This window comes from Nicotiana sylvestris, chromosome 8 (assembly GCF_000393655.2).
Source record: "Nicotiana sylvestris chromosome 8, ASM39365v2, whole genome shotgun sequence".
Taxonomy (NCBI): domain Eukaryota; kingdom Viridiplantae; phylum Streptophyta; class Magnoliopsida; order Solanales; family Solanaceae; genus Nicotiana; species Nicotiana sylvestris.
The window spans coordinates 40,114,921-40,187,009 of NC_091064.1; the positions used below are offsets into that span (position 1 = coordinate 40,114,921).

A 72,089-nucleotide genomic window follows, 5' to 3' on the forward strand; every position below is an offset into this window, starting at 1 on the left:
ATATATATATAATAATAATGTGTTTTTATTATAATTTAAATTCATATTTTATAATAACTTAATTGTACAAATTATATATATATAATAATTTGTTTTTATTATAATTTAAATTCATATTTTTTAATAACTTAATTGTACAAATTACTAATTATGTGTGTTGATACAATTATTAACTTAATTGTACAAAGTTTGTATTTTCAACTACCAGTATAAGATACTTAAACAAAAGGAATTCTAAGCTAAAATACTACACATTACTACGCTACAAGGCTCTAAATTTACTACGCTATAAGGGTCTACGTTTTACTACGCTAAAAAGGTCTGGATTTTACTACGCTAAAAAAAAATCTAAACTAACCATAAACAACAAATAAACTTAATTGCAAATAAAATAAAAAACGGCATGAAAAAACATATATATAAATCAGGATATTAACAGACAAATTTATTTTACTAATTTATATTTTTTTAGAAAACACTAATATTAAATCCGGATAAATTTAACATGCTAGTTTCGAAAAAAAATACAAACCGAAATAGAACACATACAAATCAAATAATATACATTATTATAAATGTTTCAACTTAAAATAAATCGAAATACCTCGATTTAGAATTATCGGAAAGCAAAAAGATAGAAATTTTGACTCCGAAAGTGTGAATCAACAATAACACGAAGCTCTCCTCGAATGTGGGACATACATTCTTCGAGTTTTATGTGTCGGGGGACCCAAATTTTTTTTTTTTAAGAAACGCGCAGAATCGGTGGGGGACCAAGAAGAGGGGAAGGGTTTTAATAATGGTGGATGGATGAATTGGAGAAGAAGACGGAGGGGTATAAAATATCTATGTATAGTGTCACTATACCTGGCGCTATACATTAATGATGTATATATAGTGCCAAGTATTGTGGCGCTATACCTGGCCATGTCAGCTTTTACAGTATAGCGCCACAATACCTGGCGCTATACCTTAACGGTGTCGTTACTATTAGTATATAACGCCAGATATTATGACGCTATATATAAAAAAGTCATTTTTTTTACTATTTATTTATGTAATTTGAGTCCAAAAGAACAACATTTTGGGTCCAGACTCTTTTCTCACTTCCCCTACATTGGAGCTGCGTCGACGTAGGTACCACAAACGAATAAACTACACAACTTTTTTGGGCCCACTTACTTCATGATTTGACAAAAGCCAGTGGAAAGCGATGAATTACCGGGACCCACTAGGGACCAATTTGACATGGAAGCTCTATTTCCAAGGTCATTGTTCCCTTGTCCGAGTTTCCTGCCCCTGCCCGTCGGTCAGCAACATTTTCCTCACCTCCTCTTTTTTTGCTTAAGAAAAAAATTTGACACTATCCTTGCCATTCACCAGCGATGCATCCAATATTTACTCCTAAGGCTACGTGGCGTTTGATTGCAAAAAGTGGATTCTTTCTCGATCTACGATCTCGGAATAAGCCATTATTAACGTTGCCAATGAAATCGACGGCTCCGATCTCTCAGCTTAAGATAGCAACACCAAGGCACAAAACTCCATTCGATATTTACATCTTAAATTTATTAAACAAATTATAAATTTAAAAATATCATTACTTAATTATTAATTACTAAAGTCTAAATAGATATATAATAATATATACACTTATTTTGTGTTCATTATTTTGATTTAAATGTCATGCGCAAATAAATTTTTATCATTCCTCAATTACAGTTGGCGTATTAATGTCTTACTAAATGTGACATTTGGTTCATTTCGAAGTTTTTGAGAGATGAAAGAAAACTTTGACGTGAGGTAAGTATATAGAACTACAAAATATTAAAATTATATTTAATTTACAATATATACGATAAAATAAACGGATAATTTCATGACCTACCTCAAGGTTTCGCTGTATCACAATAATTTCTTTGTAGTTTACGATATTACTCTTATTTTGACAAGAGCGAAGTATATAGGACTACAAGGAAAGTCGATGCAATAGAGCGAACTCATGAAAGTTGATAACTCATCAGTTTCAACTTATGAAACTAGTTGATTGGGCACTGAACTTAAGACAAAAATAAAAACTTTTGAAATTTATGGTATTGGGCATAGCATAATAGTTTATATTTATTTATATTTATAACTTTTGAAACTTGTGATCTTAAACATGTTATATGGCTAAAAGCTTCTCATTAAAAATAAAATGAGAAGTTTAAATTATTCTTATTTCAATTTAGAAAGAATTATTTCTTATAAACGCATTAAAAAGAAAAATAACACCATGCATGCAAACCCTAGTTCGAAGGTTATAGTTGATCCAATTCCTATTAAACGTGTTACTTTCTTGCATGGAGAACCTTTTGTCAAATTTACAGAAGCAGAGGTAGAAAGGATGAACGTCATTGAAGGACTACAATATGTAGTCGTTGGAAAATTCTCGTATGGCTGGTCAGACTTGCAAGAATTACGTAGAATCATACCAGTGCAATGTGAAAATAAAGGTGATTGTAATGCTGGCTTTCTTAGAGATATGCATATGCTAAATAGATTGACATTGTGGGAGGATTTCATTAATCTTACTTCAAAGAGCCCCTACTACATTAAAGCTAAGGATGGGTATGAACACCAAAGGCGACCTCTAATTTATGATGCAAAGTTTTAAGATAGGTGAAGAAACACCAAGGGCCATGGCATGGATTTCCTTTCCGAATATGTTGCCAACGTATTTTGTGAAGGAATGCTTGTTCTCTTTAGCTTCAGCAGTATGGAAGCCATTACATCTTGATATGGCTACTATTAACAAAACATGACCTAGTTGTGCGCGAATAAACGTTCTTGATGATTTGCCAAAGAAGGTACGTATGGACATTGAGAATGAGTCTACTAACGAAGTACAGACAAAATGGGTGAAAATTCAAAATGATTTTTTACCTAATTATTGTAAAGAGTGTAGATTATAAGGACATGATGAGTTTGAATGTTGGAGGATACATCCAAAGCTAATGGGGAACAATATTAAAAATAAACAAGCTGTACAAGGAAGAGAAAGTGATGTGCAAGGTGGAGGAACATTTTTTACCACTGCTCAATGAGTCGATAAAGATTTTGGTGGTAACCTAGCTACTACCAACCAATCGTCTCAAGAAGTTCCTTCATAAACTTTGGACACTCAATATAATACTCCAAGGGCTAGTGCAACTGATGCATTAAAAGGAGTAGCTACCAGTGTGAATAACGAGCAAAGTGCAGATTATTTGAAACAAAATGATAAAATTAAGAAGCCAATCAAAGAAGTACCTTCACAGAATCTTACTACTGCAAACCCACTTTATGGGAAGATTATGGAGTCAACAAGTGGAGGATGAGGATGGGGAGGAAGGTGAATTGCAACCAGATGATGAATAAGAGAAAGAAGATGCTTATCACTACTAGAATTCGGCCAAAAAGCGACCAGATATTGGCGACCAAATTTGGTCTATTAAGAAAAACGATCAAAGTTGGTCGCCAAACTACCGAAAATAATAAAAAAAATATTTGAAATAATTTAGTGACCATAGTTGGTCGCTATTTAGACGCAAATTTAGTCAAACTGTTGACTGGACTGGTCAGACTTGCTTGGTCAAAGATACACTGAGTTTAGCGACCAATGTTGGTCGCAAAAGTGGGACCCACACAATTTTTTTTAATAATTTTATTATTATTTTATAAAACTTATAAATATAAATATATATAATTTAAAACTTGCGACCAAAGTTGGTCGCTAACTGAAGGATAAGAAGATAACGACCAACTTTGGTCGCTAAAGTGGGACCCAGTTATAATATTTTAATAAATATATATTTATGTAAATTTTTTATAAAATATAAATAAATATAATTCAAAATTTAGCGACCAAAGTTGGTCGCCAATGTGGGACCCAGTTCTAACGTTTAATTAACAATTTTTATTATTAATTTAAATATTATATAAAATATAAATAAATCTGATTAAATTTTAGTGATCAAATTTGGTCTCTAATTTAAATTAATGTACATTTAGTGACCAACTTTGGTCGCTAAATTAAATTCATTTAAAGTTAGCGACCAAAGTTGGTCTCTATACGGTCAAATTTAAAAATCACTTTTGTGTTTACTATGTAAATAATATAAATGTAAGTCGTTAATAATTTTGTAATACAAGGGATGAATAGTACTACGAAGCGGGCGTGTGTGTCTATATATACAATATATGTACTTACGCTATACTATGCACTAAGTATAAGTGTATGAGGTAATACCGTATCGAATATAGCTTATATATATATATATATATATATATATATATAATATGTACTTACGCTATACTATACACTAAGTATAAGTGTATGAGGTAATACCGTATCGAATACAGCTTATATATATAATATATATACTTACGCTATACTATGCACTAACTATAAGTGTATTAGGTAATACCGTATCGAATACAACTTATATATATAATATACTATGCACTAAGTATAAGTGTATGAGGTAATACCGTATCGAATACAGCTTATATATATACAATATATATACTTACGCTATATTATGCACTAAGTATAAGTGTACTAGGTAATACCGTATCGAATACAGCTTATATATATATAATATATGTACTTACGCTATACTATGCACTAAGTATAAGTGTATGAGGTAATACCGTATCGAATATAGCTTATATATATATATATATAATATGTACTTACGCTATACTATGCACTAAGTATAAGTGTATGAGGTAATACCGTATCGAATATAGCTTATATATATATATATACATACGCTATACTATGCACTAACTATAAGTGTATTAGGTAATAACGTATCGAATACAGCTTATATATATATATATATATTGAAATAGCGACCAACTTTATATATACATATTTTGAAATAGCGACCAACTTTGGTCGCTATTTTGGTCAAACGGTCAGAATATAGCGACCAAAGTTGGTCGCTATGTCTAAAAATTCAAAACTGTTTTACCCACCAAAATAGCGACCAACGTTGGTCGCTATTTTAATTACATAACTCTCAAAACCGGGATCCCCTCCCATTCTTTCTAAAAAATTCCCAAAATTCCTCTTTTCTCTCTCACCCTCAAACCCCACCCCCTTCCAACTCCCACCACCAGGCCCCACCCACGCCACCAACGACCACTGCTCAGCTGCCGCCATCGCCGTCGCCATCGCCTCTGCCGCTGTTGCGTCTCTCCTTCTCCACCTCCTAAAAATTCAAGGTTAGAATTACAAACCTAGGGTTTCAATTAGTGTTTCAATTGTTTATTGTTTCAACCTAGAATTAGTGTTTCAATTGATTATTTAACATTGTATTTTATAGAAACCTAGGGTTTAGATTGTATTTATCATTATTTAACATTTTATAGAAATCTAGGGTTTAGGGTATGGGTTGAATATTTAGGCTAGGCTTTATTGAGTATTTCTCCTTCAATATTTTAGTAAGCAATAGATACTAATTTAACGTCAAAGACTTGATTCATAGGTAGATATATATTAGGGTATAAATTGAACTTTTAGTTTAATCTTGATTAGTTTATAGGTAGATATTTAATATAGACACATGATAGTATATTTGGATTTTCTCTTAAAGTTCAAGACAATGTTAATGTTTAAGGCCTTAAGCGAATCGTTGCGTGGCTCTTGTTTGAGTACAACGAGTCGCCCACTTTTAGGATATAAATTGAACTTTTAGTTTAAGTTTAAACTCGTAGGATACGAATATAACTTTTAGGATATAAATTGAAGCTTTTATGTATGAGTTGAACCGTTAGGATATGACTTGAACTTTTGTGGATATAAATTGAACCTTTTAGGATATGAGTTGAATTTTTAGGATATGAATTGAACCTTTTAGGTATGAGTTGAAGCTTTTAGGATATAAATTGAACTTTTAGTTTAAGTTTAAACTCGTAGGATATGAATATAACTTTTAGGATATAAATTGAAGCTTTTATGTATGAGTTGAACCGTTAGGATATGACTTGAACTTTTGTGGATATAAATTGAACCTTTTAGGATATGAGTTGAATTTTTAGGATATGAATTGAACCTTTTAGGTATGAGTTGAAGCTTTTAGGATATAAATTGAACTTTTAGTTTAAGTTTAAACTCGTAGGATATGAATATAACTTTTAGGATATAAATTGAAGCTTTTATGTATGGATATGAATATAACTTTTAGTTTTTAGGTTTTGTTCTTGTGAATTGAATTTTTAGGATATGAATTGAAACTTTTAGGATATGAGTTGAATTTTTAGGATATAAATAGAAATTTTAGGATATGACTTGAACTTTTGTGGATATGAATTGAACCTTTAGGATATAAATTGAACTTTTAGTTTATGTTTAAACTCGTAGGATAAGAATTGATGAACTTTTAGTTTTTAGGTTTTGTTCTTGTGAATTGAACTTGTACGATATAAATTAAAGCTTTTATGTATGACTTGAACTTTTTAGAATATGAATTGAAACTTTTAGGATATGAGTTGAACTTTTGGGAAATAAATTGAACCTTTAGGATATGTATTGAACCTTTAGGATATGACTTGAAGTTTTAGTTTATGTTTAAACTCGTAAGATATGAATATAACTTTTAGTTTTTAGGTTTTGTTCTTGTGAATTGAACTTGTAGGATATAAATTGAAGCTTTTATGTATGACTTGAACTTTTTAGGATATGAATTGAAACTTTTAGGATATGAGTTAAACTTTTAGGAAATAAATTGAACCTTTAGCATATGTATTGAACCTTTAGGATATGACTTGAACTTTTAGTTTATGTTTAAACTCGTAAGATATGAATATAACTTTTAGTTTTTAGGTTTTGTTCTTGTGAATTGAACTTGTAGGATATAAATTGAAACTTTTAGGATATGAGTTGAATTTTTAGGATATAAATAGAAATATTAGGATATGACTTGAACTTTTGTGGATATGAATTGAACCTTTAGGATATAAATTGAACTTTTAGTTTATGTTTAAACTCGTAGGATAAGAATTGATGAACTTTTAGATTTTAGGTTTTGTTCTTGTGAATTGAACTTGTACGATATAAATTGAAATTTTACGATATGACTTGAACTTTTTACGATATGAGTTGAACCTTTAGGATATGACTTGAACTTTTGTGGATATGAATTGAAGGTTTAGGATATGAATTGAACTTTTAGTTTATGTTTTGGAATTTTAGATTGCCAGAGGATTATTAGAAGAGGTTGATGACGTTATTAGACAAGCAATAGAACTTCCACCAAGAATAACTAAGACACCAGTACCTGGCAAAGTGTGCCTTTAATTGTTCTTCTCATTAGCGACAATGATGATGAGAAGGCAATGGCATGTGTTTCAAATAGTGATGGTGTAGGTAGGAATTTAGTATTTTCTAAGTAGATAAAAGAAGAGCTTATAGAGTAATTCTGTACTTCATTTTCATTGAGGAAAAGAAGTTTAATTGAGAGTGGCAAGGTTGATGAAGACGGAATGTGTTCCGTTGGTCATGGCAGTTCCCATAGAATGGGGATCATAAGATTCTATGATGACAGAGATTATAGGAAGTTTTGTTCTAAACTTTCTTCCAAATCTGATCCGTACAAGCTTAATGTGATATTAGTGATATTTCTTCGGATTCAGACAATGATTTGACCGACAAAAGTATGGAAATGCTCTTAAAAAGAATTAAAGGTAAAATCTTTTCAGCATCTTTCTCTACCAAGAAAAACATTTTACCTTTAATTCTTTTTAAGAGCATTTCCATACTTTTGTCGGTCAAATCATTGTCTAAATCCGAAGAAATATCACCAATATCATATTAAGCTTGTACGGATCAGACTTGGAAGAAAGTTTAGAACAAAACTTCCGATAATCTTTGTCATCATAGAGTCTTATGATCCCCGCTTTATGGGAACTGTCATGACCAACGGAAAACATTCCGTCTTCATCAACGTTGTCACTATCAATCAAACTTCTTTTCCTCTTGGAAAGTGAAGTAGAGAATTCCTCTATAACCTCTTTTATCTACTTAGGAAATGTTAAATCCTACCTATACCATCACTATTTTGAAACACATGTCGTTGCCTTCTCATTATCATTGTAGCTATAGAGATCAACAATTGATCAAAGACACACCCTGTCAGGTACTGTATCCAAGTTATTCTCTGTATCCAAGTTCATCCCGAGTAATAGTACCACGAGGATAATCACCAAAGCCACCAGACAGCTTTATGATGCCAATGAAGCAAGATGAGCTATTCAATGAAACTCGTATTGTAAAGAAGAAGAAAGAGACTGATTCAGAAAGGAGGGTCGAACCTCGACTATATACATGTAAGTCTTTTACTTTTCATTAAGTGTTTTGATTTACTTTTATATAAATTTTGAAATACTAATTCAATATATATAATTTTTCATATAGGTTCGCTTCACATGCAGCTGACGTGGGAGAATTCATACGCAGTCAACCACCTAATGAATCGGGCGAGGCAATCCAACTTTCGGACGAGGATGCTGAAAGAACACTCCTTGAGTACTTTATATACTTTGAACTAGACAAAAAAATTTAGTTCTATTGTGTTAGTTCTTTTTAGTTCGAATGGGCTTGTAATAAGCGTTAACTTAGTTTTGTTAGCTTAATGTGTTAGTTCTATTGATTGTTGCTTTTAATTGTTGTTGTTGTTGTTGCTGGCATAAAATGCCTGTTTAGGATGTTTGGTAAGCTGGCAGGTGGTGTAGCTGCCAAAACAGGCAGTTTCTGCCAAAAATATACCAAGAAAAGCGACCAACTTTGGTCTCTATTTGGTCGCATTTCACTATAAAAAAAATAATTTTCTGGGCAATAGCGACCAACCTTGGTCGCTACCTGCCCAGATTTCTATTAAAAAAAATACAATTTCTGGAAATATAGCGACCAATGTTGGTCGCTTATCTTAAAAAAATAAATTAAATTCTTGAATTTAGCGACCAACTTTGGTCTTTATTGTCCAGATTTTAAAATATAATATTTGGATTAGAGACCAAAGTTGGTCGCTTTCTAATGATTAATGATAAATTAAAAACAACATATTTCATATGTAGAGACCAACTTTGGTCGCCAAATTCATATTATTAAATTAATATAGCGACCAAAGTTGGTAACTAAAGTCAAAATCAGAATATTTGGTCCTTTTACCTTAGAGACCAAAGTTGGTCACTAAGTAGCGACCAACTTTGGTCCCTAAAGTAAAGGGACCAGCAATATTGCGACTAGGCATATTTGGTCGCTTTTTGGTCGCTTTTAGGCCTATAAGCGACCAACTTTGGTCGCTTTTTGTGGTCATTTTTTACCGGATTTCTAGTAGTGTATGATGACTAGGAATCTGAGGAAGGAGTTCATTTTATAGAGGAGGAGCAGGTAGTGATGCGTACAAATATTAATGTGGGCAACTATGAAGGAGCAGGTAAGGCAAATGAGCTGAACAAACCTAAATTAATACCCAAACCTCCTGATATTGTGGGGCAAGAGAATATATGTTCTAATCCGCTAGCTGCAAAACCTATTATAACCATTAAACCTACTGTCCAAAAGGAAAACCTAGCTACAGTAAAACCTAACCCTAACCCTACTTCTATAATGAATGACCGATGCTATGAGATGGAGGGAAGTCAAATACCACCTACAACTCCCAAGATTCATAATGCAACTAAAGAATCTACTAGTAGAGCAGTAGTTACTAAACAAGTGAAGACTCAATTGACAATCACTCAGCTGCAGTAGATAAAGAAGATAATGCAGAAGGAAAGGGAAGATATATGGATGAGGAGTCTACAACTCAAAACTTTAGAAATATTGCTCGACAGGGTGACTTATCTCCCAGACTTCTTAACAAAGCAAAATCAGCTGGTAGAGGAAGGACGAAGTAGCAGAAAGAAATCTCTAGTATTCCCGGTACTGGGGTTCAAACAAGAAGGACATTCTTGAAATCTACCAATTAGCAACGAATGCTCTAATTTGGAACATCAGATCGGTGAATACAATGAAAGCCTTTGAAAGGGTCATTACAATGAATAGGCAACATCACTTTAGGTCTGTGGGATTGATGGAACCAAAGCAACATTCTAGAAAGCTGGAGAGATACAAAAGAAGAATAGGCTTTGATCAGACCTTGTGAATATTTCTAACAAGATCTAGGCATTTGTATATGAAGAATATGAAGTTACTGTATTACTTGATATGGAGCAGCAACTTACGCTAAGGGTTGTTGATTCAAGTACTCAGAAGGAGCTAATTCTCACTCTAGTTTATGCCAAATGTGATGCCATAAAGAGGATAGAGTTGTGGGATACACTGTATGCTTTGGCTTTTGTTATGACTGCTCCATGGATCATAGTAGGAGATTTCAATGTGATATGGGATGAGGAGGAGAAGTTAGAAGGTCTTCCGGTGTCATTGAATGAAGTAGATGACTTTAGACATGTATAACTACTTGTAACTTACATGATCTTGGTTTCAAGGGTAATATTTTCACTTGGTGGAATGGAAGGGCCGAAGAAGATTGTATTTTAAAGAGGCTTGATTGAGTGTTGGCCAACATGGAGTTCAAGTTGTGGTTTCTAGGTATGGAGATCACTTATTTGTCGAAAATTGGTTCAAACCATAGCCCATTATTAATAGCCTGTTATCCAAATTTTACTCCAGTTAAGAAGCAATTCAGATTCCTCAATTTCTGGACAAAACCTACGACATTTCAAGATGTTATAAGAGAAAATTGACAGGTGGATTTGTGACGATCCGGCCAGTCGTCTTAAGAGTTTACGCCCCGATCCCCCATTAACTGCTTTTCCCAAGTTTATTTATATTATTTTGATTTGCCAGGATGTTCGATTTTGAGTTTTGGAGAGTTTTGGGACACTTAGTCCCTAAATGAGAGCTTAAGTGTTGGAAAGTTGACCGTAGTTGGAACAGTACGAAGACGGCCTCAGAATGGAAATCCGATGGTTCCATTAGCTCCATTGGATGATTTTGGGCTTAGGGGCATGTTCGGATTGTGTTTTGGAGGTCCGTAGCTAATTTAGGCTTGAAATGACGAAAGTTGAATTTTTGAAGTTTACGGTTCGATAGTGAGATTTTTATTCGAGGGTCGGAATGGAATTCTGGAAGTTGGAGTAGCTCCATAGTGTTTAATGTGACGTGTGTGCAAAATTTCAGTTCATTCGGACGAGGTTTGATAGACTTTTTGATCGAAAGCGTATTTTTAGAGTTTTTGGAATTCTTAGGCTTGAATCCGATGAAAAATAGGTGTTTTGATGTTGTTTTGAGCGTTCCGAAGGTTGGAACAAGTTTGAATGATGTTTTAGGATTGGTTGGAAGGTTTGGTAGAGGTCCCGGGGGCCTCGGGTGTATTTCAGATGCTCAACGGGTCATTTTTGGACTTAGAGGATTGCAGAAAATGCAGCAGGTCTCCAGTTCTGGTTTCCTTCCTCGCGTTCACGAGTGGGGTCTCGCGTTCGTGAAGAGGATCTGGAGCTGGTGGAAGCTTAACGCTTCGCATTAACGATGATGGTCCCGCATTCGCGAAGCTGAGAGGTCGTATGCCTACGCGTTTGCGAAGAGGGTCCCTCGTTTGCGTAGGAAGGGAAAGTTTGCTACCACGTTCGCGACAGGGGCATCGCGTTCGCGATGAAGGACATCTGGGCCAAGCAAAGTTGTGCTTCGTGAATGCGAGGGTCTTTCCGCGTTCGCAAAGAATGATTTACCTGGGCAGATTATAAAATTTCAAAGTCGAGGGTTTAGCCATTTTTATCAAAACTAGAGTTTGAGAGCTCGGATTTGAGCAAGATTTTGAGGGATTTTCAGAGATATCAATTGGGTAACGATTACTTACTCCTTTTTTTTTTTGTAACCCATTAATCTAAACATGAATTCATCATTTAATTTTGGATTGGAGATGAAAATTGGGGAAAAGTTGAAAGAAAGTTCTTAGACCTAGAATTCGACTTTTGGTTGGGAATTTGACCTTAGATTTGGATAATTTTAGTATGCATGAACTCGGGAGAGTGTGAGGATTCTGAAAATATAAATTTTACCTGATTCTGAGACGTGGGCTAGAGGGGCATTTTTGTCATTTTACCTAATTTTGCTTATTAGCTTAGAATTTCTTTGTAGAAGCAGTTACTTGAAGTGTCATTTACATTATGCAATTGAATTGAATAGATTTGGGCCATTTGAAGTCGAATACTCGTGGCAAGAGCGTGGTTTCAGATTGATTATTGAGCCAGTTCGAGGTAAGTGGCTTGTCTAACCTTGTGTGGAGGACTTTCCCTTAGGATTGATATATTTGGTAATTGAAATGCCTTGTATGTAAGGTGACAAGTGTGCACTTGTGCTAATTGTTGGAAATCCGATTTTCATTAAGTAAGCACTAGTATGTTTCCTTTCCTGTTTTTATTACTTGCACTATCAAGCCTGTTGTTAGCTTAGGAAAGCATGTCTAAGTGACTTATAGCCTGTTTGGCCAAGCTTCTCAAGAGGAAAAAAGTGACTTTTTTCCCAAAAGCACTTTTTTTTTTCCTAATTTGAGGTGTTTGGTCAAGCTTATTTGGGAAAAAAAAGTGTTTTTGAGAAGAAGCAGAAGCAGTTTCAGAGAAGCAAAAAAAAGTAGCTTCTTTCCAAAAGCAGAAGCAGAAGCAGTTTTGGCTTTTCTTCTTACCTAAAATACCCTTAACAAAATATAGTATATACCAAAATAACCCTTAAACCTAATACTTAGGATATTAATTTATAAATATTTCTTCTTATTTTTAGGAAAACTTTCTAATATATAGTGACTTTAGGGGTGAATGCTTTTATATTTGTTGAAGGAATTTTAATATATTTAACTTATATTAAAAGAATTAAGTACTTTTTAATTTTATTTTCATATTTTACTTAAATAAAATGATTTTTTTTAATTATTGCATGTAATAACAAAATTTTGATATTATTTATTTACTTATAATATTAATTATTAAGTAAATCTATTCATGTCCTTATTCGTAATTTGACACTTAAAAGTACTTTCTAAAAAGCTTGGCCAAACACAAATTATTTCTCAAAAGTGTTTTTCAGACTGATTAGCCAAACACAAACTGTTTCTCTCCAAAAGTACTTTTTTCAAAAGCACTTTTGAAAAAGCACTTCTCAAAATAAGCTGATTTCTCCAGCTTGGTCAAACAGACTATTAATTGCCTTATTTGCTCAACCTGCCTTACTTGAATTCCGTGTAGCATGCTAGACTAGAATCACTTGTTGCCTTAATATGAAATTTTGCCATTTCTGTATATTTTCCTGTTGCTACTGTGTATTTATTTTGGGACTATGGATGTGGGATTCCGGTAGATCTCCTTGCACAGTTATATGGAACTACGGAAATGCACCCGGTAGATTCTCCCAGTACTGGGTATTTACATTTGGAACTACGGAGTGGGATTCCGGTAGATCCCCGCACACTATGAGTTGGACTACGGGACGGGATCCGGGGAGATCCATTGGATATGCACATATGAGACAACATGACAGTTACCTGGGAGAACCTCGGTTGTTATTTTGGTGCTAAGTCGCATTTCTTTATGTGTTTTACCTTGTCTCTGTAATAGTTGTTGTTGCCCTTTTTATATCCTGTGTTACTTTTACCGCTGTATTTATTTATATTGTTTTGTTCTACACTGTGAAACATTATATTTAATTTAACCTCAGTAGGACCCTGACTTTCCTCGTCACTACCCGACCGAGGTTAGGTTTGGCACTTATTGAGTACCGCTGTGGTGTACTCATGCCCCTTCTGCGCATGTTTTTCATGTGCAGATCCAGGTACTGCGACTCAGTCCTATCACCCTTTAGGCGAGGTGACTGCTCCAGCGACTTCGAGGTATATCTGCCGCGTTCGCAGACCGAGGAGTCTCTTTCTATTCTAGCTTTTAAACATTTGCCCTTCTGTATTTCTTTTCCTTGTTAGATATTCTGGAGTTAGAGTACTGTGTAGTGATCCTTAGCTTGTGATTCATGGGTTTCCGGGTCTTGGAGGTATGTATTGGTTTCTAAGAGTTAAATATTGTGTATGCCGAGCGGCACTTTTAAACACTATTTTATCACTCTTCATTCTGCTTTAATTTGTTTTTATTCCGCACTTTGGTTATCTTTCGCAATTTAGGCTTACCTAGTCGTAGAGGACTAGGTGCCGTCACGATGGTTCACGCAGGACGAACTGGGGTCGTGACAAGTTGGTATCAGAGCTCTAGGTTCATAGGAGTTATGGATCACAAGTCGGTTTATTAGAGTCTCGCTGATCGGTATGGAGACGTTTGTATTTATCTACGAGAGGCTATGTAACTGTTAGGAAAATTCCACTTCATTTGATTTCCTTGTCGTGCGATATTTTGACATCCCGATTCTAAACTTCTGTCTTCTATTCTCTCATAGATGGTGAGGACACGTGCTACCCGAGATTATCAGGCACCCACGCCCCCTACTGCAACCGTCAAAGGCCGGGGCCAGGGTAGAGGCCTAGGACACGCACGTGGTGCAGCCAGAGCACCTGCGCGAGCTGCCACCGAGGTACCACCACCAGTTCTAGCCGGAGTCCAGGCACCTGACACGCCTACTGTTACTACTACTCCAGCTCTCTAGGAGACTCTGGCATAGTTCATGAGCATGTACATCACTCTGGCTTAGGCAAGGTTGCTTTCCCTTGCTCCAGCTACATCTCAGGCCGGGGGAGAAGCACAGACTCCCACCGCCTGCACTCCTGAGCAACGAGTGAATGTTGAGCAGGTCCTTGAGATTATTCCTGTACCGCCTGCAGTGCGGGTTCAGCCCGAGGGCAGGGCAGCGACGTCCGAGGAGGAGCAGCTGAGGCTTGAGAGGTTCAAGAGGTAGAAGCCTCCTATATTCAGCGGTCTAACATCGGAGGATGCTCTGGGATTTCTAGATGAGAGTTACCGCATTCTCTGTACCATAGGTATATCAGGATCGAGCGGGGTTTCCTTCACTACCTTCCAGCTTCGATGAGCCGCCTATGAGTGGTGGCACACCTATGTGTTAGACAATCCAGATAAGGCAACTTCACTAACTTGGACTCAGTTTTCAGATCTGTTCCTAAGAGAGTATGTTCCTTAGAGCCTCAGGGATGCATGGCGCACAGAGTTTGAGCATTTGCACCAGGGTGCTATGACTGTCTCAGAGTATGCTATCCGTTACACTAGTTTGGCTAGGCATGCACCAGCCTTGGTTTCTACTGTTCGCGAGAGGGTTCGCCGGTTTATTGACGGCCTTATTTCCAGCATCAGGTCTAGCATGTCTTGTAAGTTGAAGATGGATATTTCTTATCAGCAGGTGGTGAGCAATGCTAGGAGGATTGATGGTATGCATGCTAGGGAGACAGAGGAGAGGGAGGCCAAGAGGTCTCGAGAGTCGGGCCATTTCTCTGGTGCCCATGCCCCAACAGCAGATCGTCATGGTAGAGGTTATATAAGCCACCCTGTTCATTCGGCTCTTCCAACAACCAGTGGTATTCCAGCTCCTCCTAGGCATCAGGAGCCTTATTATGCACCACCGGTATCTAGCATGCCTCCTACGCGGGGTGCTTTCAGAGGTCAGTCCAGCAGACTGGCCCGAGCTAGTCATAGCCACCACGTCCTCCCAGAGCTTGTTTTGAGTGTGGTGACACACGTCATATGGTGAGGGATTTCCCCAGACTTGGGAGGGATGCACCTCCACAGACTTCTCAACCACAACGTGCCCTATAGAGTTCTCAGGCTACGATTACAGCTCTAGTTACTACCCCACCTGCTCAGCCAGCTAAAGGTGGAGGTCGGGGAGGTAGAGGTCACCCTAGAGGGGGAGGCCAGGCCAGATACTATGCCCTTCCTGCCCGTACCGAGGCTGTTGCCTCCGATTCTATTATCACAGGTATTATACTGGTTTGTCACAGAGATGCATCGGTTCTATTCGATCCAGGCTCCACTTACTCTTATGTGTCTTCTTATTTTGCTCCGCATTTGGGTGTACCTAGGGATTCTTTGAGTTCTCTCTTTATGTTTCTACACCTGTAGGAGATTCTCTTGTTGTGGACTGCATTTATCGGTCGTGTTTGGTTGCTCTTAGTGGTTTTGAGATCAGAGCCGATTTATTGTTGCTCAGCATGGTATACTTTGATATTATCTTGGACACGGACTGGTTGTCGCCCCATTTTGCTATTCTTGATTGTCACGCCAAAAATGTGACGCTGACTATGCCAGGTATACCGCATGTTGAGTGGAGGGGTACTTTAGATCACACTCCCAGTAGGGTTATTTCTTTTCTTAAAGCTCAGCGTATGGTTGAGAAGGGGTGTGACACGTATTTAGCTTATGTAAGAGATGTCAGTATTGATACCCCTTCAGTTGATTCAGTCCCAATAGTACGGTATTTTCCCGATATGTTTCCAGCTGATCTTCCAAGCATGCCACTTGATAGAGATATTGATTTTGGCATTGATTTGTTGCCGGCCACTCAGCCCATTTCTATTCCTCCGTATTGTATGGCTCCTTCTAAATTGAAGGATTTAAAGGATCAGTTACAGGAATTGCTTGATAAGGGTTTTATTCGGCTCAGTGTATCATATTGGGGTGCTCCTGTCTTGTTTGTGAAGAAAAAGGATGGTTCTCTGCGTATGTGTATTGATTATCGCCAGTTAAACAAGGTTGCAGTGAAGAACCGTTATTCTTTGCCTCATATTGATGATCTATTTGACCAGCTTCAGGGCACACAGGTGTTTTCTAAGATTGATTTGCACTCAGGTTACCATCAGTTGAAGATTCGGGAGCTAGATATCCCGAAGACTGCTTTCAGGACTCGGTATGGTCATTACGAGTTTCTTGTTATGTCATTTGGGCTGACCAATGCCCCAGAAGCCTTTATGTATTTGATGCACAGTGTGTTCTGGCCATATCTTGACTCGTTCGACATTGTCTTTATTGATGATATTCTGGTGTATTTCCGGAGTCGGGAAGATCATGAGCAGCACCTGAGGACTGTGCTTCAGACTATGAGAGAGAAGAAGTTATATGCTAAGTTCTCGAAATGTGAGTTTTGGTTAGATTCAGTGGCATTCTTAGGCCACATGGTATCGAGTGAGGGTATTCAGGTAGATCCAAAGAAGATAGAGGTCGTGCAGAGTTGGCCCAGACAATCCTCAGCTACTGAGATCCGTAGTTTCCTTAGCTTGGCGGGCTACTACCGTCGTTTTGTGGAGGGGTTTTCATCGATTGCAGCCCCCATGACCAGGTTGACCCATAAGGGTGCTCCATTCCAGTAGACGGAGGAGTGTGAGGCGAGCTTTTAGAAGCTCAAGACAGCTTTGACCACAACCCCAATTTTGATACTGCCTACAGGTTTGGGGTCTTATATGGTCTATTGTGATGCCTCGAGGATTGGCCTCGGAACGGTGTTGATGCAGGACGGTAGGGTGATTGCCTACGCGTCCAGACAGTTGAAGATTGCCTACGACCTTGAGTTAGCTGCCATTGTTCACGCCCTGAAGATCTGGCACCATTTTTTATATGGGGTTCATTGTGAGATTTATACTGACCATCAGAGCTTACAACACCTATTCAAGAAAAAGGATCTAAATTTGTGCCAGGGGAGGTGGTTAGAGTTGCTGAAGGACTATGATATCACTATTTTGTATCACCCGGGCAAGGCCAATGTGGTGGCTGATGCCTTGAGTCACCGGGCAAAGAGTTTGGGGAGTTTGGCTTATTTACCAGCATCGGAGAGACCTATGGCGATGGATGTTCAGGCCCTAGCCAGCCAGTTTGTAAGATTGGATCTTTCGGAGCCCAGTTGGGTTGTAGCTTGTGTGATTTCTCGGTCTTCCTTATTTGATCGTATCAGGAAGCGACAATAAGATGACCCTCACTTGCTTGTCCTTAAGGACAAAGTTCAGCACGGTGATGCCAGAGATGTGACTATTGGTGATGATGTGGTATTGAGGATGCAGGGTTGGATTTGTGTACCCAATGTTGATGGGCTTCGAGAGTTGATTCTGGAGGAGGCCCATAACTCGCGGTATTCCATTCATCCGGGTACCGCAAAGATGTATCAGGATTTGAGGCAGCACTACTGGTGGAGGAGGATGAAGAAAGATATAGTTGGATTTATAGCTCGGTGTCTTAACTGTCAGTAGGTGAAGTATGAGCACTAGAGACCGGGTGGGTTGCTTCAGCAGATAGAGATTCTGGAGTGGAAGTGGGAGCGGATCACCATGGACTTTGTAGTTGGGCTCCCACGGACTTTGAGAAAGTTCGATGCTATTTGGATGATTGTGGATCGGCTGACCAAGTCCGCTCACTTTATTCCTGTGTGTACTACTTATTCCTCGGAGCGGTTGGCGGAGATTTATATCCAAGAGATTGTTCGTCTGCATGGTGTTCCGATTTCCATAATTTCAGATAGAGGTACTCAGTTCACATCACAATTCTGGAGAGCCGTTCAGCATGAGTTGGGTACCCGGGTGGAGTTAAGTACAACATTTAACCTACAGATGGACGGACAGTCCAAGCGCACTATTCAGATTCTTGAGGATATGCTCCATGCGTGTGTGATTGAGTTTGGAGGGTCTTGGGATCCGTTCTTGCCATTGGCGGAGTTAGCTTACAACAACAACTATCAGTCCAACATTCAGATGGCACCATATGAGGCTTTATATGGTAGACGGTGTAGATCCCCAGTAGGTTGGTTTGAGCCGGGTGAGGCCAAATTATTGGGCACAGACTTAGTTCAGGATGCTTTAGAGAAGGTTAAGGTGATTCATGATAGATGATCGCGCCCAACTATGCCTATTAAAAGGACATGCGGACGTTGCAAATATAATCTGAGTATTCAGCCCAGAGTCGAACCCACAAGGAATCAACCTATCAATTACTTTCGTTGGATTTACTAAATTCTACGGAATCAACTTCCCAAACGTTGTCAATAACAATCGAAGGTGTTTCTAATAATTAAAAATGAAAGTAAATAAGCAACTGAAAACTAACTATGATTAAGTTGTAACCAATTAAGAGAAGGTTCTAAGGTTATGATTTCCCTTATTGATGGAATCCCTTCCAGTTATGTTTCATGTAGATTCACCAAATTATCTCTATCAATCATAAGCACTCCTATTACCGTAAATCTCTCCCGAGTAATCACGATAATTTACTAGACGCACTCTCCCGAGATATGCTAGCTGGCTTTGTTTATTACAGCTCACTTTAGATTGCATCCAAGGCTTCGTTATCACTAATCCCGCCTTTAAACCCACAGTTATTGATCCCTCATATACTTTGGGAGTGGATTTTTTCAACAAATACCTAAATATGCACTCTCTCCCGAGTTATGCACACTAAATAGGCACATCTAATTGAGGATCCTGTCAATTAACTACAACAAACACGTAGTTGAACAAATAGAGACTAAACTGGCAAACTATATTAACATCACAAGAATTTCATCCTTCAATAAGTTCCATCAAAACCCTAGACTAAGGAATTATCTACTCATGACAAAATAAGATAAAACTACTAATTATTCATAATGGGTAATTGCAAGAGAATAAAAGAGAGAGAAAAAATCTAATGTTTGGTTGATCTTCTCACACTTGTTCTTGCCTCCAAAGTAGTCTAAAAACAAGCTTAAAAAAATCTTGGGCGAGTTTCTATAGCTTATAAGGGTTTGGAACAAGTTTTCCCGAAGTTACACTTTGGTCCAAAAATTTCTGACTCGTGAACAGTGCACCGCGGTCGCGGCAAGACCGCGGTTCGACCGCGGTGGAAGCTGATCATTCTGCCTCGAGCTTTAGTCTGCCGCGATTGCACCGCGGTTGCACCGCGATCATGGTGGAATTTGCTCAGGCCATTTGCTCACTTCTTTGTGCTCGGGTAATTCTTGAGTGGGCGTTTTCTTCACATTATTGCCTCCAAAACACTCCGTGGTGCTTCCTCACTTAGAATATTCCCTGCGAAATAAAAGAACACCATTTAGAGCATTTTGTTGGCAATTTACTTATAAAACAACAATAAATCATGGTACTATTAAGGTGTAAATATCATATATATAGCCTAATATCAACACCCCACACTTAAATCATTGCTAGTCCTCGAGCAATCCACCACACTCCATCAAAGTTCCTTCCCTCAGCTTTTCCCTTAACGACTCACACCTTGAATATTTCACCAAAGTTGCACCTAGTAGTGACCCACCTTTACCTCAAAAGTCAAATCTCTCGTACCATGCAACATTCGCACTTACTCAAACCACTCTATACAAGAGTCAAGACTTACCTTTCCTTTGTGAATCACATGCCCTCACATCACACAAGAGAGTAGTTCCACATATGATGATAATTAGAACAATTAGGAACTTAGATAGACAAAATTCGCTCACTCTCAAAAAGAACATTCACATGCCACAAAGATGCACCATAAGCTTGCCCGTAGTGTAATACTCTACTAATCGAGCCCACTCAGTCTAAGATCAATAGGACTTTACTAGGTTGTAATGTAGGCTAAATGACGGGTAGGATATATTTGGATATAGTGACTAACCTCCATAAGCACTTTTAATACAATTACATTAACCTTCAAGACCATACTTATGTAAACCAAACACTCCACCACTTTTATTTAAAAACACCCCCATCCATTAGGTGCAGTTGTAACAAACCACCACTTATCAATTACTACATTTTACTCATTTTTTTTTAATTTTGTTTTTTTGTGGTTCTCATTCTTTACTCTTCAACACTTTGCACCTTTTCTCTATTTCAATGGTTCCACTCAAAAATCAAACCACCACCCCACACTTGTACATTTTGCATAATTTCAATACCATTCAATGCTTATGAGAGGTAAAAGGGTTCAAACAGCAGGCTATTCAAACAATTGGGTAAGGCTCGCAATGTGGTTGCCAAAGAAACATGCTTATAGACTCAAATGGTTTGAATTAAGATGTATTACATTCAGGTGGGTTTACTTTATGTGTCTAGCTCAACAAAAAAATGCCTATATCACTTCTAAAACTGAATGAAACTACTATTTCCCTTTGCAAACACACAGGGCAAGTTCTAGGCATCAAATGTGAATCATGGAATATAGTAAAACTCACACACACATGGCACATGACTCACTCTGGATTGATTTATCAAGACATTCCCTTTTGAGTGTTCAAGTTAGATACAAACATTCAATTTTAAGGCACTTTTGCAAGATTCAACCATTGAGACTAAGCGTTACTCTAGTGTCTATTGTGTTCAGGTGTATCAACGCTAAAGGTTTCTCCTTAGATTTTAGCTCATAGCCCATTAATCCTAATCTAAAAACTAAAAAGAAACAAAATGAACAAAAACTACCTACACCCGATTCAAGCTAAACCCTTGGAAAAGAACCGTGGCCCAAAGAAAAACCAAGGGGGAGTTACTACACTATCTAAAAATAAAATAATTTTTTTTTTGGTATTTCCTCTAAACTAACTTCCCTCAAGAAAATTGTCTAAAGAATCCATCATCAGGAAGAGTCTCTATATTCCCTTTTTTTCCGACTTAGTCCCTAAGAACCCCGCCGAAAGAGATCCGTCGTTGGGACAAGTCACTTACCTATTTTAACTTACCTAATGAATAATTACTCAAAATACCAAAACAATCAAAGCAAAACAAACTCAAACAGTCAATTGTAACAAATACATACATACAATGAAGTATCTCCCACCCCACACTTAAAATGTAGACATGTCCTCATGACATAAAAATTTATAGAACAGTGAGGTAAAGGAACTTCCCTGGAGGATCACTCCTGATCGGAGACGGTGTCTGGGTTCACATTGCAAGCACGACCCAGAGCTCTCAGCTAGCCTAAGAATTTCTTCTCCGACTTCACCTGTCGGTTAGCCACCGCATCTACACGGGCACCCAAATCAGTGGCTGAGGTATGCAACCCAGCCATCTCTTACTCCAAAGATGTCATGCGGGTACTCCAGCGGGGCTGTGATGGGCCTGCCTCTTCAACTCTCAGAGGTGGTGGGACTTCAGCTGCCTCATCATCATCTGATTCATCAACATTCACCACCGGCTCCATCCCTATTCTGATTTTTCTTGCCAAGAACGGGGCTTTTAGTGGTAATTTCCCATCAATTCTAAGGTCTTCAGGGACTCTAGCAAGGCGGCACAACCTGGTGACTAGAGAAGGGAAGTAGAAGCCGTTGAGCAACTTATGTGATCTAATGAGCATATCGTCATGGAGGAGCCGGGCCACATCAAAATCCCTGTGAGCCATGAAATAGTAGATTGCTGACGCCCGTGGTAGATTGACATCAGTTGTGTTGCTGGATGGAAACAACCGGCTGTTGATAATAGTTAGCCAACACTTAGCCTCCCAATTGAGAGACTGGAAGTTAAGTGTGATCCTGGGCTTTATCTATATGTATTCTCTGTCTGGCACACATATAGTTTCAAGAAAAGTTCCCCACAAGGCACTTGTTCGGCTAAAAGTACGATAATCATCAGCTTCTCCCCTGAACACTAGCAGCCGATAAACCCTGCGGATGGCCTCGATGGAAGCATTGACCGGAGTATTGTGCATAGTAACAACCCCATTCTCACACTCCGGGTAGTTCGCATAGAACTCCCTGACCATCTGAACATTGGCCACCTCCGGTACCTCGAAGAAGATGTCCAGCTGACACCTCCTTAATTCATTGAAGATGATCGGGCATTCCACCTCTAAGGCCTGTCTGTCAATATGCACCTCATGTAGCAATTTCTTTGCTGCCTTTGCATTGTATTTGTCCTCCGCCAATTGGGAGACAAACCTAGTGCTGTCAAACTGTGGTGCACTGGCCTGACTCCTAGCTCTCGAGGAGCTTCCAGGCCCACTAGCGGAGCACCCGGTGTTGCATCTCTTCCTAGATGAACTCATTGTACCTGTCAAACAGAGAAATGCCTATTAGTAAGTGTGTGAAATGTGTGACTATGGGTGGTTACTTAGACTTCACCACAACCATGTCACATTAGCCTTTATCACTCCATAGCGCCTATTAGTAAGTGTGTGAAATGTGTGATTATGGGTGGTTACTTAGACTTCACCACAACCATGTCACATTAGCCTTTCTCACCTTGTGGGCGAGGCACTATCCTAACACATATAGCCCTCGTGGGTACATTAAAACCTCCCCCAAATCAAAGATACTACGACACCATCACACCCCACAATACTTCATTCAACACCCACCAACATACACCTTTTCACCACATTAAACACACATCCCCTTCACCAAACAATCTCCACAATGAAATTCAAAAGAAAAAACAAGAAGAAACTAACAAAAATCTACTAAATATTACTACACCATTACAACATTAAACTAGCATAAACTACAACAAAATACAAAAAGAAAAGAGAGGGGAGAAGTGAATTGCATACCTTAGTGGAAGAAGGATGAGAGTAATGGAGATGGGGGTGGTGTGAGTGAAGAAGAAGAAGAAGGAAAGGGGGAATTTTTGGGGAGTTAGGGTTGAGAGAGATTGAGAGATAGGGGGGGGGTCGGAAGTTTTGGGAGATAAAGAAGGGGGGGGGGGTTGAAATTAAATTAAATTAGAAGAAGAAAAGAAAGAAAATAAAAAGAAACGAAAATAAAAAAAATTACGTACCTAGCGCCCACCGCGGTCGACCGCGGTCCCACCGCGACCGCGGTGGGCTAAATACATCGAGTCAGAATCTTTACGTCTCACTGCGGTTCTACCATGGTCCCACCACAGGCGCGGTGGTTTGGACGACGTTGAGGCAAACTACTCGCCTCGTACCGCGGTTCTTCCGCGGTCGCAGTGCTGCCCCCTTTTTTTATATAGATAGATACAAGAAAGCACTAACAACAACATTCGTGGGTTGCCTCCCACGTAATGCCTGATTTAACGTCGCGACATGATGCAGACAAGCATATTTAAGGCCCGCTCGACCTCTGAGGTTCCGTCAGGTGGATCTCTGTCACTTCTTTCGCTTCACTCATACCTACATATATCTTTAATCGTTGCCCATTAACTCTAAATATGTGCGAGTCTTTCTCCGAGGCAATCTCCACAGCTGCTAAGGGGAATACTTCGACCACTCGAAATGGACCATACCATCGTGACTTAAGCTTACAGGGAACAGCCGTAATCGTGAGTTATAGAGCAGTACCATGTCCCTGGGTTTGAAATGTCACTCAACAATGTTCTGGTCGTGCAACCTCTTCATTCTTTCCTTGTACAATCTGGTGCTCTCAAAAGCAGGATGTCTGAACTCATCGAGCTCATGCAATTCAGTGATTCGTGTTGTGCTCGCTGCCTCAATGTCTAGGTTTAGCTGTTTCAATGCCCACCAAGCTTTATGTTCAAGTTCCACTAGAAAATGGCAGGCCTTTCCGAACACCAACTTATATGGTGACATACCAATTGGTATTTTAAAAGCAGTTTTATAAGTCCATAGTGCATCATCTAGCTTTTTCGCCCAATCAGTTCTTGTGGCGTTCACAGTCTTGGTTAGCACACTCTTTATCTCTCTGTTGGACACTTCAACCTGCCCACTAGTCTGGTGATGATATGGGGTAGCCACCTTGTGGCGTACATCATACTTTGCTAGCAACTTCTCGAAAGCTCTATTACAGAAGTGGGTGTCTCCGTCACTAATAATCGCTCTTAGTGTCCTAAAGCGAGCAAATATGTTCTTCTTCAAAAATCCCACCACCACTCTTGCATCATTAGTGGGCAACACTGTAGCTTCTACCTATTTGGACACGTAAATCCACAGCAAAAAGTATGTACTTATTGCCAAAGGAGCTGACGAAGGGACCCATGAAGTCAATCCCCCAGACATCAAACACTTCCACCTCTTGGATCGGGTTTATGGGCATCTCATGGAGACGGGAAATATTCCCGATCCGCTGACATTCATTGCAGCCTTTCACCCATTAGTGCACATCTTTAAACACTGTTGGTTAAAAGGATCCAGCCTCTAGCACTTTCGCAGCTGTCCTGACTCCTCCAAAATGCCCTACATACGCTGATGCATGACATGCCTGCAAAATAGAAGATTGTTCTTTCTTGGGGACGCACCTTCAAATCATATTGTCAACACATATTCGAAATAGGTAAGGTTCATCCCAATAATACATGCGGCAGTCACGATAAAACTTTTTCTTTTGTATAGAGGAAAGGTCATAGGGAACTACACCACTGGCCAGGTAGTTTGCATAGTCTGCATACCATGACACTTCCTCAAGACTAGTAGCGAGCAGCTGCTCGTCTGGAAAGGTCTCCAGAATATCCTCGACCTCAACTGATATTTTAGCTCCCTCAAGTCGTGATAGATGATCAGCGACTTGGTTTTCTATGCCCTTACGGTTATGAATTTCGAGGTCGAATTCTTACAGTAGCAATACCCAACGAATCAGGCACGGTTTAGACTCCTTTTTCTCAATCAAGTACCTGAGAGCTGCATGATCAGTGTATACAATTACCTTAGAGCCAATCAGGTATGATTTGAATTTGTCGAAAGCAAACACCACAACCAACATCTCCTTTTCAATCATAGTGTAGTTTAGCTGGGCTCCACTCAGTGTTCTACTAGCATAGTAGATTGGATGCATTAGCTTGTCTTTCCGCTGTCCCATCACTAACCCCACTGTGTAGTCACTAGCGTCACATATTAGTTCGAAAGGTTACTCCCAGTCGGGGGCAACAATGATAGGTGCTGTGACCAGCCTCTTTTTCAGCTCCTCGAATGCTACCCTGCAATCATCAAGAAACAAGAAAGGGTGATCTTTTTCTAACAACTTACAGAGGGGGTTGGCAATTTTTGAGAAGTCTCTTATGAATCTCCGGTAGAAACCAGCATGCCCGAGGAAGCTCCTGATTGCCTTGACTGAAGTTGGAGGGGGCAGCTTTGCTATCACATCCACTTTAGCACGATCCACCTCAATTCTTTTGCTTGACACCCGGTGCCCCAAGACTATGCCTTCTTATACCATGAAATGACACTTCTCCCAATTAAGAACCAGGTTAGTCTCGATACACCATTTCAGCACACGAGTCAGATTTATAAGGCACTCATCAAATGAGTTCCCCACCACTGAGAAATCATCCATGAATACCTCCATTATGTCCTCTACCATGTCAGTGAATATGGCTATCATGCACCTTTGGAATGTGGCGGGTGCATTGCATATGCCAAAGGGCATCCTCCGAAAGGCATAAATGCCATACGGGCAAGTGAAGGAAGTCTTCTCTCTGTCCTCTGGTGCAATGGAGATCTGATTGTACCCTGAGTACCCATCCAAAAAACAAAAGTGTGACCTCCCTGCCAATCTATCTAACATCTGATCAAATGAAGGGAAGTGGGAAGTGGTCTTTTCGGGTAGCGAGATATAACTTTCTGTAATTTATGCAAATTCTCCAGCTCGTGACGGTTCTCGTAGAGATCAGTTCATTATTTTCATTTTTAACTACCGTCATGCTACCCTTTTTAGGTACACATTGAACCGGGCTAACCCAGCTGCTGTCAGAGATTGGGAAAATGATTCCCACATCTAACCATTTTATCACTTCTTTCTGCACCACTTCCTTTATATTAGGGTTCAACCTTCTTTGGAGTTCCCTGGAAGGTTTGTGTCCCTCTTCCAGCAGAATTTTGTGCATACAGTAGGCGGGGCTGATCCCCTTTATGTCTGCCATGGTCCACTCAATGACAGTTTTACACTCCTTGAGTACCTACAAGAGTTGTTGTGCCTACACATCTAACAAACTAGATGAGATAATAACAGGTAATGTAGAGTCAGGTCCAAGGAACTCACACCTGAGATGGGCGGGCAGTGGCTTTAACTCCAGCTTTGGTGGCTCTTCGATGGATGGCTTGGGTGGAGGATTTGCTCTATTTTCCAGGTGCAAAGGCTCAAATTCAAGAGTTCTATCCCAGAACCCTCTACTCTCTAATGCCAACACCCATTCGGCCAGTTCTTCTCCATTTACCTCATCTAAATTCATCAGACATTCAGCAAGAGGGTCCTCAATAGTCAGCATATTATCATTAGTCTCTACGATTACATCCACGACATCAATAAGAGAGCAATTGGTGAATTCACTTGGTTGCCTCATAGATTTCTGCACATTGAATGTTATCTCTTCGTCATTCAATCTCATCTTTAGCTTCCCAGTCTCACAATCTATGAGAGCTCTCCCAGTGGCCAAGAACGGCCTTCCCAAAATTATGGGAATCTCTTCATCCACTTTGCATCCTAAGATCACAAAATCTGTAGGGAACACAAATTTTCCTACCTGAATCAACACATCGTCCAGGATACCAGAGGGTCTTTTTACAGTCCTGTCAGCCAGCTGCAACAACATGGACGTGGGTCTAGCTCTTCCAATCCCCAACCTCTTATAAATTGCCAGGGGCATAAGATTTATGCTGGACCCTAGATCGTACAGTGCCTTAGCAAAAACAAAATTACCAATAGTGCGTGCAATTGTAAAGCTCCCTGGGTCAGACAACTTTTCCGCAACTGGTCTAGTCACCACTGCACTACAGGTCTGAGTAAGAGTAACTGTGGCCAAGTCTTGGAAATCGAATTTTCGGGACATCAAGTCCTTCATCATTTTTGCATACCCAGGCATCTCTTTCAAAGCATCAATCAATAGAATATTTACCTGGATTTGTTTCAGCATCTCCAAGAATTTCTTGTATTGCTCGTCTTTTTGGTGCTTAGCCAGCCTCTGAGGGAATGGTGCAGGAGGTCTCTTCTTCCCAATGATTTGGGATTGATCTTTGTCAGCTACCACCTCAACGACTGGTTCCTAGGATGTCTCAGCTTTTTTCTCAATCTCAATCTGAATGTTATTTTCTTCCTGGGTAGGCTGGACTGTCACCTCTGTCAGTTTCGTTGACTCATCCAGCTCAATGGGCATTGGTATGAGTGTCTCAGCGTGTCTGGTTTCTCGAGCCCTCTCTTGATCTACATCCAAATCTCTGCCATTACGTAGACTCACTGCCATCAGCTGCTTCGAGCCTTAATCTTTTGGATTTATCTGGGTATCAGCAGGTATTGTACCATGAGGATGATTGTTTAGAGACATCGAAATTTGGCCCATCTGTACTTCAATATTCTTGATAGCTGAATCGTGTGCATCTACTCTCTCACTAATTTTTGCATTAGACTCAATAACCTTCTGCATCATTGCCTCAAGTCTAGCAAACCTATCTTCCTGCCATCTACCATGCTACTGCTGAGGAGGGTGATACCCCATACTGCTGATTCTGATTATTATATCCCTGTGGCCTTAGGTAAGGTGCCATATTGTTAGGAGGTCTCATACCTCCCATGTTCCCATTGTTGAACTGTGGCTGGACTGGCCTGTATGGCTGATTTTGCTGGCCCTAATTCTGACCACTCTGTCTCTGGCCTCCATAATTAGACACATAGTTCATGTCTTTAGGGTAGTGATGATGATCATGTTTTGCATTCCACTGGTAACCAATTGGCTAACTAATGCAAGATGTGCACAAACCCCCATTGGTAGTATCTACGATGTGTACCTGCTACTTCTGCCTTGACTCTTTCACCTTTTTAGTGAGTATACTCATCTGTGTCAATAAGGTGGCCATATTTTCAGCCATAGAGTTGGATGGATCTAAGGGCACTGAGTGAACCACTGGAGTGATAGGTGCATTCCTGGTTGTCCATCCTAAATTCTACGCCATCTTATCAAGCAGACACTGGCCTTCTCTCCATGTTTTGCTCAAAAATGCTCCACCAGCTGAAGCATCAACAATGTTCTTCACGCTATCTGACGATCCCATGTAAAACCGGTGCCCCAACATCAGATCTGGAATACCATGGTGCAGATATATAACCAGCATCCCTTTGAAACGTTCCCATGTTTCATGAAATGTCTCCATTAGTCTCTGTTTGAAACTCAAAATTTCATCAATTTGTTGAGCAGTCTTGTTGGGTGGGTGGAACCTGTTATGGAATTGCTTGACTAACTCCTCCCAAGTTGTTATGGAATTTATGGGGAGTGAGTTTAGCCAGGTTTGGGCAGCTCCTGTCACTGAGAACAGAAATAATAACAGCTTGATTGCTTCCGGAGTTACGTTGGGCTGCCTTTGAGTTTTGCAGATTGACAGGAAATTTTTCAAGTGCTGTTGAGGATCTTCGACTTGTGACCTCGAAAATAGTCCCTTGTTTTGCAACAAGTGCAACATGTTATTCATGATTTGGAATGATTCAGCCTGTATCTGCGGGACTACAATCACTGTGGCCAGATTTTCAGTTGTGGGCTGTGCCCGGTCATAGAGAGCAGCCTCTGGCACAAGAGGTGCCACAGGTGCTATTGGCGCTGTTGGGTCTACCACGTTGTCCCCCATGTTTGGTTCAATTTGTTCAGTTGTTTGTTGTTGTTTGCTTTTCCGGTTGGCCCGATTCAAGGCCTTGAAAACTTTATCGGGATCTTATAATGCTTCAAATACTTCACCAGTTCTCGATGAGTTTCTAGGCATGCACCTATACAACCAAGTCAACAAACGTTAAAATTTCAATGCAAAGATTGAGTATAGGGAAAACTGACTACACTAAGAATTTTTGTACTTCTTTCAACTGTAAGTGATAACACCGTTAATTCCCCCGCAACGACGCCAAATGTTGATCGCGCCCAACTATGCCTATTAAAAGGACACGCGGACGTTGCAAATATAATCTGAGTATTCATCCCAATGTCGAACCCACAAGGAATCAACTTATCAATTACTTTCGTTGGATTTACTAAATTCTACGGGATCAACTTCCCAAACGTTGTCAATAACAATTGAAGGTGTTTCTACTAACTAAAAATGAAAGTAACTAAGCAACTAAAAACTAACTATGATTAAGTTGTAACCAATTAAGAGAAGGTTCTAAGGTTATGCTTTCCCCTATTGATAGAATCCCTTCCGGTTATGTTTCATGTAGATTCACCAAATCATCTCTATCAATCATGAGCACTCCTATTACCGTAAATCTCTCCCGAGTAATCACGATAATTTACTAGACGCACTCTCCCGAGATATGCTAGCTGGCTTTGTTTATTACAGTTCACTTTAGATTGCACCCAATGCTTCGTTATCCCTAATTCCGCTTTTAAACCCGCAGTTATTGATCCCTCGTATACTTTGGGAGTGGTTTTGTTCAACAACTACCTAAATATGCACTCTCTCCCGAGTTATACACACTAAATAGGCACAACTAATTGAGGATCCTGTCAATTAACTACAATAAACACATGTTGAACAAATAGAGATTAAACTGGCAAACTATATTAACATCACAAGAATTTCATCCTTCGATAGGTTCCATCAAAACCCTAGACTAAGGAATAAAAGAGATAGAAAAACTCTAATGTTTGGTTGATCTTCTTACACTTGTTCTTGCCTCTAAAGTAGTCTAAAAACAAGCATAAAAAAATCTTGGGCGAGTTTCTATAGCTTATAAGGGTTTGGAATAAGTTTTCTCGAAGTTACACTTTGGTCCAAAAATTTCTGACGCGTGAATAGTACACCGCGGTCGCGGCAAGACCGCGGTTCGACTGTGGTGGAAGCTGATCATTCTGCCTTGAGCTTTAGTCTGCCGCGGTTGCACCACAGTTCCACCGTGGTCGCGGTGGAATTTGCTCGCTTCTTTGTGCTCGGGTACTTCTTGCGTGGGCATTTTCTTCACATTATTGCCTCCAAAATACTCCGTGGTGCTTCCTCACTTAGAATATTCCCTGCGAAACAAAAGAACACCATTTAGAGCATTTTGTTGGAAATTTACCTATAAAACAACAATAAAGCATGGTACTATTAAGGTGTAAATATCATCTATATAGCCTAATATCAATAGACTCCGCACAGCCTAGTCTAGACAGAAGAGTTATGCGGACCAGAAGGTTCGTGATGTTTCCTATATGGTTGGAGAGCGGGTTCTGCTTCGGGTTTCACCTATGAAGGGTGTTATGAGATTTGGAAAGAAGAGAAAGTTGAGTTCGAGGTTTATTGGCCTTTTTGAGATATTGAGGCGTGTTGGGGAGGTTGTTTATGAGCTTGCCTTACCTCCCAGCTTGGCAAGAGTTTATCCGGTATTTCATGTTTCGATTCTCCGGAGGTATCATGGTGCTCCATCGTACGTGTTGGATTTCAGTTCAGTCCAGTTAGACAAGGATCTATCTTATGTTGAGGAGCCAATGAGAATATTGGACAGGCAGTTTAGGAAGATGAGGTCAAAGAACATCGCATCAGTAAAGGTTTAGTGGCGGGGTCAGCCAGTCGAGGAGGAGACCTGGGAGACCGAGCAGGATATGCGTTGCCGTTACCCTCATCTTTTCACTATTTCAGGTATGTCTTTATGCTCGTTCGAGGACGAACGAATATTTACGTGTAGGACGATGTGACGACCCGTCCGGTAGTCTTAAGAATTTATGCCCTGATCCCCCATTAACTGCTTTCCCCAAGTTTATTTCTGCTATTTTAATTTGCCGGGATGTTTGGTTTTGATTTTCAGAAAGTTTTAGGACACTTAGTCCTTAAATGAAAGCTTAAGTGTTGGAAAATTGACGTAGTTGGAATAGTGTGAAGACGACCTCAGAATGAAAATCCGATGGTTCCGTTAGCTACGTTGGGTGATTTTAGGCTTAGGGGCGTGTTCAGATTGTGTTTTGGAAGTCCGTAGCTAATTTAGGCTTGAAATGCCGAAAGTTGCATTTTTGATGTTTCTGGTTCGATAGTGAGATTTTGATCCGAAGGTCAGAATGGAATTCTGGAAGTTGGAGTAGCTTCGTATTGTTTAATGTGACGTGTGTGCAAAATTTCAGGTCATTCGAACGAGGTTTGATAGACCTTTTGATCGAAAGCGTATTTTTAGAGTTTTTGGAATTCTTAGGCTTGAATCCAATGAAAAATAGGTGTTTTGATGTTGTTTTGAGCATTTCGAAGGTTGGAACAAGTTTGAATGATGTTTTAGGATTAGTTGGCAGGTTTGATTAGGGTCCTAGGGGCCTCGGGTGTGTTTCGGATGCTCAACGGGTCATTTTTGGACTTAGAGGATTGTAGAAAATGCAGCAGGTCTCCAGTTCTGGTTTCCTTCTTTGCGTTTGCGAGTGGGGTCTCGCATTTGCAAAGAGGAGCTGGGGCTGGTGGAATCTTAACGCTTCGCGTTCGCGAAGCTGAGAGGTCGTATGCCTGCGCATTCGCGAAGAGGGTCCCGCGTTCGCGTAGGTGGGGAAAGTTTGCTACCGCGTTCGCGACAGGGGTATCGCGTTCGCGATGAAGGACATCTGGGCCAAGCGAAGTCGTGCTTCGCGAATGCGAGGATCTTTCCGTGTTCGCGAAGAAGGATTTACCTGGGCAGAATTAAATTTCAAAGTCGAAGGTTTAGCCATTTTTATCAAAACTAGAGTTTGAGAGCTTGGATTTGAACGAGATTTTGAGGGATTTTCAGAGATATCAATTGGGTAACAATTCCTTACTCCTTTTTTCTTGTAACCCATTAATCTAAACATAACTTCATCATTTAATTTTGGATTGGATATGAAAATTGGGGAAAAGTTAGAAGAAAGTTCTTAGACCTAAAATTAGACTTTTGATTGGGAATTTGACCTTAAATTTGGATAATTTTGGTATGCATGAACTCGGGAGAGTGTGAGGATTCTGAAAATATAAATTTTACCTGATTTCGAGACGTGGGCCCGAGGGGCGTTTTTGTCATTTTACCTAATTTTGCGTATTAGCTTAGAATTTCTTTGTAGAAGCAGTTACTTGAAGTGTCATTTAAATTATGCAATTGAATTGAATAGATTTGGGCCATTTGGAGTCGAGTACTCGTGGCAAGAGCATGGTTTCAGATTGATTATTGAGACGGTTCAAGGTAAGTGGCTTGTCTAACCTTGTGTGGGGGACCTTCTCTTTAGGATTGGTATATTTGGTAATTGAAATGCCTTGTACTTGAGGTGACGAGTGCGCACTTGTGCTAATTGTTGGGAATCCGATTTTCATTAAGTAATCACTAGTATGTTTCCTTTCCTGGCCTGTTGTTAGCTTAGTAAAACATGTCTAAGTGACTTAATTGCCTTATTTGCTCAACCTGCCATACCTGAATTCTGTGCAGCATGCTAGGCTAGAATCAGTTGTTGCCTTAATATGAAATTTTCCCATTTCTGTATATTTTCCTGTTGCTGATGTGTATTTATTTTGGGACTACGAATGTGGGATTCCAGTAGATCCCCCTACACAGTTATATGAAACTATGGGAATGCACTCGATAGATTCCCTCAGTACTGGATATTTACATTTGGGACAACACAATGTGATTCCGGTAGATCCCCGCACACTATGAGTTGGACTATGGGACGGGATCCCGGGAAATCCATTAGATATGCACATATGGGACTACAGGACGGTATCCTGGGAGATCCCCGATTGTTATTTTGGTGCTAAGTCGCATTTATTTCCGTGTTTTTCCTTGTCTCTATAATAGTTGTTGTTGCCCTTTTTATGTCCTGTGTTACTTTTACCGTTGTATTTATTTATACTGTTCTGTTCTACACTGTCAAACTTTATATTTTATTTAGCCTCAGTAGGGCCTTGACCTTCCTCATCACTACCCGACCGAGGTTAGGCTTGGCACTTACTGAGTACCGCTGTGGTGTACTCATGCCCCTTCTGCGCATGTCTTTCATGTGCAGATCCAGGTACTGTGACTTAGTCCTATAACCCTTGAGGCGAGACGACTGCTCCAGTGACTTCGAGGTATATTTTTCGCGTCCGCAGACTGAGGGGTCCCTTTCTATTCTAGCTTTTAAACATTTGCCCTTCTGTATTTCTTTTCCTAGTTAGATATTCTGGAGTTAGAGTACTGTGTAGGGATCCTTAGCTTGTGATTCATGGGTTTCCGAGTCTTGGAGGTATGTATTGGTTTCTAAGAGTTAAATATTGTGTATGCCGAGCATCACTTTTAAACACTATTTTATCACTCTTCATTCTGCTTTAATTTGTTTTTATTCCGTACTTTGGTTATCTTCTGCAATTTAGGCTTACATAGTCGTAGAGGACTAGGTGCCGTCACGATGGTTCACGAAGGGCGAACCGTGGTCGTGACAGGATTTTAGTGCTAATCTTTTTATCATTTTCAACCATAAAATGAAGTAGCTGAAGAGAGCACTGGAGCAAAGCCATATATGGTGACATTTTTCAAAAGATTGCTAGCCTAGAAGAAGTGGTTTTGGTGCATGAAGCCCAATTCGAAATCATTCCAACAAAACTTAATGGAGAAAGGCTCAAAAATGTTCAGGCTGAATTAAACAGATATCTATCTATTGAGGAGAAATTCTGGAAACAGAAAGCAGACATGGAATTTTTTAAAGAAGGTGATCAAAATACTAGATTATTTCATGCGCAAGTAAATGGTAGGAGAATAAGACTTTAGCTCAAACGAATACAAAACAGTGAAGGTAATTGGCTCGAGGGTAATGCATCAATTGCAGATGAGGTAGTAAGTTCTTTCAAGAACGGTTTAGGGACTATTGTTCCTTCTACATTTGGTATTATTGATCATGTTCCTCACATGGTAACTATGGAGAAAAATCAGGAACTGGTAAGATAACCTACAAAAGAATAAGTCAAGCAGGCTATTTTTGGTTTAAATGGAGATAGTGCTAGAAGATCTAATGGATTTACTAGGAAGTTCATCCACAACTGTTGGGAGATCATAGGAGATAATGTATTTGCTATGGTTAAAAACCTTTTTAATGGGAATGAACTGCCAAAAGTTTGTTACTCATACAAACTTAGTGTTGTTGTCAAAGAAGAAAGAAGTGGTTACATTCTCAGATATGTGGCCCATCAGTCTTAGTAACTTTATCAACAAAGTATTCTCAAGAGTGATCCATAAAAGGATTGGTAATCTACTGCCTAACATTATCCCTAATGAACAAGCTGGATTTGTCAAGGGAAGGAGCATTGTGGAAAATATTTTGCTCACACGAGAAATAATTACTGATATTAGGTTAAGAGCAAAAGCAGGACCTAATCTGTGAAATGTTTATTGGTGTGGTGTATGGCATAGTATTGAATAACTGGTACTCTATTTTGATAAATGGGCAGCCTTATGGTTTCTTCAAATCTACCAGAGCAGTCAAGTAAGGTGACCAATTTTCACCTATAGTGTTTATACTGGCTGCTGAAGCTATGTCGAGGGGTCTGAATGCCTTACATCTGAATTTATATTTATGTGGATTTGGATTACCAAAGTGGGATCAGTAATCTTGCTTATGTTGATGATACCATCATCTTCTCATCATCAGATGTAGCTTCATTACAATTGATCATGGAGGTATTGAGTGCATATGAAATAGCTTCAGGGCAGACGATCAATTAGGCAAAATCAACAATCTATATGCATCATTCAACAAATGTAGAAGTGGTGAATAAGGTACAAAGGATTATTGGAATAAGAAGGAAGGAATTTTCTTTTACCTATCTAGGTTGCCCTATATTCTATGCTAGAAGAAGAATGGACTACTACCAGGGACTTATCAACAAGGTGCTCGACAAGTTGCAATCATGGAAAGGTAATTTATTGTCTATTTGTGGTAGGGCGATTCTAATATCACATGTCATTCAAATTATGCCAATACACTTGTTGTCAGCTGTGAATCCTCATCCCGTTATCATTAATAAGTTAACACAAACTGTTTGCTCGCTTCTTTTGTAGTAACTCTGTTAGAGGTAAAGGGATGCATTGAGCATCCTGGTACACCTTATGTCAACCACAAGAAGAAGGAGATGTGGGCTTTAGATCACTACATGATGTGTCAAAAGCTTTATTTCATAAATTATGGTAGAAATTTACAACTAAACCTACATTGTGGAGTTCTTTCATGTACCAAAAATATTGTAAGAAATTAAATGCTTTGGTGCTTCCTTGGAGGAATGGATCTCATGTTTGGAGGAAGATGCTTAAGTATAGAGATGCGATTGAACATCAAATCATTTGGCAACCAAAAATTAGGTCTTCACTGTTTTGGTTTGACAATTGGACATGATTGGGAGCTTTGTATTTCATTACTTCACCTGATTTTTTCTATGATGAATCGGTCCACAATGTTTATGATGTGGTGATGGAGGAGTCCTGGGATGAAAATAGACTGCTGAAAATTTTGCCTCATGATTGGGCACTTCATATCATCGAGAATATCAATCCCCCAGCGGCACATAATGAGCTTGATCGACCATACTGGATGTTGGAAGCTAAGGGCAACTTCACTGTTAAGTCAGCTTGGGAGTACCTTAGAAGGAGAAGAGATCCTAGTATTGCATATCAAAATATATGGGTGAAAGGATTACCTTTTAAAATTGCTTTCTTCATGTGGAAGGTGTGGAAAGCCAAATTGTCACTTGATGATTATTTCATGAAGTTGGGATACGTTGTCACTTCAAGATGCTGGTGCTGCCTCAATCCAGATGAAGAAACACTACCTCATGTTTTCTTTAGATCACAGGTTGCCCAATCTGTATGGTACTATTTTCTCTCAAATGCAGGTCTATCAATGGAAGGTTTGTCTTTGCAACAGACAATAATAAAGTGCTGGACTGCACATGTCATCCCTCGACTAAAGCCTATATTTCATGCACTTCCTTCTATTATTTTCTGGGAGCTATGGAAGAGAAGAAACATTTATAATATGGAGAAGTTGTATCAATTAGTAGGGTGATATATCATGTCATCTACACTTCAAGCACTAGTCAAAGTAAGGAAGCCAAGCTTGCAAAATGCCCCACACAAATGGCCAGACTTGCTGCAAATACTCGAGAACTATACTCCAAGATTGAAGATGACAAAGGTATTATGGGAATTGCCTAATCATGGATGGATTAAAGTTAATACTGATGGAGCCTTAAAAGGCAACCCAGACAGGAGTTCGATAGGTTTTGTATTAAGGCATGAAGAAGGAGATGTTAGGTTTGCTATGGGAAAGGAAATTCACAAAGTTACAAACAATGAATCTAAAACTCTGGCTATACTTGAAGTTTTGAAATACTGCATGCAATAGGGTTACATATAGATCTCGATGCAAACTGATTCAATGATGGTGAAAAATATTGTTGGAGGAACTTGGGTTCCACCTTGGACAGTGGTGGATTATGTGGAGGAAATAAATGACCTTATGGAGAGGTGCAACGTTAGAATCACACACATAACGAGGGAGGCTAATAAGCTAGCTGATTACTTGGCTAACTATGCTCTTGATAGTGGTGACATTGAGGTGCATGCGATCGATCAACTGGGGGCACAAGGCAAAAGGGTTGTGACTAGTGACAAACTACAATGTCCATATCTAAGAGTAAGAGTTGCAAGGGGTTAGGAGGTGAGGAGAAGAGAAGTACAAGGGAGAGGAAGATCACTGGAGGCAATATGTATGATCACCATGATTAAATCCTTAGGAAGGAATGGGGGTCTTTTCTTATACTATGTGTTCTTTTTTGCAGGAAAAATTACTGTATCTATGCCTTGCTATTTGATACAAACGCAATGGTTGGTATTAGCACGTTGTGCTCATTCCCTTGAGGGCATATAAGTAGTAAGCACAAGAATAGAATCGAGCTTGGAAGCAAGTTTACAAAGGGAGATTTTGGAAATAGATAGTGTCAACTTGACTTTCACCTATGTCAAACAGTTGATCAATACCCAGTATGCTAAGGTTTGGTATGTACAAACAGCAGGCATCTCAAGTAGAGCAAAGTTTTGGAAATTTATGAGATGCCTGCCCAGAATCTTGGCAATTGAACCATCAGGAGGTTATGGACTTTGGAGTCAACTTAAGGCGACAATAAGTGCACTGCTGAGTAACATCCCAATGCATGTTACTAATTCAACATCCCAGAATTGATTTCATGGTAAATGTTCATTGAGTTATAGCCGGAGTTCACCCGTAATTGGAGCCAAACAGTGCAACAGCAACCTTCTGCACAAGTGTTCGACAGTGGAATCTCTATTTTGTGCGGTGGTTCTGTCATGTTGAGGAACAATACAGGTATACTATTGAGACCAAACACACACACAAGTATACGTGACCTTTAAGTAATAAAGTGACTAGAAAGTCGGATATCGAACCCACAGAGACTTAGATTAACCGTTAATTAAGCAAACTAAAATTAATTTAATGTCCAAGATAATAAAAACTATTAATTTTCTATTACAACTACTATTGCGAAATTTAAACACGTAACCAAGGGAGATATAGATTTCGGGGTTGTGGTTGGTTTATCAATCCTACCGAGTTCGTAATTACACCTGTAATTAAAATTATCTATGATTGCTAGTTGACCGGATCGTTTATATAAATAGCATATACTATCCGTCTATCCATATATCAATCCTATATTCCTATGGCCTTGAATCTATCATGAATGAATTTAATACGGTATTCAACTAAGTAAGACTATTAGGTATATTCCTATCCTAACCGCGAAATCTTTACCTGAACCACGGGTTCAGAAACAAGTTCTCTCTAATTCTACTCTAATCTAAACATGTCTTTCCCAAGCACAACATAGTTAATAAATTGAACTCAACTGGTGGCCAAACAAATAAGCAATTATGCACAGAATTAGAGAAACAACCAAAGATGATAACTCGAATTAACGTGATATAATTAATAAAATTCAGTATTCATGTCAACCACAACCCTAGAACGTGAAGATTAGCTCCACATAGACATGGTAGCAAAATAACAATTCATCCAAAGAAACGTGAAGATTACTCAGTTTGATGGAAAAAAGATGGAATCTGACGAATTTCAGCCTCCACGGCAGCTCCATGCTCTCCATGGGTCTCAAGTTTCTCTAAAAATGATGTTTGATGACTATTTATGTGTGTAGAGAAAAGACCTGGACGAAATAACCAAGTCCTAAATAAAAAAAGAGACGTAATAGGCTTGAAAAAAAGAGACGTAATAGGCTTGAAATTCGGAGCACGCGAAGCACCTCTCTATAGACCTCGCGTCGCGAGGAAAAACGCGCGGAACTTCTCGCTGCAACCCTTGCGTCGCGCGCTCAAACGCGAGGAAATTTGCTCGCCTTGCCAACTGCTGCTTCGTTTACAATTTTTGATTTCTTCTGCCTAACTTTCCAATTCTTTTCTTTGCTTTCCAATTGTTCTCACGTCAATTTTCTCCCTTGGATCATTTAAATAATTGTCTTCAATCATCACCCAATCATGACATCATAATATTTTTCATCATCAAATAATCACAAACCATTCTTGTAGTGCATAATATACACATAAAATCTCTACTTTGCTCCCAATTTCGTCTTCAGCGTACCTACACATAAAATAAACTTAATTAAGCACATATATAGTATAGCTTATTATTAAAGCACCTATGTCACGACCCAAAATCCATTTAAAGATCGTGATGTTGTCGGACACCACTGTCAGGCAAGCCAACACTAAATAGTTAATTAAATTCTCATTTTAATATTTTTGAACCCATAAATTTCCTTCAATTTAACTAGTAAAAGATGAACTTTACAGAATAAATAATAATATTTTCCACTTTCAATACTGAATATCCCATAATAATCCCAGAATCCTGTGTCACAAGTGCATGAGCATTTACTAGGAAATAAAACAAAATAAAGTACAACATCTGTCCGGGATACAAATTTGGATAGGAAAGAAAAGTACAAACACTCTGAAGGAGACTCTGTTGGCTGCGGATCGTAACATGGAATACTGCTCACCTAAGTCCCTGCATCATCCATGCTGCTGCGTCCCCAAGGCCACTGAACACACATGTGTCTGTATAACAAAATATATAGCAAGTGTAGTATGAGTACGAAAATAACGCACACCCAGTAAGTATCCAGTCTAACCTCGAAGAAGTAGTGATGAAAGGTCGACTCCGACACTTACTAGTGGTGCAATATATGATAATATGACATTCTAATTAAGCATGATATAAAACAATAAGACTCATAAAAAGAAATAACTAAACAAGTCTTCACCATATTTAAGAACCTAAATCACTTCCTTCCTTTAAAACATATGATCACACAAGCAATGAATTTATACCAGTTAAAAAAGGGGCTTCCAGTTCTAGTATCACACACAAATTCCACCGAGGACGTTCGGCCCGATCCAACATAAATATAAATTGTGCACTGTCGAGGGTCCAACGACGTGAACAATAAAATACATATATTAACCTACCGAGACGATCGGCCCGCTCTCATGAGAGTAGTAAAAGGAATTACCCCGCTCGCGGATTATACTTGCGACGCGGTCAAATATAAATTTAAGAAATTACCCCGCTCGTAGATCATACTTGCGACGCGATCAAATATAAATTTATCACTAAGTCATAACCCTTTCTTGATTCTTTTCAAAATAAAGACAATTCAACTTGAAGCTTTCAAATCCTTAAAAATTCACAACTTAGTTCCATTTGATACAATTAACAAACATAATCAAGTAGCGGTGTCCATGAAGCATGGTGTAAACCTAAAACTACCCGGATATAAACAGGAATAGTAGCTATGTACGGACTCTCGTCACCTCATGCATACATAGCCCCCACAAATAGAAGCACATATTGAATTATTTCACCTATGGGGTAAATTCCCTCTTACAAAGTTAGAAAGGAGACTTACCTCACTCCGAAGCTCCATAGCCGGCTTCCAAACCTTTCCAATAATTCAAACCAATGCCCAACGCTCCAAAACTGGTCAATAAATGTGCAAATCCATAAAAATACACTCTAATACTCACAACAATTCAATTTAAACAAATTCCCAACTCCGCTCAAAAAGTTGATAAAATCATCCTCGGGCCCATGTGCACGGATTCAAAAATTTTTCAAGGATAAACTTTACTCATAACCTCACGAACTCAAATATATAATTTATTCTCAATTCCATTCCCAAATTCATGGTCAAAAATCCAAAATACCAAACTCTAGGTTTTCTACCAAAAACCCACAATTTCTACTAATTTCCATCTTTATATCCTTATACAAACCATGTATTTAACTTACAATAAGTGGGGATCACTTACCTTGAATTGCTTGATGAAAATCTCCCCTTGAAGCTCTACAAAATTTCCCAAACCAAAAGAAAAATGGGAGAAAAATGGGCCAAGTCCCCGTTTATAAAAACCCTTCTGCCTAGTGTCATTTCCGTACCTGCGGAATAGTAGCCGCTTATGCGGCGCTTTCTTCGCACCTGCACCCTTTTTCGCTTTTGCAGCCTTCACCTTCGCATCTGTGCGCCCACAGCTGCGCCCAAATGTCCGCTCCTGTGACTCCCCCTACTCCAGTCCATTTCCGCTTCTGCGGCCAATATGCCGCACCTGCAGCCAAAGTTACGCAAGTGCAATTACACCAGAAGCATTAAGCTTAAGAAATTCTTAAGTCCAAAAATTGATCTGTTAACCTTCTGGAATTCACTCGAGGCCCTCGGGACCTCGACCAATTATACCAACACATCCCAAAACACGACACGAACTTGCTCGAGGCCTCAAATCACATCAAACAATGCTAAAATCACGAATCACACTTCAATTCTAGCTTAATGAACTTTAGAATTTCAAACTTCTATATTCAATGCCGAACTACGTCCGATTGACCTCAAATTTTGCGCACAAGTTACATTCGACATTACGGACCTACTCCAACTTCTAAAATTGGAATGCGACCTCGATATCAAAAAGTCCACTTCCGGTCAAACTCCCTAACACCTTCAAATTTCTAACTTTCGCCAAACGACTCCAATATGACCTACGGACCCTGAATCCGCTTCCAGACGCGCTCCCAATACCATAATCACCATACAGAGCTATTCCCAGACCCGAAATCCCAAATGGACATCAATAACACTGAAATGTACTTCAATCAAAATTTATGAAATTCTTCCAAAAATTCTAACTTCCACAATAGGCGCCGAAACTCTCCCGAAACCCGGTCCGAACATACGCCCAAGTCCAGATTCATCATACGAACCTGCTGAAACCTTCAAATCCCGATTCCGAGGTCGTTTACTCAAATATCCAACTTTAGTCAATTCTTCCAACTTAAGGCTTCCGAAATGAAAATTTTCTTTCTAAATCAACTCTAAACTTCCGAAATTCCAATTCCGACCATGCGTACAAGTCATAATACTCAAAGTGAAGCTACTCATGGCCTCAAACTGCCGAACAACGTGATAGAGCTCAAAAGGACCGGTCAGGTCGTTACATTCTCTCCCACTTAAATATACGTACGTCCTCGAATGTGCTAAGAACTGCGCTGGAGTTGTCTGAAATCACTGGTTAACAGCTAGCACAGCTACCCGTGCTACCACAACTCAGTTGAGCACACTAGCTCGAGCTAATCTGAAGATTCCCCCTTTTTCTTAGTCAAATAAGCCTCAGAGCCCAATTTCAACATCCGGAATTCTCTACCATGCTTGCTCCCATCATACGGACACCATATCAATCACTATATGATGCACCAATGCATGATTGCATACCCTTGCTGAATCCACACTATGCACTGCATAACTGACATGACCATAATAACATTCTCTGATAACGATAGCTAAAATTTCATAAATCCGATGCTCACAACACACCTCATGATTCATATAAGTCCTGTTCCAACTCTTGCAATACTGCCATGATGGAAGAGAGGTGTAGAAACTCATAACCAACTGCCAAATCAACAAATCATTGGGTCTATTCTCCTTACCAGAACCTTTACCTCATTATGAACTGAATATCGATAATAACTCTTTAATGTGCCTTATATAAATCCTATCGCACTGATCCCAGGTCCAATAGTCTCGTCTCACCAAGTATAAGCTGCCTAGGCTATAAGCCACCTCAGGCACTGCCAAAAATCTCCTATGATGCCACAATGTGCCAACAAGCCACGAACTCGAATGTGATACATAAGGAAAACGAACTCAGGAAAAGTACTCAACCCGCGTAACTAATTGAAACAACCAAAAATGTATTATGAACCTTCCTTAAAAATGAGAACCAAAACACGCAATAATAGGTATAGGAAATTGTTACTTAAAATCACACTATTGCGGCACACAACCCGATCCAATAAACATACTCATGGCGGTATGTCACCCGATCCACACATAAATTCTATATAAGGAGATACCTACCGAGCTAGAATGCTCATTACTAAAAAATACCCAAATATCGGCCACAAGCACGCTAAGTGCATAATACCATCCATGGGAAGACAGATAGCACCATACGCTGCAAAACTCAAGCACAACTAAGGTGTGATATATGATCTGAATCTCGAGAGCTATCGTGCTCACATAACACCATCGCTTCGCCGAACCTCCACACATATAAAATTTATCAAGCCATTTCACAACTCGCATGACACAATATAGTATTCCATGAAATAGCCGATGATGAAATAAAACCAAACGTCGAATACTCCTCCATAAGGAGCGCTATGCTGAAATGAACACATTCGTCCTAATATAGATCCCACATTAATATTTAGGTCCATCCACGGACCTCAAGCCGATTCTGATCGTACTATACTAGGCTAATAACCTTTCAAGGATCCACAATAACCCTTCTTCCCATGATACACAAGAACAACCGTCGATCTGGAACAAACTTCCATAGTCCATAACCAAATGAGCCGAGCGCCATTCAGGCATAAATTCTCACATGAATGATAGTACAAAAGTCTCCATACTTGGTTCTAATCCTTGATCAATCAAGTAACTAAACGTCACACTTATACAATTTTCCCGTGGGATACGCTCCCATGACCTTCCGCACCAGGTAACAAATATGCACGTCCATACCACCGACCACACTAATGATGTAAAGCAAATAAAGAATTCGCAATCAGTACGCAAAACCTCTTACACAGGACACCGATCTCAGGTACGCTAAAGGAAATACCAGTTGACTCTAACCATCTGAGTCCTTTCTCGCTCATTCGAGCTCGTGCTATTCTTGCCAATTCCAACGGCAACCTTGATCCTCAACTTCCAATCCCCATGCCACTCACTGTGCCTAACATCCCAATACGCGATAGTACAAGAATTTCCTCATAATTCCCGAACCACCAATATAGTAAACACTTCATCATATAGAAACCTTTTACTTAACTCATTTCAAGAGGACCATTGTAACACGTGACTGAATTCTCATATCCACAAGAAATACCAACCTTAAGTAGTTGTCTAAACTACCATAACTCTTTCGGGATCCATCTGCACATAACATGCCATAATACTCGAAATCCTCCAAATAAAATCAGTTACGGCGATCTCCAAACCTCGCGCGTGCCATCACAAATCACATGAGTAACTCAACACGCTGAAGGAGATGATCATTGCCATCATTATACCGATTCAACCATTGCTAACTGATCCGACCTCTCCTAATTTACCCTGGACTTGCCTTAAGAATAATAGTAGCTCAATTCAAAACATAGCAAACTCAATTCGTATTCGTCCCGAGTGACCCCATTTCACGAGACCACATTGTCTCAAAACCCACGAACCATTTCATACCCCCTTTTGCACACATTCACATCTTTAACTGGTACACCCATTCTGATAATTCTTCTATGAGTCCAAAGTTATTTCCTCCCATTCCTCACATACCACACCGCAGACCAGAGATAACGCAAAACACTCCAAGCTCCTTTATTATAATCCGCTGCAAAAACTCGATACTCAACCATACTATGGACCCAAAATCCTTAGGCACCACACTTGAACCTTTGAATCCACTCGGACCGTTGTTGAGAGTTGCCCACTCTGACTTGGTCCCAAATATAATTAACTCCAAGGCTCTACTGGCACATGAACACTCTCTCGAGAAAACACCTGGTTGTATCACCTTTCTTGTGAATCACCTCTACACAAACCACAAATCCTGAGTCTTTCCAAAGCCTTAACATGAATTGGTTAAGGCCAATCAATGCACACATCTCTCAAATCCTTTGCTCTCACCACTGATGTTCTTTTCCCTTAGTCGTAATAACCCATCAATATGCCAATAACCAAAAACCTCACAAGTAGATAACCATACAATCCAATCATAGGTGGTGGGGCTCTCCCACTTAGCTTGAAGCTACCCTTGCATAACCTGGAACCCACCAAGACTATTTCTTCATCGTTGACATAATCTTGCACAATCAACCCGCCAAATACCTTGAAGTACCTTCTGTTAATATCTTATGAACACTCTGAATCACTAGTCACATTTATATATTTGACCTCTTACAAGGTAGCCGGTAGAATTCTTCATAGAAGCTTTATCAACACTACGCGACCGCTAACCTGCTCACAAGAAATAACCCACATGTGGAAATTACGTGCCGACATCTTCCAAATGTTGCTGCACTGGGTATCCTTACTATGAGATCCTTAAACCACCCAGAGCCTATGCTCATTCACCAGTTATACAAGTCCATTCACTCTTTATGGATATCAACTAAAGATGCAACAATACATTCCAATCCAAGTCATGTTGTATCCTCCTTCAAATCAAGCAATTCCCTTCTGTCGTATCAAATCTCCTGCCGTATAATAGCCAATGTTCAAAATCTCCTTGCATAACCTGGAACCCACCAAGACTCTTTCTTCATAGTTGACATGATCTTGCACAATCAACACGCCAAATTCCTCGAAGTACCTTTTGTTAATATCTCATGAACACTCTGAATCACTAGTCACATTTACATATTTGACCTCTTACCAGGTAACCAGTAGAATTCTTCGTAGAAGCTTTATCAACACCATGCGACCGCTAACCTGCTCACAGGAGATAACCCACCTGTGGAAGTTACGTGCCGACATCTTCCAAATGTCGTTGCACTGGGTACCTTTACTATGAAATCATTAAACCACCCTGAGCCTGTGGTCATTCACCAGTTATACAAGTCCGTTCGCTTCTTATGGACATTAGCTAAAGATGCGACAATACATTCCAATCCAAGTCATGTTGTATCCTCCTTTATATCAAGCAACTCCCTTCTGTCATATCAAATCTCCTACCGTATAATAGCCAATGTTCAAAATTAAGTCCGCAGACCAAGTCACTGTCTACCATGAATCCGAAACCACTCCAAACTCTTCTCAAGGTGTGTAGTCATCCTACCACAGAACCCATATGCTTCCCTGTCACTCTCCTACTTTGGCTAACGTTCTTCTTCAAGTAACTGCTCGACCTCTGCTTTTCATTCTTGACTTGATAGTGATTCAACCACCATAAGACACCTCCCGACATGTCCTTCCTCGCTCTTTGCTGCCCAGTTGTTGCCTTAAGTCAAAATCCATATCTATATCATTTGAACCAACAAATCACTAACAAGTTTAAACCCCTTCGAAGATCATCTTTCTTGAGCCATCAATACTAGGAACACCGATTCAATCCTGAATCACCGTACACCGCAATCTCTGATAGCCGCTTGTGCAGCACTATTTCAAACTTCTCTGCCCCGAGTGAATTTGACGAAGACCATAACACCGACGAACTTAACACATTCGGTCAAGGGCGATGGCACCACATTACTGATGAAAATTTTGCTACGCTCGAAAATACCAAATCTCGTCACTCTGCCAACCCAAACCTGAACATTTACAGTTTGATTGTCTTTCTTCGTCGAAAATAAAATACCGAATCTCTGAATCATGCATTGAGTAAACCTCCTTTCAAGTCGTTCACTGGCCCGACACATAGACAAACATCCCACCATCACATCAATACTGTGCGATAACAACTCATGAGCATCATAGCGACCGACGCATAGCCTCAAAGCTCTCAGAAGTACAACTACTGAGCTGAAGTGACAGAATATCCTTCCGTAAGGTGACGACAATAGCCCAATCAACTACGTAGAGAGAAACATCCCGTACCATATCTGTAGTACCATTACAATTCCTCAATTCCCGATTTATAACTAGTGCTTCACGCTACATAAGATTTAATGGGAGGGAAATGAGACATAGGCCTCAAAGGAATCAAATCGCACAATGAGGAATCAAGAAGGGAAGTGCTCCTAACAGTCCTGTAGCCTCTCAAAGAAAAGTATAGACGTCTCTGTACCGATCTACAAGACTCTATTAGACTCGCTCATGACTTGTGAGACCTAAGTGAACCTAATGCTATGATACCATGTTGTCATGACCCAAAATCCGTTTAAAGGTCGTGATGGCACTGGACACCACTATCAGGTAAGCCAACACTAAATAGTTAATTAAATTCCCATTTTAATATTTTTGAGACCATAAATTTCCTTCAATTTAACTAGTAAAAGATGAACTTTACAGAATAAATAATAATGTTTTCCACTTTCAATACTGAATATCCTATAATCATCCCAGAACCTGGTGTTACAAGTGCATGAGCATTTACTAGGAAATAAAATAAAATAAAGTACAACAACTATTCGGGATACAAATTTGGACAGGAAAAAAAGTACAAACACTCTAAAGGAGACTCTGTTGGTTGCGGATCGTAACATGGAATACAACTTACCCAAGTCCCAGCATCAGCCATGCTGCTGCGCCCACAAGGCCACTGAACACACATGTGCCTGTACAACAAAATGTATAGCAAGTGTAGTATGAGTACGAAAATAATGCATACCTAGTAAGTATCCAGTCTAACCTCGAAGAAGTAGTGACGAGAGGTCGACTCCGACACTTACTAGTGGTCCAATAATATGATAATATGAATTTCAAATTAAGCATGATATAAAACAATAAGACTCATAAAAAGAAATAACTAAACAAGTATTCACCATATTTAAGAACCTAAATCACTTCCTTCCTTTAATACATATGATCACACAAACAATGAATTTATACCAGTTATAAAAGGGACTTTCAATTCTATTATCACACACAAATTCCACCGAGGAGTTCGGCACGATCCAACATAAATGTAAACTATGCACTGTCGAGGGTCGAACGACGTGAACCATAGATGCATCTATTAACCTGCCGAGGTGATCGACCCGCTCCCATGAGAGTAGTAGAAAGAATTACCCCGCTCGCGGATCATACTTGCAATGCGGTCAAATATAAATTTAAGGAATTACCCCGCTCGCGGATCATACTTGTGACGCGGTCAAATATAAATTTATCATTAAGTCATAACCCTTTTTTGATTCTTTTCAAAATAAAGACAATTCAACATGAAGATTTTAAATCCTTAAAAATCTCAACTTAGTTCTATTTGATACAATTAACAAATATAATCAAGTAACGGTGTCCACGGAGCATGGTGTAAATCTAAAACTACCCGGACATAAACAGGAATAGTAGCTACGTACAGACTCTCGTCACTTCGTGCATATGTTGCCCCCACAATTAGAAGCACATATTGAATTATTTCACCTATGGGGTAAATTCCCTCTTACAAGGTTAGAAAGGAGACTTATCTCGCTCTAAAGCTCCAAAGTCGGCTGCCAAGCATTTCCAATAATTCAAACCGATGCCCAATGCTCCAAAACTGATCAATAAATGTGCAAACCCATAAAAATATACTATAATACTCACAATAATTCAATTTAAATAAATTTCTAACTCCACTCGAAAAGTTGATAAAATTGCCTTCAAGCCCACGTGCTCGAATTTCGAAAATTTTCTAAGATAAACTTTACCCATAACCTCACGAACTCAAATATATAATTTATTCTCAATTCCATGCCCAAATGCGTGGTCAAAAGCCAAAATACCAAACTCTAGGTTTTTTTTATCAAAACCCCACAATTTCTACTAATTTTCATGTTTAAATCCTTATACAAATCATGTATTTAACTTACAATAACTGAGGATCTCATACCTTGAGTTGCTTGATGAAAATCTCCCCTTAAAGCTCTCCAAAATCGCCCAAACCAAAAGAAAAATGGGAGAAAAATCGGCCAAGTCCCCATTTATAAAAACCCTTCTGCCCAGCGATAGTTCCGCATCTGCGGAACAGTAGCCACTTCTGCGGCGCCTTCTTCGCACCTGCGCCCTTTTCAGCTTCTACGGACTTCGCCTTCGTACATGCGATCCCGCAGGTGCACTCAAATGTCCGCTCTTGTGACTCCCACTGATCCAGTCCATTTTTTCTTCTGCGACCAATCTGCTGCACCTGCGGTCTCGCACCTGTGGCCAAAGTCACGCAGGTGCGATTACACCCGAAGCATTACGCTTCAAAAAATTTTAAGTCCAAAAATCGATCCGTTAACCTTCTAGAATCCACCCGAGGCCCTCGGGACTTCAACCAATTATACCAACACCTCCCAAAACATGACACGAATATACTCGAGGCCTCAAATCACATCAAATAACGCTAAAATCACGAATCACACTCCAATTCAAGCTTAATGAACTTTTAGAACATCAAACATCTATATTCAATGCCAAACCCTATCAAATCACATCTGATTGACCTCAAATTTTGCGCACGAGTCACATTAGACATTAAAGACCTACTGCAACTTTCGGAATCCGATCCCGATATCAAAAAGTCCACTTCCGGTCAAACTCCTCAAAACCTTCAAATTTCTAACTTTTTCCAAACGATTCTAATATGACCTACGGACCTCCGAATCCACTTCCGGGCGCGCTCCCAATACCAGAATCACTATATAGAGCTATTCCCAGACTCGAAATCACAAACGGACATCGATAACACTGAAATGCACTTCAACCCAAATTTATGAAATTATTCCAAAAATGCTAACTTCCACAATAGGCGCTGAAGCGCTCCCAGGTCATCCAAAACCCTGTCCTAACATACGTCCAAGTCCGGAATTCTCATACGAACCTGCTGGAACCTTCAAATTCCGATTCCGATGTCATATACTTAAAAATCCAACCTTAATCAATTTTTCCAATTTAAGGCTTCCGAAATGAGAATTTTCTTTCCAAATAAACTCTGAACTTCCGAAATTCCAATTCCGACCACGCGTACAAGTCATAATACCCAATGTGAAGCTGCTCAGGCCTCAAATAACCGAACGACGTGGTAGAGCTCAAAACGAATAGTCGGATTATTACAACCTAAATGTATGGTAAGTAATGCACTAAAATACAGAATTATAGCCAAACATCACTACCCCACACTTAAATGTTGCTTGTCCTCGAGTCAACTAACAGTTCACACTATCCTTGAGCACTTTATTTTTACACAATTGAGACACACTACATCAATGACCATGGTTTATAGCAACAAATAGCAACAATTAAACCTTAGCATATGCAATCAAATACACTTTTCTTTTTCCTATGCCAAACTTCAAAAATATTCAAACAAATACAACATGCTCATAACAATCATAGCCTCAAAAACCAACTCAATGTCATAATGCACTCATGGCTTGAACACCCAACATCATAGAGAAAAGTCTAATAACGTTACGTATCCCTTGTGAAACCATGTGCCCTCACAACAAGAACAAGAGAGTAAGTTGAATCCATACATTCAAATCAAATGCTCAAATATATTTGAAGGACTCATATATATCAAAGAAAATCTCTCACTCTCACAAAAGAAGTCACATGCATGCAATTGTCATCATAGACTTGCCCTGAATATAAATCTCTAGTAATACAGGCTCACTCAGTCTAAAATCAATTATAACTTTTTTATGGTTGTAATGTGGGCTAAGGGACGAGAAGGGTATATTTAGGAATAATGTCTAACCCTCCTAAGTAATTTAACACATCACATAATCATCTGTAATCGCAAATTCTCCAATCCTAATCTTAATTTCACAACTAAAATTATCCCTAACAACGTTCCCTATTTCTTTAGGCACTACTTTAATTCATACCCACTAGAAAGAACAATATATCAATTTATTCATCTAAATTTTTCCTTTTTTTTTCCCCAGATTATTTTCCTTTACAATTTTTGCTAGTGGTGTATTTTTTTTACAAAATAAATGCACCTTTTTTCCCTTTGTTGGTTCCACTCGAATGCAACCCAAATTCCCTCCTTACTTCTTTTAGCACTCATTTCATAATTAAGGTGCTTTAAGAGGTAAAAGGATTAAAACAATGTTAATTAAGAATAAAAAGGGTATAGGCTTATAATGTGGGTGCCAAATAAAAATCTATAAGCTCAAAAGGAGTAACTAGAGATAAATTTTATTTGTGATAAGCACTAAGCTCAAAAAGATCAAAGAAGGCCTAAAAGCATTTTTTTCTAACCGAGAATCACCTAAAATTTTGCTTCGATCACATACCGACAAGTTCTAGACACAACTACAACACATGGACTACACAAAAAGCTCTCCACGCATGGCATATGACTAACTAAGGAAGGTCCTATTCCGACTCTCAACAAATGGAAGTATTCACGGAGCCACGAGATATTAATCATTAAGCATAAAGTGAACATAAGTCAAGAAAATCAGAAATAGGTGTCACAAAACATGCTTTCTAGTATATAAAGGCATCAAGATCAACTTTAAAATATAGGGAAGATACTACACATGTCAAAACCTAAATATGTTATTATCAAACAAGTCAAGGCACCTATGAATCTCATCTTTATTCTTCCATTTATTCCCTAAATTCTAATCTACTCTAAAAAAATAAAATAAAATGAAAAACTAGTACCCCGTTCAAACTACATCCCATAAAAAGAATCAAGGCGCTAAGAAAAACTACGGGAGATTATTACTACCTAAAGGAAACTAGAAGACATATTTTTAGATTTTTGTTTAGATTTTAATCCCTCTAGAAAACTGTCTATGAGATCCATCGTCGGGAAAAGTTCAATTGTTTTTGACTGTTTTTTTTTCTGATTTTTCTTTATTTAAAAAAATAAAATAAAATAAAACTACTAAAATACTACACAACTAAGAAAACAAAAAAAATAAAAAATAAGAAGCTAAAATCAAAATAAAAAGATAATATTTTTCTAACATACCACTACTAATTATCTGTTACATCTCGCATTTTTATACGTTAAAGTTTCGTCTTCAGTTAATCGATGTAGACTCGAAGATGAGATTTCCTTGAGATTATAAGAATTAGGATATTTCAAATACGTGGTGAGTAAATTCGTGAAGGAAAGAAGGCACGCAAATAAAAGAAAATGATTTTCATTGAAGGTTGTCGATTTGGGATAAAATATGGGCCGAGTGATAATACCCGATATTTTTGAACTAGTACCATACAAGGTACCATATGACCGTGATAACATGATGTATAAAGTGTATTAAAAATAAGTAGAATTTTTAGGTAATTTGAGATAATTCCTAGTTATACGGGTAATTGATTAATTACCGGGTAACAGGATATTACCTAATTAATTAATTGATTATTGAATAATATTAAAATCCCACCCCACCCCACGTGGCTGCAAGCCACTAAATCAAGCAAATGATGCTTAGTCAGTTTTGGTTAAGTGGCAAAATAATGTATTAAGTGCAAGACACTTCATTTCTATTCTTGAATAAAAAGACTTGGAAAAGTAGTGTGTTATATACAAACACTTCATTTCTCCTGGTGGATACAAAGACTACAGAACGTTAGAAATTCTTTCTAGTTTTCAACAAGGTTTCTTGCAATCAAACGATTCAAGCAAGAATTATTAGGATTATTAGGACCTTAGCTCCGTAAAAGTTTGCAGTTCTAACGGAGTACGGTGTAATTCTTTCCAAGAATATTATACGAATTTTTTCCTATTCCAGGTAATTTAAGGCTAATCCTTCTTTATTTTGACATGATCCACGTAACGATACGTAAATTTAATATTAGTCCATAAGTGGTTCTACTCTTAGTAGTTAAGGATGTCTATGTTATTCATTCCGGTAAAGTGAGACAAAAGTGAATAAAACAGGATATGATAATTATGGTTAAAGGAGCACATAAAATGGAACCCATTATGCCAGCCAAGAAGCACGATATTCTATTTATTAAACTTTGCTTTGCTTTTATTACGAGTCCTAAAACTGTTAGAATATAGGAGGGTGAATGTGATTTGTGAATATTCTGTGGCTTTTATATAATGGAAGTTAATGTTTTTATGCATCTTTATGCATTTACCACCGAGCTATGGCTAGTTGGGCAGTTACACATCTATCATCGAGCTATGACCGGTCGAGCAGTTACCACTGGTTGGGCAGCTATGCATTTACCACCGAGTTACGGTCGGTCGGGCAGTTACCACTGATTAGTTGGGCAGTTAACGTCACGAAAATAAGGTAACTAGAACTATTATATTGTAGTTTTATTTTATATGTACGAGATGGGATTTATTCTATATGTTACTGCTCTCAGTGGCAAGTCAGAAGTTATAAGTTGACTCTTATCTTTCCCTGAGATAGTATTTTATTATTATTACGTTTTATTGCTGCCTTACATACTCGGTACATTCTTCATACTGACGCTCCTTTTTCTAGGGCACGGTGTTTCATGCCACGCATGTGTAGGTAGGCGAGATGAGCATGTGTAGGTAGGCGAGGTGAGGACCATCCACTGTAGGCTGCCTCCAGATATCAGCTTTTGGTTGGTGAGCTCCACAACTTCCTGGAGTATTGCCGACTCACGTTCTATACATGTTACTTTGTTTTATGAGGATGTCGGGGACCCTGTCCCGTCTTATATGTTATGGTCATATTTTCTTAGAGGTTTTTCAGACAATGTCATGTGTATAACTTTAGGTATGACATGTCAACGGCCATGTCCGCCCCTATGTATCTATATAAATCTTTTTCAATTAGATATGTTAGTTAAGTTCTAATATTGTTAACTATATATATAAATTTGGCCTATCATGGCCGTGACGAGTCTCATAGAAAAAAAAAAGATAAGGTACATGGCGCTCGGTTGAGTAGGCACCAGGTGCCCATCGTGTCCCTCTAATTTGGGTCATGACAAAGTGGTATCAGAGCAGTTCTGTCCTAGGGTTGTCTACAAGCCGTGTCTAGTAGAGTATTGTTTATAAATGTGTGGTGCACCACGTTGTATAAACAAGAAACTACAGGGCATTTAGGGACCGGTTACCCTTCCTTCTTGATATTAGATCGTGCAATAGAGCAAAGTCATAGGGAATAGAGCCCTGGACGTTTGACTTGTTTTATATATGCAACAATGCCTATGACCAGGAAAGCTACAACTAGTCAAAAGGGTAAAGTAGTGGCAGATGAGGGCATGAGTAGAGTACCAATATCTAGTAAGGGCCAAAGTGAGGCCCGGAGGGGAAATACAACACCCTCGCATAATTCTTCGATTTTACCAGCACCCAAGGAGATGAGGAGGAACCCAGTACCCCCACCTATTGTTCGGGATGAGGATATGGATATGCGGAGTGAAGTACAATTGTTGACTAGATTGGTAGCCGCTTAGGCTCAGCGCCAGGTAGGTACAGGTGTTGGTCACGTTAACAAGGTTATTAGCGCGAGAGTTCGAGACTTCATCAACCTGGACCCTCCAGTGTTTACCGGATCCAACAAGGATGAGGACCTGCAAAACTTTATTGATAGGATGCAGAGGACTTTGAGGGTGATGCACGCATCAGACACTGAGTCAGTAGAGTTGGCCTCTTACCGATTGCGGGATGTTACAGTTCAGTAGTATGAAACTTGGGAATTGTCTAGAGGGACAAATGCATCTCCAATGGTATGGGAAGAGTTCTCAAGGGCTTTCTTGCATCATTACTTGCCAGCAGAGATTTGTCAGGCAAGGGTAGACAGGTTCTTGGCTCTTCAACAAGGGAATATGAGTGTGCGGGAGTATAGCCTCTAGTTTGATTCCTTGGGGAGGTATTCCCCCTCGATTATGGCTGAAATGAGTGACTGAGTGCACCGGTTTGTGGTAGGACTTGGGCCGCACTTAATTAATGAACGATTTATGGCCGCTCTGCTTGATGGTATGGATATTTTCCGCATCGAGGCTTGTGCTCAGAATTTGGAGGCTCAGAAACGACAGCAATACGAGAATCGTGATGAGGTTCAGCATACGAAGGTTAGGTCTGCTAGGCAACTTGAGGATTTTTCGGGCGATCCTATGTCACCATACCCTGTTGAAAGTGTTTGACAGTTACAAAAGCCATATTATGATGGATCTGTCTATTCTGAGTAAGGTCAAGGTTCGAGAATTTTAGTTTTTCAAAATTGGAGGGATTCAGCGCAGATGAGGGTGCCCCCTCCGCGGTGCAGTCAATGCGGTAGAGCTCATTCTGGACAATGTCGTTAGGTATCTATTGTATGCTATACCTATGGAGACCCTAGTCATTACATGAGAGATTGTCCTATAAATGACAGAAGCGGGATAGTTCATCCCTCTAGATCTATAACATTGTCCTCCTCTTTAGTACCCCCTCAAGAGCGAGGCCCGCAAGCATCAGCTGGTAGAGGTAGAGGCAGGAGTGGAACATGTAGCTCCGACGGTAGTCAGAACCGCATACATGCTTTGGCAGGTCTTCAGGACCCAGAGGATACACCGGATGATGTGTTAGGTACTATTACTTTGGGTAATGTTCGATCTTATTAATGCGGATTTTCCAGTTAATATGATAAATATAAGATTGATTTGGCATTACATCTGAAGGGTTAAGGGAAACCAAGGCCAGCTTGAAAGCAAAGAATGAACCCGTTTATTAAGATTACAACTAATAGATGTCAGTGCCTAGAAGATAGATTAACATAATCATAGGTGATGGAAGGATTAGGAAGTAATTTTAGGGAGGGATGACGTCCAGATCCTGTGAGAGCCTTATATTTGTTTCATTGGAGTATAGACCAGGAAATATATACATTTATAATTGATGAGTATGTATGTACATCTTGCAAGTTTAAGATTCGAGGACGAATGTTTCTAAGGGGGAAGGATGTTACGTCTCACATTTTTATACGTTAAAGTTTTGTCTTTAGTTAATCGATGTAGACTCGGGGATGAGATTTTCTTGAGATTATAAGTATTAGGCTATTTCAAACACGTGGTGAGTAAATTCGTGAAGGAAAGAAGGCAAGCAAATAAAAGAAAATGAGTTTCGTTGAAGGTTGTCGATTTGGGATAAAATACGGGCCAGGCGATAATACCTGATATTTATGGACTAGTACCATACAAGGTACCATGTGACCATGATAGTATGATGTATAAAGTGTATTAAAAATAAGTAGAATTTTTAAGTAATTTGAGACAACTCTTAATTATGGGGGTAATTGGTTAATTATCGGGTAACGAGATATTACTAGGTTTTCAACAAGGCTTCTTGCAATCAAACGATTCAAGCAAGAATTATTAGGACCTTAGCTTCGTAAATTTTTTCGGTTCTAACAGAGTACGATGTAATCCTTTCCAAGAATATTATACGGATTTTCCCTACTCAAGGTAAGTTAAAACTAATCTTTCTTTCTTTTGGCATGATCCACGTAACGATACATAAACGTAATATTAGTACATAAGTAGTTCTACTCTTAGCAGTTAAAGATGTCTATATTATTCATTCCGGTAAAGTGCGACAAAAGTGAATAGAACAGGATATGATAATTATGCTTAAAGGATCACATAAAATGGAAGCCATTGTGCCAGCCAAGAAGCACGATATGTTAATTATTGAACTTGGCTTTGCTTTTATTACGAGTCCTAAAATTGTTAGTATATAGGAGGGTGAAAGTGATTTGTGAATATTCTGTGGCTTTTATGTAATGGAAGCTAATGTTTTTTATGCATCTTTATGCATTTACCAACCAAGCTATGACCGGTTGGGCAGTTACACATACCACTAAGATACGGCCGGTTGGGCAGTTATGCATTTAACACTAAGCTACGGCCGGTCGGACAGTTACCACTGATCAGTTGGGCAGTTAACGTCATAAAAATGAGGTAACTAGAACTATTATATTGTAGTTTTATTTATATATACAAGATGAGATTTATTTTATATGCTACGACCCTCAATGGAAAGTCAGAAGTTATAAGTTCACTCTTGTATCTCCCCGAGATAGTATTTTATTATTGTTACGTTTCATTGCTGCCTTGTATACTCGGTACATTCTTCGTACTGATACCTCTTTTTCTGGGGCGCTGTGTTTCATGCCACGCAGGTGTAGGTAGGCGAGGTGAGGACCATCCACTGTAGGCTGCCTCCAGATATCGGCTTTTGGTTGGTGAGCTCATATCTTCCTGGAATGCTGTCGAGTCACGTTCTATATATGGTACTTTGTTTTATGAGGATGTCGGGGACCCTGTTCCGTCTTATATGTTATGGTTATGTTTTCTTAGAGGCTTTGCAGATAGTGTCCTATGTATAGCTTTAGGTATGACATGTCAATGGCCTTGTCGGCCCCTATGTATCTATATTAATCTTTTTGAATTAGATATGTGAGTTAAGTTCTAATATTGTTAATTATATATATAGATATGGCCTATCATGGCCATGACGAGTCTTATAGAAAAAAAGAAGATAAGGTACGTAACGCTCTGTTGAGTAGGCACCAGATGCCCGTCGTGTCCCTCTGATCTGGGTCGTGGCATTATCTAGAGGAATTCTCCCACCCCACACTTAAAGGAGTGCAGTGTCCCCAATGCACAAATAAAGTAAAATAATAATGAGGGTGGACAAGAAACTCCTTGAAAGGCCAAAGACCGAAGCACTAGCGGCTCACGGGATACTCAGACTTCCCCCCAGACATGGTCCTTTGTGTGGGCACCCCACACTTACTTCTCACCACCAAACTCGCTTTTGCACTCTTCCTCTGGCTTTGCTCCCTATGCTTGTAATCCTACAAAATAAAAACAAACACTACAAAACTAATATAATAAAAATAAAATAAAGGAAAGCAGTAAAGTTGGCTTGCCTCCCAACAAGCGCCTGATTTAACGTCGCGGCATGACTTGAACCACTTTTTCTCCACCTTGAACTTATGACTTGTACCCCTAACATGACATCCAGTCTGCGACTATGCTCCAGTGGTTGGGCTATAAGTATAACTAGGCCTAGTAATAAATTTTCCACTTTACACTTTTTGGCCTTTAGATGAGGTATGTAATTGTGTCTCTGTGGCACGATAAATTCCATAATGTAAGCACCTTGTTCCCCGTCCCTTGGCTCCTCCAAAGGCTCGAATAACTCAATTCTCATATCATCATCCAAACACAATGTTGAAAAATGGATGGAATGAGGACCAATGCGCCCCCAACTCCAGAATTGCTTCACTATTTACATCCTCATATGTACACACATTAGAGTCTTCAAATATAATATTATCTACTTCCTCACATGACTCTGGAGTGCTTTCCTCAACATGGACATTATCAATAAAAATATGATCTAATGCTTGGTATTCTCGTTTTAGCTCCTCAATTTGGTCTCGAAGATTATTTTTCCAGTTTCATACAACTCATTATTAAATTGTTGGGCGTTGAATGCATCAACTTTTGCACTCAAATTTGCATCCAAGTTGTGCAAAGCCAAGCCAAACTTATCAATTTATTGTGCTAGATCAACTCTCTCCTTTGACCAATCATTTACTAAATTTGTTAGAAGATAACGTCGTTCCGCATATTCTCTCAACCGTGAATATCTGTCTCAATACCAATCCTTACTCCTATATTCAAATTCAGACCTCCCAGAGTTCATGTCATGACAAGCCCAAAAGCACGGCCCATAAAATTCTTCTGTCAACCAAGCGTCTTCATCAATAACCTTACCTCCATATATTTCATCCCCAGGTGTCATGTTGAGAGAACTATGAACACATTAAAAGAAAAATCAAATTGTTATAAAAATAAAAATATTTACTAAAAGAAAAAAATAAACAAAACCTGTAAAGATAAAAGTAAAAGTCTAATAAGAAAAATAACTAAATAGGAAAATTTAAAACTTGAACAGAAATCAATTAAAAGCTAAACTTAGATAAACAATCAATAACTAAGCCCCTGGCAATAGCACCAAAAACTTGTTGGGACCAAACACACACGCAAGTATACGTTGCCGTCAAGTAATAAAGTGACTCGAATGTCGGATGTCGAACCACAGAGACATAGATTAACCGTTGACTAAGCAAACTAAAATCAATTTAATGTCCAAGATAATAAAAACTATTAATTTTCTATTACAACTACTATTGCAGAATTTAAAAACGTAACTAAGGGAAATATAAATTTCGGGGTTGTGTTTGATTTATCAATCCTATTGAGTTCATAATTACACCGGTTAAACAAAATTATCTATGATTTCTAGTTGACCGGATCATTTATATAAATAGCATGTTCCCACAATACTATCCGTCTATCCATAATATATCAACCCTATATTCCTATGGTCTTGAACCTATCATGAACGAATTAATACGGTATTCAACTGAGCAAGAATGTTAGGTATATTTCTATCCTAACCGCGAAATCTTTTCCCAAGCCACAGTTTCAAAAACAAGCTCTCTCTAATTCTACTCTAATCTAAATACGGCTTTCCCAAGCATAGCATAGATAGTAAATAGAACTCAACTGCTGACCAAAAAATTAAGCAATTATGCACATAATTAGGGAAACAACCATAGATGATAACTCGAATTAATGTGATTTAATTAATAAACTTCAATATTCATGTCAACCACAACCCTAGAACGTGAAGTTTAGCTCCACATAGACATGGTACCAAAATAACAATTCATCCAAAGAAACGTAAAAATTACGCAGTTTGATGGAAGAAAGATGGAATCTGATGAATTCCAGCCTCCACGGTAGCTCCGTGCTCTCCCTAGGTCTCAAATTATTTTACAAATGATGTTTAATGACTATTGATATGTGTAGGGAAAAAGGTCTAGACGAAATAAGCAAATCCAAAACAAAAAAAAGAGACGTAATGAGCTTGAAACCCGGAACACGCAAAGCAACTCGCCACAGACATCGCGTCGCGAGGCAAAACGCGCGGAACTTCTCGCTGCAACCCTTGTGCCGCGTGCTCAAACGCGAGGAAATTTGCTCGCCTCGCCTGCTGCTGCTTCGTTTAAAATTTTTGATTTTTTTGCCTAGCTTTCCAATTTTTTCCTTTGCTTTCCAATTGTTCTCACGTCAATTTGCTCACTTGGATCATTTAAATAATTTTGTTTTCAATCATCACCCAATCATGACATTATGTCACGATCCTAAATCGATCCGGTCGTGATGGCGCATATCGTGATACTAGGTCAGCCGACACATTCACAATTAAATCCACATTTCATTTAAACCTTAAGAAAAATCATTTTTCAACTGAAATCTGATAAAGATATAAATCTAAAATCAAACAAAGCGAAAAAATACAAGCCTGACCTCGGGTGTCACTAAGTCATGAGCCATGATACAATAGTTCCGAAATAAAACAAGACCAAATAGTCTGAAAATAGAAACAAAGTACTAATAGGAAGATAGAGAAGTAGAAAAGCGGAACTGCAAATAGCTAAGCAGCTACCTCGCTATCTCCGTGAAGTCCGCATCCGGAATAGTCAACAGCCGTTACCGTGCCCTGAGATACCTGGATCTGCATACAAGGTGCAGGAGGTAACGTGAGTACACCAACTCAGCAAGTAACAAGTCCAAACTATGGACTGACAGGTCGCGACGAACCAAACCTCAATAGGTAATACAATTAAACTATACAGAAAAGTAGGCATGCTTGCAGTTCAAGTATAAAACTCAACAGTAAATGAATACAATCTGAATAGTACAAAGTATAAAGCTCAGCAAATTTCTATGTACCAATGCACAGAAAGCATGGAAAATGTACTATGTACCTTCACTCACAAGTGCTCAACCACTCGGTACTGTATATGGCCATTCGGCCCTGGGAAGATCCATCCCGGAATATATATACATCACTGACCGCAGTCATCCAGTACCAAGGAAGGCCATTCCAGCCCTATGGAGAAGATCGATCTCCAGGTATAAATACTTCGGATAAGATCCATGTCCAAGGAAGATCCATCACTCAATATCATCAACTGCGCTCACTAGGGGTGTAAAAACTCTGGAGGGGATCCTTTCAGCCCAAGCGCTATAGCAAGCCAACGAAGGCATAATCAATATCTCACTGCGGTGTGCAGCCCGATCTGATACTGTCACTCAATATCAGGCTCTCGGCCTCACTCAGTCATCACTCTCCAGTCTCACACACACGGGCTCAAAATGTCATGATACAAGCCCGAAACAATGATATGATGTGCCAAATAACAACAATCAAGACTGAGACATGATATAATATGTATGAACAAGACGGATTATAGAATAACAATGAAGCTAATGATATGATAGCAAGAAACGACCCCTTGGGTCTCAACAGTATCGGCGTGAAGCCTTAACATGATAATTAGCATGATTTACATCTCGTTAACTTAATCACATAATCACATAATCATAACACATATATCTACAAGAAAGAGTCACCAAGCGGTGCCATGGAATGCCTTAGGCCACAATTTTCACGGTGCACGGCCACACGCCCGTCACTTGGCATTGGCATCATCTCAATAGTAATCATAGAACACATAGTTCGGGGTTTCGAACGCTCAGAACCAAGTTTGGAAGCGTTACTTACCTCAAATCAAGCCAAAACTCTAGCCCGCGATGCCCTTGCCTCTAGATTTGGCCTCCAAATGCTCCGAATCTAAGCAAAATCAGTATCATACCATTAATACAGGCTAAAGGAACAAAACCCAAGCGAAAATAATCAAATCAACTCAAAAATCCTGAAATTGGCCAAACCCGACCCCCGGGTCCACATCTCGAAATTCGATAAAAATCACATCACTAAAATCCTTATCCTCCCACCAATCTATACATACCAAAAACATCAAAATCGGGCCTCAAATGGCCCCTCATATCACAAATTTAAGCACTCCAATTTCAAGCCCTAATTTCTCAAATTTTCACCCTTAAATACCAAAAATTTCTTGCTTAATCAACTTAAAATCACCATAGAATCGAGTTTTAGGTTCAAGAAACTTACCTCAATAAAACCCCCCTTGATTCCCTCTTCAAAGCCCTCCAAAAAGCTTCAAGTCCGAATAGGAATGGTGGAAAATAACCCAAATTTCGCGAAGTTCACCTTATATACTTTCTGCCTAAGCATCTCGCACCTGCGGCCCATTTTCCCGCATCTGCGGACCGCTTCTACGGTCCAGACCACCGCATCTGCAACTTCCACTTAATCTATCAGAACCGCTTATGCGATCACCCTAACGCACCTGTGGTCTCGCAGGTGCGCTCCACCTTCTGCACCTTTGGTTCCTGCTCTTCTCTGCCTTGGCCGCACCTGCTGTCCTTCCTTCGCTTCTACGGTCTCGCACCTGCGGTTCCCACTTCGCAGGTGTGGATATGATAGAACCAGCAGCTTCAGCTACATTCTCAAATTTCCAAGGTACCTCAACCTAAAATACAAAAGAGTCATATACCACTATTCAAACTTATTCTAACCTTCGGAACACTCAAAACAACATCGAAACACCCCTATCAAACCTCACCCTCGGATTCAAGCCTAAGGATTTCAAAACTTCTGAATTCCGCATTCAATCCAAAAACCTATCAAACCTCACCCGAATGACCTGAAATTTTGCACACACGTCAAAAATGACACAACAGACCTACTCCAATTTCCGAAATTTCATTCCGATCCCGATATCAATATTTCCACTGCCGACCGGAAAGTGCCAAATTTTCAATTTCGCCAATTCAAGCCTAAATCTACCATAGACCTCCAAATTACATTCCGAACACGCTCCTAAGTCCAAAATCACCTAACGAAGCTATCTGAACCATCAACATTCACATATGAGAACTTCTACACATAAGTCAACATTCGATTGACTTTTCCAACTTAAACCTCCAAATAAGAGACTAAATGTCTCATTTCACTCCATGACCACTCCGAACACAGAACAACCAATACGATATGATGAAATATAGCTGAATAACACATAGGAAAACACAAATGGGAGAAATGGAGCGGTAACTCATGAAATAACCGGTCGGGTCATTACATCCTCCCCCTCTCAAACAAACATTCGTCCTCAAACGAGTCAAGAAACATACCTGAAACCTCAAATAGGTGAGGATATCTGCTCCGCATCTCCTGCTCGGTCTCCCAGGTAGCCTCCTCCATGGGCCGGCCTCTCCACTGCACTTTCACTGAAACTATATCCTTTGATCTCAACTTTCGAACCTGACGCTCCAAAATAGCCACTAGTTCCACATCATAAGTCAAATCACCGTCTAACTTAACCGTACTGAAATCCAAAACATGAGACATATCTCCAATATACTTCCGGAGCATAGAAACATGAAATACTGGATGCACACTCGACAAGCTGGGTGGCAAGGCAAGCTCATAAGCCACCTCCCCAATCCTTCAAAGCACCTTAAAAGGACCAATGAACCGAGGACTCAATTTACCCTTCTTCCCAAATCTCATGACACCCTTTATGGGTGAAACCTTTAGTAGAACCTTCTCCCTAACGATATAAGACACATCACAAACCTTCCTATCAGCATAACTCTTCTGTCTCGATTGCGCTGTACGAAGCCGCTCCTGAATTACTCTCACCTTGTCCAAAGAATCCTGTACTAAGTCTGTCCCCAAAAGCCTAGCCTCGCCCGACTCAAACCAACCAACTGGAGATCTACACCGTCTCCCACAAAGCCTCATATGGAGCCATTTAAATACTCGATTGATAATTGTTGTTATATGCAAACTCCGCGAGCGATAGAAACTGATCCCATGAACCCCCAAAATTAATGACACAAGCACGCAACATGTCCTCCAATATCTAAATAGTGCGATCGGACTGCCCGTTCGTCTAAGGGTGAAAAGTTGTGCTCAACTCAACCTGAGTACCCAACTCTCGCTGCACGGCTCTCCAAAACTGCGATGTAAACTGAGTATCTCTATCTGAATTGATGGAAACTGGGATACCATGCAAGCGAACAATCTCCCAGATATAAATCTCTACAACCGCTCTAAAGAATAGGTAGTACAAACATGAATAAAGTGCGCGGACTTGGTCAACCGATCCACAATCACCCAAATAGCATCGAATTTCTTCAAAGTCCGTGGGAGTCTAACTACAAAATCCATGGTGAGCCGCTCACACTTCCATTCTGGAATATCTAACCGCTGAAGCAAGCCCCTCGGTCTCTGATGCTCATATTTCACCTGCTGACAATTGTGACATCGAGCTACAAATCCCACAATATCCTTCTTCATTCTTTTCTACCAATAATACTATCTCAAATCCCGATACATCTTCGTGGCACCCGGATGGATGGAATACCCCGAGCCATGGGCCTCTTCCAGAATCAACACCCGCAGCCTATCTACGTTAGGCACACATATCCGGCCTTGTATCCTCAATACTCCATCATCACCAATAGTCACATCTCTGGCATCGTCGCGCTGAACTTTGTCCTTGAGGACAAGCAAATGAGGATCATCATACTGGCACTCTCTAATGCGATCAAACAAGGAAGACCGAGAAACCACACAAGCTAAGACCCGACTGGGCTCCGAATTATCCAACCTCATGAATCGATTTGCCAAGCCCTGAACATCAGCTGCAAGAGGTGTCTCCCCAACAGGAATAAATGCAAGACTGCCCATACTCACCGCCTTCCTAATCAAGGCATCGACCACCACATTGGCCTTCCCCGGGTGATACAAGATAGTAATATCATAGTCCTTTAGAAGCTCCAACCATCTCCGCTTCCTCAAATTGAGATTCTTCTGCTTAAACAAGTGCTGGAGACTACAATGATCAGTAAACACCTTACAAGACATACCATAGAGATAATGCCTCCAAATCTTCAATGCATGAATAATGGCAGCCAACTCCAAATCATGAACATGGTAGTTCTTCTCATGGGGCTTCAACTGACGAGAAGCATAATCAATTACTCTACCCTCCTCCATCAACAAACACCCGATACCAACTCTAGAAGCATCACAATATACTGTATATGAACCTGAAGCTGATGGCAAAACTAACACTGGAGCTGTGGTCAAGGCAGTCTTGAGCTTCCGAAAGCTCGCCTCACACTCATCCGACCACATGAAAGGAGCACCCTTTTGAGTTAATTTGGTCAAGGGTGATACTATAGATGAAAATCCCTGAATGAACCAACGGTAATAGCCCACCAAACTAAGAAAGCTGAGAATCTCTGTGGCTGAGGACGGTTTGGGCCAACTCTGAACTGCCTCTATCTTCTTCGGGTCAACCTGAATACTCTCACTGGACACCACGTGTCCCAAGAAAGCCACTGAACTGAGCCAAAAATCACACTTGGAGAACTTTGCATAAAGTTTCTCCTCCCTCAACTGCTACAATACCACTCTCAAATGCTCCGCATGCTACTCCTGAGTACGCGAGTATACCAGAATATCATCAATGAATACAATAATGAGCGAGTCGAGTTAAGGCCAAAACACATTGTTTATCAAATACATGAACGTTGTTGGGGCATTGGTCAGCCCAAAGGACATCACAAGGAACTCAAATGACCATATCGGGTCCTGAAGGCTGTCTTAAGAATATCCGAGTCCCTGATCTTCAACTGGTGATACCCTGACCGGAGATCAATCTTGGAGAACACTCTCGCTCCCTGAAGCTGGTCAAATAAATCATCAATAAGAGGCAAATGATACTTGTTCTTGATTGTAACTTTGTTCAACTGCTTGTAATCAATGCACATCCTTGTAGTACCATCCTTCATTTTCTTCTTCACGAATAGAACAGGCACACCCTAGGGTGACACACTAGGCCGAATAAATGCCTTATCAAGGAGTTTCTGAAGCTGCTCCTTCAACTCACCCGGTGCCATACGGTACGGTGGAATAGAAATAGGCTGAGTACCCGTCACCAAATCAATACCAAAGTCAATATCCCTATCTGAGGGCATACCCGGCAGGTCTGTAGGAAACACATTCTGAAAGTCCCTCACTACCGGGACTAAATCAATGGTAGGAGTCTCTGCACTAACGTCACTCATGAAGGCTAAGTAAGAAAGGCAACCCTTCCAAACCATTTGCTGGGCCTTCAAAAATGAAATCACTCTACTGGGAATAAAATCAGTCGAACCTCGCCACTCAATTCGTAGCACACCTGGCATATCCAACGTCACTATCTTAGCATGATAGTCCAAAATAGCATGGCACAGAGATAACCAATCCATGCCCGATATCACATCAAAGTCCACCATACAAAGTAACAGAAGGTCCACTCGGGTATCCAAGCCCCTAATAGTCACCACACAAGACCGATATACGCTGTCCACATGAACATTATTGCCCACCAGAGTAGATACACGTACAGATGAAACATGAGACTTACGGGGCGTATCCAAATAACGAGCAAAATATGATGACACATATGAATAAGTAGAACCAGGATCAAATAATACAGAGGCATCTATGTGGAAAACTAAGACAATACCCGTAATCATAACATTTGAAGCAATAACATCTGGTCTGGCTGGGAGGGCATAGAAATGGGCCTGACCACTACTTGATCGACCTCCCCCTCTAGGGCGACCCCTAGCTGAATGACCTCTACCCCAAGCTAACTGAGCGGGTGGGGAAGTAACTGGTGCTAAAGTCGAAGGCTGACTCTTCTGTTGAGATGAGCCTCCCGTAATACGAGGACAAAACCTCTTGATATGACCCAAATATCCACACTCGAAGTAGCCTCTCCCGGCAAATGGAGGCGGGGACTGCAGCGAGCCCCGAGCACCAGGATAACCACTAGAAGAACTAGGTGCAGATGAACCCTGAACTGATGGTGCTTGAGTCGAACTCTGAGATAAAAGGGTACTAAGAGATGAGTGACCTTGATGTGAACTGTGAAAACAATGGCCAAATGATCCACCACGATGACCTGAACGAGCTAGCTGAGCACGTCTGAATGGACGGCCTCTGCCGTACTGAAACTGACCTCCCAAAGGAACACCACCAAAACTACCAAATCCCCGAGGCCTCTTGGACTCCCTCTCGACTCGCTCCTAGTAGCGAACTGACTGAATCTCTGGCAATGTCAGCCACCTCCTCAAAAGAAGCACTAGATACCCTCTCCCTAGTTAGTAAAATCCATAGCTGATAAGTGAGGCCATCAACGAATCTCCTGATCCTCTCCCTATCCGTGGGAACTAGACAGATTGCATGACGGGCCAACTTGGAGAACCTAATCTCATATTGCATTACAGCGATATCCTCTTGACGCAACTGCTCGAACTGCCTGCGAAGCTTCTTCTTGCAGGAATGCGGTACATACTTCTCTAGGAAGAGAATGGAGAACTGATGCTAGGTAAGGGGCGCTACACCAACAGGCCTACGCCTCTCATAAGCCTCCCACCAAGTAAAGGCAGCTCCAGAAAACTGAAAAGTAGTAAATGAGACCCCACTGGTCTCCAGAATACCCGTTGTACGTAGCATCCTCTGACACTTGTCTAAGAAACCCTGGGCATCCTCGCCCTCTGCACCATTGAAAGTCGGAGGCTGAAGTCTACCAAACCTCTCCAATCGATGCTACTCGTCATCAGGCACTGTTGGTACCACAAAGTCTTGAATAGGTGCAACCGGCTGGGCTGGTGGTGCCTTCGGTGTCTGTAGTCCTTGAACAACCTGCTCGGGTGTACGGGGCAGCGGGAGTCTGAGTGCCTCCCCTAGCCTGAGAAGTAGGTGTTGTAGTAGAAACTGCAGCCGCCTGAGCAAGGCTAGTGTACGTGGTCAAGATCTAAGCCGAGGTTTCCTAAAGACTCGGAATAATAATAGGCACAGTTGGTTCCTAAGCTGGTCCTGCTGGAGCATCCGCAACTAGGACCCGATCATGTACTAGGGCAGCTGGTGGATCTGCAGGTGCTGCCCTAGCTAGTGTGCAGGTTATACCCCTGCCCCTACCACGGCTTCGACCACGTCTTCGGCCTCTAGTGGCCTCAACTAGTGGTATTGGTAGTCGTCCACCCTGACCAGTAGCACGTGTCCTCACCATTTATGAGAGAATAGAATAACAGAAGTTTAGTTACTAGAGTCAACAGATTCGCATGACAAGAATTCAAGAATGTGAAGTTTTTCCTAAAGGTTCTACAGCCCCCCGAGGATAAGTACAGACGTTTGTATACCAATCTTCGAGACTCTATTGAACCTGCTCATGTCTCGTAAGACCAATGTAACCTAGGCTCTGATACCAACTTGTCACAATCCTAAACCGACCCGGTCCTGATGGCGCATATCGTGAAACTAGGACAGCCGACACAATCATAATTAAATCCACATTTCATTTAAACCTTAAGAAAAATCATTTTTCAACTGAAATCCGATAAAGATATAAAGTTAAAATCAAACAAAGCGGAAAAATACAAGCCCGACCTCGGGTGTCACTAAGTCATGACCCATGCTACAATATCTCCAAAAAATGACAAGACCAAATAGTCTAAAAATAGCAACAAAGTACTAATAGGAAGATAGAGAAGGAGAAAAGCGAAACTGCGAATCACCAAGCATCTACCTCGCAATCTCAGTGAAGTCCGCAACCGGAATAGTCAACAGTCGCTATCGTGCCCTGAGTTACCTGGATCTCCACACAAGGTGCATGGGGTAACATGAGTACACCAACTCAGCAATTAATAAGTCCAAACTATGGACTGACAGGTAGTGACGAACCAAACCTCAATAGGTAATACAATTAAACTATACAGAAAAGTAGGTATACTTGCAGTTCAACAGTAAATGAATACAATCTGAATAGTACAGAGTATAAACCTCAGCAAATCTCTATGTACCAATGCACAAAAAGCATGGAAAATGTACCATGTACCTCCACTCACAAGTGCTCAACCACTCGGTACTGTATATGGCCATCCGGCCAAGGGAAGATCCATACCGAAATATATATACATCATTGACCGTAGTCATCCAGTACCGAGGAAGGCCATTCCATCCCTATGGAGAAGATCCATCTCCAGGTATAAATACTTCGGACAAGATCCATGTCCAGGGAAGATCCATCCCTCAATACCATCAACTGCGCTCACTGGGGGTGTAAAGATTCCGGAGGGGCTCCTTTCAGCCCTAGCTCTATAGCAATCCAACGAAGGCATAATCAATATCTCGCTGCGGCATGCAGCCCGATCCCATACTGTCACTCAATATCAGGCTGTCGGCCTCACTCAGTCATCACTTTCCAGTCTCACACACATGGGCTCAAAATGTCACGATACTAGCCCGAAACAATGATATGATGTGCCAAATAACAATAATCGAGACTGAGACATGATATAATATGCATGAACAGGACTGAGTACAAAATAACAATGAATCTAATGATATGACAGCAAGAAACGACCCCTCGGGTCTCAATAGTATCGGCGTGAAGCCTTAACATGATAATTAGCATGATTTACAGCTCATTAACTTAATCACATAATCACAACACATATATTTGCAAGAAAGAGTCACCAAGCAGTGTTATGGAACCCAGGCCGCAATTCTCACGGTGCACGCCCACACGCCCGTCACTTGGCATTGGCGTCACCTCAATAGTAATCATAGAACACGTAGTTCAGGGTTTCGAAACCTCAGAACCAAGTTTGGAAGCGTTACTTACCTCAAATCAAGCCAAAACTCTAGCCCGCGATGCCCTTGCCTCTCGATTCGGCCTCCAAATGCTCCGAATCTAACCAAAATTATTATCATACCATTAATACACGCTAAAGAAACAAAGCCCAAGCGAAAATAATCAAATCAACTCAAAAATCCCGAAATCGGCCAAACTCGGCCCTGGGCCCACATCTTGGAATTCAATAAAAACTATATCTCTAAAATTCTTATCCTCCCACAAGTCTATACATACCAAAAACATCAAAATCGGGCCTCAAATGGCCCCTCAAATCACCAATTTAAACTCTCCAATTTCAAGTCCTAATTTCTCAAATTTTCACCCTTAAATCCCACAAATTTCATGCTTAATCAACTGAAAATCATCATAGAATTGAGTTTTAGGTTCAAGAAACTTACCTCATTGAAAACTCCATTGATTCCCTCTTCAAAACCCTCCAAAAAGCTCCAAGTTCGAATAATAATAATGGAAAATAACCCAAATTTCGTGAAGTCCATATTATGTAATTTCTGCCCAGGCATCTCACACCTGCGGTCCATTTTCCCGCTTATGCGGACCGCTTCTGCGACTTCCACTTAATCCACCAGAACCGCTTCTGCGGTCACCCTAACGCACCTGCGGTCTCGCAGGTGCGCTCCACCTTCCGCACCTGCGGTTCCTGCTCTTCTCAGCCTTGGCCACACTTGCGGTCCTTCCTTCGCTTCTGCGGTCCCCACTCCGCAGGTGTGGTTATGACAGAACCAACAGCTTCAACTACATTCCCAATTTCCAAACTCTCCGATAACAATCCGAAATTATCCCAAGGTCCTCGGGAGCTCAACCTAAAATACCAACGAGCCATATACCACTATTCAAACTTATTCTAACCTTCAACACTCAAAACAATGTTGAAACACTAAATCACCCTCAGATTCAAACCTAAGGATTTCGAAACTTTCAAATTTCGTATCCGATCCAAAAGCCTATCAAACCTCACCCGAATGACCTGAAATTTTGCACACACGTCACAAATGACACAACGGACCTACTCCAATTTTTGGAATTCCATTTCGATCCCGATGTCAAGATTTTCACTGCAGACCGAAAAGTGCCAAATTTTCAATTTCACCAATTCAAACCTAAATCTACCACGGACCTCCAAATTACATTCCGAACACGCTCCTTAGCCCAAAATCACCTAATGACGCTATCCGAACCACCAGAATTCACATCCAAGAACTTCTACACATAAGTCAACATCCGATTGACTTTTCCAACTTAAACTTCCAAATAAGAGGCTAAGTGTCTCATTTCACTCTATGACCACTCTGAACATAGAACAACCAATACGATATGATGAAATATAGCTGAACAACACATAAGGAAGCAGAAATGTGGGAAACGGAGTGGTAACTCATGTAACGACTGGCCGGATCGTTATACATCATAATATTTTCCATCCATCAAATAATCACAAGCCATTCTTGTAGTACATAAAATACACATAAAATCTCTACTTTGCTCCAAATTTCGTCTTTAACATACCTACACACAAAATTAACTCAATCAAGCACAAATATCATATTATTTAGTATTAAAGCATCTAAATATGCGGCAAGTGATGCACTAAATATATAGAACTACAACCAAACATCATATACATGTGTCTTTGACACACAATATGAGCAGGTTTGATCCTTGGGAATCATGGGATCACTGGAGAAGATTGATAGTATACACGGTCAAAGGTCAAGTAGGTGCAACGAGTAACAACATGGATTAGCATGACACATATGGCTGCCTACATCCTTTTAGTCATTTTGGAAGATTGGCATTGGACTACACATTGTGGTTCAAGACTGGACAACATGCTGTTGACAAGCTTCACGAATTAATTTTCTTATGGCTAGGTTTTATAAGTAGTTTTTTCATAGTTCAAGATGTAGTATCATGGTTGAGCTCCTTACTCAACTATGGTAATAGGAGTTATTAAAGAAGTATTTGTTGATAAATTAGGCAATGGAAAGAATAAAAGAAAGTAACTACTGAGTTCTTCATAATAATATTGCATATATAATAATAAACTAAAGAACTTGTCCGCGCTTCTCGCAGTTATAATAAATATCACACAAAATAAAATAAATATGTAATTCTTAGTTGAGTTATATGTTAAATACATGAATGTATTATATGCATTTGATTTGTTCTTTTCACTAAATAGTAAAACATTTAATAAAAATGAAGTGAAAAGTAAAGAAACTAAAATAAAAAAGAAAATCTCTCTATTTTTTGTATTGATATTCTTTTTCTTTCCTTTTAATTCCCTAATCTCTCTACTATTTTTTTTCTCTTTTTCTCTCTATTCCTATCTTATACGGCCTCTAGAAGCTATTTTTCTTTTCTTTCCTTCTATTTCTTTTCCCTACAGTTACTTTTTCAATTTGCCTCATTAGATTTAAC

General features: G+C 39.8%; 2 protein-coding genes and 1 non-coding gene across 3 annotated transcripts; 1 reads left to right on the forward strand and 2 right to left on the reverse strand.

Annotated features, from left to right (window-relative positions):
• Nucleotides 1-24,246: 24,246 nt before the first annotated feature.
• On the reverse strand, nucleotides 24,247-25,696 carry LOC138874936 (uncharacterized). The gene is made up of 2 exons (XM_070153736.1): nucleotides 25,466-25,696; nucleotides 24,247-24,810 (listed from the first exon to the last, which is right to left on the reverse strand). The coding sequence occupies exons 1-2, from the start codon at nucleotides 25,694-25,696 to the stop codon at nucleotides 24,247-24,249; spliced, it is 795 nt and encodes a 264-aa protein (XP_070009837.1).
• A 1,114-nt stretch (nucleotides 25,697-26,810) lies between these two features.
• Nucleotides 26,811-28,073, reverse strand: LOC138874937 (uncharacterized). The gene is made up of 3 exons (XM_070153737.1): nucleotides 27,948-28,073; nucleotides 27,729-27,875; nucleotides 26,811-27,611 (listed from the first exon to the last, which is right to left on the reverse strand). Exons 1-3 carry the CDS (start codon nucleotides 28,071-28,073, stop codon nucleotides 26,811-26,813), a joined length of 1,074 nt encoding a protein of 357 aa, XP_070009838.1.
• An 836-nt stretch (nucleotides 28,074-28,909) lies between these two features.
• Nucleotides 28,910-29,016, forward strand: LOC138876651 (small nucleolar RNA R71). Its single transcript, XR_011401993.1, has one exon. It is a non-coding gene; the product is annotated as a small nucleolar RNA R71 (small nucleolar RNA).
• Nucleotides 29,017-72,089: the final 43,073 nt, after the last annotated feature.

Excerpts from the sequence above, each read along its gene's own strand:
- LOC138874936 (XM_070153736.1), bottom strand. The coding sequence starts at position 25,696 with ATGGGACAGCGGAAAGACAAGCTAATGCATCCAATCTACTATGCTAGT. Across the intron at positions 24,811-25,465 it reads AACCGTGCCTGATTCGTTGG|GTAGAAGCTACAGTGTTGCC; the intron begins GTATTGCTACTG and ends GTGTCCAAATAG.
- LOC138874937 (XM_070153737.1), bottom strand. The coding sequence starts at position 28,073 with ATGGCAGTGAGTCTACGTAATGGCAGAGATTTGGATGTAGATCAAGAG. Across the intron at positions 27,876-27,947 it reads AGTCAACGAAACTGACAGAG|GAACCAGTCGTTGAGGTGGT; the intron begins GTGACAGTCCAG and ends GAGACATCCTAG. Across the intron at positions 27,612-27,728 it reads AGATGCTGAAACAAATCCAG|ACCTGTAGTGCAGTGGTGAC; the intron begins GTAAATATTCTA and ends ACTCTTACTCAG.